Source organism: Miscanthus floridulus, chromosome 4 (assembly GCF_019320115.1).
Source record: "Miscanthus floridulus cultivar M001 chromosome 4, ASM1932011v1, whole genome shotgun sequence".
NCBI lineage: Eukaryota > Viridiplantae > Streptophyta > Magnoliopsida > Poales > Poaceae > Miscanthus > Miscanthus floridulus.
Window position 1 is genome coordinate 114,402,058 of NC_089583.1, and position 60,948 is coordinate 114,463,005.

The 60,948-nt window shown below is 47.3% G+C and overlaps 6 protein-coding genes, 1 non-coding gene and 4 pseudogenes across 12 annotated transcripts; 7 read left to right on the plus strand and 4 right to left on the minus strand.

Moving 5' to 3' along the window:
- The first annotated feature begins 4,288 nt into the window (after positions 1-4,288).
- LOC136550399 (putative pentatricopeptide repeat-containing protein At1g19290) lies at positions 4,289-12,632 on the plus strand. Of its 6 annotated transcripts, none has more exons than XM_066541963.1 (6): positions 4,289-4,358; positions 4,437-7,332; positions 8,711-8,802; positions 8,914-9,079; positions 9,148-9,278; positions 12,419-12,632. In XM_066541963.1, the coding sequence occupies exons 1-2, from the start codon at positions 4,332-4,334 to the stop codon at positions 7,227-7,229; spliced, it is 2,820 nt and encodes a 939-aa protein (XP_066398060.1). In that variant the 5' UTR covers positions 4,289-4,331; the 3' UTR covers positions 7,230-7,332; positions 8,711-8,802; positions 8,914-9,079; positions 9,148-9,278; positions 12,419-12,632. The 6 variants fall into 6 exon arrangements, with proteins under 6 accessions (XP_066398060.1, XP_066398061.1, XP_066398059.1 ...); XM_066541964.1 differs by lacking the exon at positions 12,419-12,632 and adding an exon at positions 11,980-12,373; XM_066541962.1 differs by lacking the exon at positions 12,419-12,632 and adding an exon at positions 10,340-10,397.
- LOC136550400 (multifunctional methyltransferase subunit TRM112 homolog A-like) lies at positions 10,550-11,378 on the plus strand. Its single transcript, XM_066541967.1, has one exon. It carries the CDS (start codon positions 10,689-10,691, stop codon positions 11,082-11,084), a length of 396 nt encoding a protein of 131 aa, XP_066398064.1. The 5' UTR covers positions 10,550-10,688; the 3' UTR covers positions 11,085-11,378.
- A 438-nt stretch (positions 12,633-13,070) lies between the features above and the next one.
- On the minus strand, positions 13,071-13,947 carry LOC136552715 (phospholipase A1 PLIP1, chloroplastic-like; annotated as a pseudogene).
- Positions 13,948-19,782: 5,835 nt separating this feature from the next.
- LOC136549129 (uncharacterized) lies at positions 19,783-20,326 on the plus strand (annotated as a pseudogene).
- Position 20,327: 1 nt separating this feature from the next.
- LOC136549130 (multifunctional methyltransferase subunit TRM112 homolog A-like) lies at positions 20,328-20,915 on the plus strand (the record flags this gene model as incomplete). The annotated part of the gene is made up of 1 exon (XM_066540418.1): positions 20,328-20,915. A coding segment is annotated over one exon (294 nt), but the record flags the coding sequence as incomplete, so codon positions are not given.
- A 1,692-nt stretch (positions 20,916-22,607) lies between these two features.
- Positions 22,608-23,484, minus strand: LOC136552716 (phospholipase A1 PLIP1, chloroplastic-like; annotated as a pseudogene).
- Positions 23,485-29,319: 5,835 nt separating this feature from the next.
- On the plus strand, positions 29,320-33,941 carry LOC136550401 (signal peptidase complex-like protein DTM1; annotated as a pseudogene).
- A 1,458-nt stretch (positions 33,942-35,399) lies between these two features.
- On the plus strand, positions 35,400-38,909 carry LOC136549131 (uncharacterized; the record flags this gene model as incomplete). The annotated part of the gene is made up of 3 exons (XM_066540419.1): positions 35,400-36,152; positions 38,081-38,223; positions 38,456-38,909. Coding segments are annotated over 3 exons (1,026 nt in total), but the record flags the coding sequence as incomplete, so codon positions are not given.
- A 14-nt stretch (positions 38,910-38,923) lies between these two features.
- TRNAM-CAU (transfer RNA methionine (anticodon CAU)) lies at positions 38,924-39,011 on the minus strand. Its single transcript is given in 2 exon segments — positions 38,924-38,959; positions 38,974-39,011. It is a non-coding gene; the product is annotated as a tRNA-Met (tRNA).
- A 797-nt stretch (positions 39,012-39,808) lies between these two features.
- Positions 39,809-44,223, minus strand: LOC136552717 (UDP-glycosyltransferase 85A2-like). The gene is made up of 2 exons (XM_066544283.1): positions 43,579-44,223; positions 39,809-40,996 (listed from the first exon to the last, which is right to left on the minus strand). Exons 1-2 carry the CDS (start codon positions 44,099-44,101, stop codon positions 40,053-40,055), a joined length of 1,467 nt encoding a protein of 488 aa, XP_066400380.1. The 5' UTR covers positions 44,102-44,223; the 3' UTR covers positions 39,809-40,052.
- A 10,880-nt stretch (positions 44,224-55,103) lies between these two features.
- On the plus strand, positions 55,104-59,752 carry LOC136550403 (phospho-2-dehydro-3-deoxyheptonate aldolase 2, chloroplastic-like). Its single transcript, XM_066541968.1, is given in 7 exon segments — positions 55,104-55,271; positions 55,273-55,395; positions 55,397-55,750; positions 55,864-56,141; positions 57,930-58,206; positions 58,310-58,555; positions 59,126-59,752. Coding segments are annotated over 7 exon segments (1,620 nt in total). The 5' UTR covers positions 55,104-55,208; the 3' UTR covers positions 59,405-59,752.
- Positions 59,753-60,948: the final 1,196 nt, after the last annotated feature.

Below are 60,948 nucleotides of genomic sequence, written 5' to 3' on the forward strand. Positions count from 1 at the left end.
AAGGGTAAATAAACCCTGAGTATATAATGTACTCGCAAGACTTACCCGACTAGTGTGAATAATTTCTCGACTCCAAAGGATATGATAAGCTTTATGGTTTGTTGGGTTTTCTTTTTGCGGAAAACAATACTAGTAGTGAATCTTTATGTATGTTTCTTATTACCAGTCATGATTAGTTCATTATCTAACCATTCTAGGTAAGCACATGTTCTACTTTCAAGCAAGAGTTGAGCAAACAGATCCATTTCACCATCTTTCATCTTCTAGTTCTTACTACGGTGCTAGATTGTAGACAAGTCATACTGGATTACCCGACAATTCACGAATCAATGTGCCCAGCTAGGTACCCTAAAACACACACCTCGCTTGTACCCCAGGCATAAGCAGGACCAACTCATCACTCTCCTATCAAGGGGTCTAGGTCCCTATCCAAACTTAGACTCCAAGCTCCCACATCTGAGTCCCGGACTCAGTGTGGTGCTTAGACCTCTATCATCCCTGTCTCCAATCAGTCGGTTCGGAAAGAGCCAGAACCCATGATAAGAGAACAATGAGCCTTCTCTGCTCCCATAAACAAGTATGTGCTCAGGATAATAAGTCTGTGACCTGACTAGAATCCAATGCAACGGCCGGTCCTTAACCAACACGGATAGAGAAAATAGTATAACCAAGCTATGTCCCATTGGCCACAGGACACAACCTTTTACACCCACCATTACCCATACCATATCCCTACCCGGTCTCTATTTTTCCTTTCACCTTTTTATCATAAGAGTGATAATAATAATCACCTATTGTGAGTAATGGCAGGTTACTCACGCTACCAAAAATCCTAAGCATAACAGCTACTCGACCTATGCTAGTAGGACTCAGGTAGGTTATATATGCATGTAGTTTCCATAAAATGCCTGTAACGTAAATGCCAATCGCATATATATATATATCCAATTATTATTCAAAACAAGGGTTATGCACCGAGGCTTGCCTTGGGCAGGTGTCGTGTTAGCAAAGTCCACAGCTAGTGGCTCCAGGGCTCCCTCCTAGATGAGGATCTCCTCCTTGTACTCCTCGATTATCTCCTCATACTCCGGCTCGCTCACGGTCACAAACTCTACCAACTCGTTATCTAGATGCATGAAATAATGATGCAACACTTAGTAATACGGCAACAACTCTTAAAATAAGAATACATCTACCAAGCTACTAAGCTAACTCTAATGACTAAGACGCTAAGTTACCTATTATTCCTACTCAACAGGTATGAAACCTTTCAAGTAGAAACCTTTCAAGCCTTATCTTAGCAACTAAAGGCATCCTTATTTTTATTATTGATTTAATATATATACACTAAAACAAGGAGTACTAGCTACCATATTTTTCAACCTATTCTAAGGCTACATAAATTATAGTGAGCACATAATAATCTAATGAACCTACTGTAACAATTTCATGGCCAAAGCTATTACCAAATTACCACAAAAATTCCTACAATTATTAATCTCAATAATAATAAACACTTTCAAATGATTTAATAGACCTTAGCATCAATATAGACATGTATAAACTAACCATACTATTAGATAGACAATATTTTTAGGAACTCAACAGAATTTATTTCATAATTTTTGGATACTTATATGAATTGATATCAATTTTCAAAGTTCAACTTAGAATGTAAAATATAAAACTATTTCTATTTTCTAGAAAAATGAAAAAAATGAATTCAACCCGCGTGGCCCACTAACGAACGACGTGGTCCACACACGCGCGAAGGCAGCCCGCAACGGAGGAGCCCCCCAGTGCGGGCGTGCGAAGGTGGCCCATGGCGGGGAAACCCGCGTGCGCTGGTACTTTTACAAAAACACCCCCACTCTATCTGATATTCATGCGACTACCATGCGGCCTATTCCTACAGTTAGTACTTAAGCAAAACAGCCCTCACAACAACTCTTCTTTACAACGGCCAGGTCCTCGGCCGTCCCTGCGCGTGGCCACCTGAGACCCACGTCGACCCCACCAACGAGCTGAAACCACCTACGACCCTAACGCTAACCCAATCGCGGTGATACGAAGCCACAGGGTGAACCGGAGCGAGCTACCACCTCGCAAGACTGCCCACGACGGCGACGCAGCCACACCAGCGAGCTACAACACTAACAGGGCGGTAGAGGTGGTGGCTAATCACTAATGACGTACTAGGAGTCTGCCCAAAGTGATGGTTGGGGCAGAGGGTAGCTGAGGGAAGCCGGCCACATGCGGTCGAGCTTAGTGGTGGCATACTATGGTGACACGATCGCGTCAGCTCAGCTTAGTCGCTACCGGCACCCAACCGGGCCAAGGAGAGGCAACACGATGCAGCACGCGTACAGGAGCGACACGACGGCAGCGGCAGCATCGCGATGCAAGGCGACAGAGGCGGACGCGACGGTAGCGCAGCAGCAGGGCAGCAGCGTAATGGCGGGATGGGACGCCCGCGCGTTAGGGTGGCACAGCGGCCAGGGCACCGGGCACGCGTGATAGCAGCACCGTGCGGCCAGGCCGACCCACCCACGATGGCCGACCAAGCGCGGTAGGGTGCGCGCGCGCGGGGCACCCGAGGCAACAACGCTGCGTCCCAAAGATGCGGTGACCGCGCCCACGCGAGGAAACAGGCCGAGAACGTGTTGTGCATGGTTTTTAAAGCGTTCGAAAAATCTAAACCGTTGATCCAATCCCCAAACCACCTTTGCTATGCCTTAGAGGATATAATAAGCTACCAAAACAAACTATAATACCACATCACTCCTTAACCCAATTTCTTAGCAAAAATTACCAAACATAGCTTTGTCAATCTATTTTCAGACTTGAAATTGACCAAGTCTTGTGTTGGATTTGCTTCAAATTTGATTTTCAAACTATTAGAAATGTTAGCTAGTGATATTATTTTTCGACCGCAGGTATTTCATTGTCATCTATAAAGTTTGTACTTCAAACTTTATTCAAGTATCACATATATGTTCTATAGCATTGTTGCTTAATAAAAATTGGTTTTAAACCCTAAGTGATATAACATGACTATGGAATTAACTTTCGTTTCGCACTTTCGTTGATCGTTTTGAGTTATGGAAATTGATCTACGTTCTTTATTACATGCATTAACACATAAACATGATGCTCATGACATATTTTAGCAAATGATTTATAGTGTAACACCGAGGGTGTTACAGGAGACTACTCCCACCTAGTCAGGTAAGTCTTGCGAAGTATATTGTGTACTCAGTATTTTATTCCCCCTATTGCAGGTAATAGGTGGATGCTGGAGCTAACTATTGCTATGTGTGGATACCTCCTAGTGGGCTCAGCGAGGCTTCCTCTATCGCTGCTATCGTAGCATCTTATTCTTAAATCTCTACATCTACTTCAATATTCAAAACTGTTAAGTTCTCGCTGCTTTTGTATAAAAGAACATTTCTTCCGCTGCTTTTTATGAAATCTGTTTTGTAAAAATTCTGATTTATGAAATGTTGTGATGTATAAAATGGTTAAGAATATTGTAAGCTTTATTCACTTGTTTATGATCCTAATGGAAACGTGGATTTTTTTAGTTCTCCCGCTGAGTGTGCTCCACGGACTACCGGGTTTAGCTTAGTCTCTTGTGTACTTAGTGTCAAATGGTTGATAAGTACGCTTGGGATTAGGTTAAATTGGACGGTTCTACCACAACAGCTAAGCAGTAATCCTCGACTATAGCAGCCCATATTCTGAACTCAGCCACTCTTCATGTCTGTTGTCGGACCACCAACAGTGCAGCGCGACGGCCCTTGCCACGGTACCTGACATGTTTCTAGCACGAGCCTGACTTAAGAAACAAGAATGAAATAGGAAGGCTAACGGGATGCAAGATATTAGTAGTAGCAGGATAATGATGAGTGTATCCAAATAGCATCTCTTATGGGCCTCTCTCTATCGAACTGGGCAACCAAACGCCCAGCGTTTGCACGACGGAGTGGGCCTGGCGAGAGGGAGACTGGTGGATTGGGCCCGGCGGGCCAGGCTGAATGTCCTAGAGGATTCAGCCATTCAGGGCGCGTACGCGCAGTGGGAGCGCACCGGCGCAGTTGAGGGCGGCGGCGCGGGAGGCGGCGCGCACGCGGCGCGGGTCGCGTTCAAGTCAAGGACAATCCCAGGCCGGCTCCCGTCCCTCCTCCGCACGGACCTGGCGCGGGGCACGGTCGTGGACGGCGGCGCAGGTCTCAAGGACGAGGACGCGAGGCGCTGGACGGCGGCGCAGTCTCAGCCTGCGCCTCCTCCCCGCGCGGGCACCGGCGGCGAGCGGAGGAGTGGCGCTGGCAATGGCTAACGGCGGGGAGCAACTGCCGGTACGTTCTGCTGCACTTCTGCTCCACCTAAAATCTTGGCCGAACTCCACCACTGACCATCCCCACTTGTCTCCCCAGATACGCTGCCGCCGCCTGTCGCTCTCCTTTCTCCGCCGCGGCATCCACTCCTCCGCGCCAACTTCAGCCGACGCCACTACAGATGCCACACTCCTGGGCCGCCTCACCCGCCTCCTCCTCCTCCACCGCTTCTCCGCCGCCGCCCGCCTCCTCTCCGCCTCGGGCCCCCTCACCCCTGCTCTCCTCCACGCGGCGCTGGGCCGGGTCCGCCTCGACCCCGACGCCGCGTTGCAGCTCTTCCGCCTCGCCCCTTCCCGCCCCTCCCTCCTCGCGCACGCCCAGCTGCTCCACATCCTCGCCCGCGCCCGCCGCTCCGCCGACGCCCGCGCGATCCTGGCATCCCTCCTCTCCGCGCGGCCCCCGGCCCCGCCTCTCTTTCCGCACCTCGTCGAGGTATACAAGGAGTTCTCCTTCTCCGCGGCCTCATTCGACCTGCTCCTCCGTGCACTTGCCAACGCCGGCCAACTCGACGGCGCCCTCCAGGTGCTCGACGAAATGCGGACGCTCGGGTGCCGCCCTAGCATGCGGTCCTGCAACAGTATGCTCAACAGGCTAACACAGACTGGGGACCTGGGCGCTGCAGTGTCAGTGTTTGAGCAGATGCAGCGTGCAGGGATTCTGCCAGACAAATTCACCGTGGCAATTATGGCAAAGGCTTACTGCAGGGTCAAAGGGGTGGTGCATGCATTGGAGTTCTTGGAGGAGATGACAAAGATGGGTGTGGAGGTGAACCTAGTGGCATATCATGCAGTGATGAATGGCTATTGTGAGGTGGGGCAGACCAACGATGCAAGGAGGATGTTGGAGTCGCTGCCTGGGAGAGGTTTGTCACCAAATATAGTTACATATACATTGCTTGTGAAGGGATATTGTAATGAGAAGAACATGGAGGAGGCTGAGGGGGTTGTTCGGGAGATTAGGAAGAATAAACAGCTTGTGGTTGATGAGGCTGTTTATGGTGCAGTGATCAATGGCTATTGCCAAATGGGAAGAATGGAGGACGCAGCTCGATTACTGAATGAGATGATGGATGCTAAGCTCCAGGTTAATTTGTTTGTGTATAACACAATGATTAATGGATATTGCAAGTTGGGGAGAGTGGCGGAAGCACATAACATTTTGCATGAAATGGAAGGTGTTGGTGTTAGGCCAGATACATACAGTTACAATAGCCTAGTTGATGGGTATTGCAGAAAGGGTTTGATGAACAAGGCTTTTGAAACATATGATACAATGTTAAGGAATGGATTCACGGTGACGACATTAACATATAATGCACTCCTAAAAGGTTTTTGCTCGCTTGGCTCAATTGATGATGCACTTAGACTGTGGTTCTTCATGTTGAAGAAAGGTGTTGCACCTAATGAAATCAGTTGTAGCACCTTGCTTGATGGTTTTTTCAAGGCAGGTAAAACTGAGAAGGCCTTAAACCTTTGGAAAGAAACCTTAGCAAGGGGACTAGCAAAAAATATAACCACATTTAACACAGTTATCAATGGGTTGTGTAAGATTGAGAGGATGTCCAAAGCAGAAGAGCTTGTTGACAGGATGAAGGAATGGAGATGTCCTCCTGATATTATAACTTACAGAACATTAGTTAGTGGTTATTGTAAGATAGGCGACATGGATAGAGCTACTCGCATTATGAATGAAATGGAAAATTTAGGTTTTGCTCCTACAGTTGAATTGTTCAATTCTTTGATAACTGGACACTTCATAGCTAAGCAACATGGAAAGGTGAATGATATGCTCTTTGAAATGAGTACTAGGGGACTTTCTCCTAACACAGTCACATATGGAGCTCTGATTGCGGGATGGTGTAAAGAAGGAGATTTGCATACAGCCTATAACTTATATTTTGAAATGGTTGAGAAAGGTCTGACACCAAATCTTTTTATTTGCAGTGCTTTAGTGAGTTGTTTCTACAGGAAGGGAAAGGTTGATGAGGCAAATTTAGTGTTGCAAAATATTGTAGGTACTGACATGATTCCAGATATCTGTGCACCCAGACTTGAGATAGGGAAAGTAGCAAATGTCATTGATACTGTTGCTGGTGGAAATCATCATTCTGCAAAAATCATGTGGAACATTGTTATTTTTGGTCTATGCAAATTGGGAAGGATTGAAGATGCTAAAAACTTGTTTGCAGATCTAAAAAACAAGGGGTTTGTTGCTGACAATTTCACTTATTCTAGCCTCATCCATGGTTGTTCTGCTTCAGGATTTGTTGATGTAGCTTTTGATCTGAGGGATACAATGTTGAGTGCCGGTCTCACTCCAAATATAGTAACATACAATTCTCTTATATATGGTCTCTGCAAGTCCGGGGAGTTATCCAGGGCTGTTAATCTTTTTAAGAAGTTGCGGACAAAGGGTATATCCCCTAATGCTATCACCTATAATACATTAATTGATAAGCATTGCAAGGATGGTTACATAACCGAGGCCTTTAAGCTAAAACAAAGGATGATAGAGGAAGGTATTCAGCCTACCGTGTTCACCTATTCAATACTGATTAATGGTCTCTGTACTCAAGGTTATATGGAAGAAGCAATCAAACTTCTTGATCAAATGATTGAGAATAATGTAGATCCCAATTATGTCACATATTGGACGCTGATTCAAGGTTATGTTAGATGCGGTAACATGATAGAGATTTCAAAGATTTATGATAAGATGCATATCCGTGGACTTCTGCCCACCAATGTGTCTTGGGATGTAAAACAATATTGTCCTGCTGTATACAACCAGAATAGAGAAACATGTCAGATGAAGATGCACAACCAGTGCTAGCAAATTCTTAGCATGTCTACTTTTCTCTTGGAAGATGCTAGTAACGTATGGTTTGTATGAGGAGGCAAATCATGAGGAATCATTTATATCTAGGGATGATATGGTAAGTTATTTTGACCTAATGTTCTTATATATCTGCAACCGTAGTGAAATTATGTTTATATATTCATTGCTCATATCACATTATGTACTGTTAAAAATGTGTTTTGGCTAACCAGATATAATTTTACTCATTAACTAATTTGAAGATAAAAATTGACCAAGGAGAATCTTAGTAGCTTTATGTTATTGGGGCACTGGGTCAAGATTGAAGCAGTTCTAGAAGGAATTGATAGAAATTCCAAGTTCTGTATTAACAATACGAAGGTAGCCAATTATCATGCGTACTTAAAGCACATTTAGAGTATAGCTGCCGTTGGGGAGGATATGGGGCATCCATGTCCACACCCGCCTATTGCTCGTACCCGTACGTACTAAAATTCCCCATCCCGAAATGAAGTGGATAATCCCCGATGGGTATTGAATACCCAGGAGATAAGAAAGGGAAGCATCACAAGCATATCGTGGTGGGAGCTTGAGCTGGCCGAACGGGAGTCTGCACGTGCCTGAAGGTGGAGTACATGAGCGGGTAAATGGATACTGAGCGGTTAAGGTGGATATTATCATACCCACACTCCAATCAAAATGGGTATTTTATTTCTGTCCATACCCTCCCCAATTACCGCGGGTGTGGATTTGAATATGGGGATTGAATATCCAGCGGCAGGTATAATTTAGAGTCTTTGATTTGATGTGTTATCTAGTGTCCTTATTTTCTTTTCGGAACATGATAGTAAAAAGTACACTAATTAAATTCACCTTTCCAAGCGGGCGAGAGAAAATAAAACTAGAGAAGGAACTACAGTGTGCCAGGAAACAAATAATAAAATTCAAAAATGCTATACGTTGATATCATTTGCCAACTTGATTTGTATAATTCTACTGGGAGTGTTGATGACCCAGTAATGCCTCCAGACCAGTCTACCAATCCCGAACATGTATGTATGTCATGAAGTGAAGGTCAGCTACTCTACTTCATAGGATCTATCAACCGATAAATTGTCAATATTTATTTTGCTAGACCATGTGCTCAACATGCAAGTCTCATGAATCATTTCTCAGCAATAAAATTATCTTCTGCGAAGGGACATACAAAAGGCCATATCATGAGAAATGTTTGGAACCTTCCTTAGACAAAAGTGGTAGTTATTTCTTGTTTTACTTCCAAATATGCGGCTCTATATTTGTTTGACATGGTTATCTGTTGAGTTTAAAGCCTAACAAATTTGTTTTGAACTCCCCACCCCTCTTCCCTGAAAACTTTGTTTCAGCCTTTCATGCTGTCCTTTTTGTACTTAGTGTAATAATATCATTACACGTGTTGCTGTACATTTCGCGGGAACGGCTGTTGCATAAACTTCTAAATACCGTTCTTAATTCAGGTCAGCCAAAGCGGCATCTTCTAACTACAGGCTGGGTTGTCTTTGTAAGTTCAAAGAAACTAGTTGTTAGTGACTTCGTCCTTTTTTATCTGGTATGTTCATACTTCCAGTATTCAAAACAGTCGCTTCCTATCTTGTTCTGTCTCCTTCCCATCAGATGGTTTCTGTTTGGTTGATTTTTACATGTTTCATTGCTTTGTCAGGAATGACAATAATCAGCTTCTGCTGAGAATTTGCCGGGTAAATTGGCCACAAACTGTCATGCCATCTTCAGTCTTATCAAGTGATAGCATGCATATCGCTCTTCTTGCTGCAGCTGCTCATGCTGCTTTCGACAAATAGCCGGTTTACAATTTTCTACAACTCAAGGTAGAACCTCTAACCATTTATTTTTCAGGCGCTTTTCCTGTCAAATGTTTTAACATTTGCTTTTGCAGGGCAAGCCCTTCAGAGTTTGTCATATCGCTTGCAAAATATGTCGAGGCTGTGTACCATACCCGTATATCTGCTGGGGATGCGTTTCAGGATGCTTTTTGAGACAGAAGACAGAAGAGTCTAGCGTTATGAGGTAAGTTCAAATCTGTTTGCAATATCAACCTTGTAGGTTTTACTTTTAGAGTTCATTTCCCATTTTCCTACACATGGTCTACTTTTGAGGATTAGTGCATTTGGCAACAAGATCTTTGGCTTAGGCCATATGTCAATGTACCTCGTTCCTTACACTGAATACTGAACTAGCGATTACGCAATCATAAGTGGCTTCTCTTGTTTTACGCAATCAAAAAGATACATTGGGAATTTAACAGGCTGCAAAAGAAGAAATAAGTTTGATTAGCTTTGAATTTAATGCAATGTTGGATACCTCTGTTCCAAATTATAGGATGTTTTGGCTTTTTTAGCTACATAGCCCCGTTCGGCTTACCTTATATTTGGCTTGTTCGGCTTGTTTTTTCAGCCAGAACAGTGTTTTTCTCTCACAACAATTCAGCCAGAACAGTGTTTTTCAGCCAGTTTCAGCCAAGATTCAGCAAGCCGAACGGAGCTACTTTTATAATTTGAAACGGAGGGAGCAGTAAACTAGACTACCACTGAATTTGTTTGGATGAAAAGGGTAGGTCAGGGCAAAGCATTCTTTTTTAATCACAAAGGGCACGGCAAGATTTGATCACATGCCGTTTCAGTAACAATGAGACTGAACTAATACACTTTTTGAATCATGTTCGCTTGAACTTATCAGCCCGGCTTACCAGTCATGGTACAGTGTTTTTCTCTCACAACAAAACAGTATTAGCGGCCTTATCAGCCGTAAAAACCATCAGCAATTGAGTTATTTCACAGCAACTTTGCACATGGTCACATAAGATGCATGAGATGCGATTTTGCAAACCGTTGGGACCATGGTTTTATTTTCGCAACAAGTGTTTCTGGCATGTGGCATCAATCAAAGCAGTATATATATAATCTATGCGACAGCTATTGTACTCCGTATTAAACATTTAGTAAGCCAAAGCATTCATTCATCCCGTCCTCCCTGATAGCAGGATAAATTCGCAGCTTGCGAGGAAATTTAGTTTCTTGTTTTTTAGAAAGATAACTGCAGTTTCGTTGCGATCCGTCATCCGTTCAAAGGGTCACGTGATCGACGTCTCCCCGCCTTCTGCCGTCGTTCGCCGTCAGCTCATCGGCCCCGTTCGTTGGATGAACGTTGAGAAATTCGTTAGAGAAAAACACCGTTTTGGATGAAAAAAAAAAAAAAGTGGATCATATCGGGTTTAAAGGCATGCGAACGGGCCATCCTCTATGACAGCACGAATCCCAAAGCAGAAGGCCAAATCCCCGTCCTCCCCGGCTCGGCTCCAGAATCGTCCAATCCTCCCGCATTCTCCCATTGCACTCCGCTAGGGTTTTACTCCGCAGCCAGCCGCACCACGCCGCCGGAGCAGCGCGAGACCCGAGGCGAGCCACGCGAGAGAGAGAGATGAGGCTCCTGACGCACAACATGCTGGCGTCGAACGTCCGGGGCGCAACCACCGGCTACCCGCTGACGCTGGAGGCGACCAAGTGGTGCACCAAGGAGGTGGAGCTCAACGCCGACTTCATCCGCGGCCTCCTCCCCAAGATCGACTGGCGCGCGCTCGTCGCCGCCACCCGCGCGCTTGGCCTCCCCGAGCTCCTCCCCGAAGACCAGCCCCCCGAGGAGGAGATCTTCGCCGAGGGCGCCGCCGACGTCGAGGGTAGCGCCATCCGCCGCATCCACCATGCGCTCCTCGAGGTCCACGTCCAGGAGGGCTCCCTCGTCTGCCCCGACACCAGCCGCTGCTTCCCCATCAACAAGGGCATCCCCAACATGATGCTCCACGAGGACGAGGTCTGATCTGGCGTGTGTGAGTTTCGCCCTGGCCGCTTTTGCTTGCTCACCTGCTTGTCATGGTCTCTCACGGAGGGTCCCAGGCCTTGTGAACTTCATACTCAGATTGTATCTGTGAAGTATGGATTGCAGTCTTGCAGATTGTGGCCTTATAATACGATAGATAGCCGTGTAGTACTCAGAATTGCCGTTTTGTGTTGTTAATTTGGTGCACGTCATGCTCTGTTCTTAAGTCTTAACTGTCGGCAAATTGTTTGCTGCCCTGTGACTGAGGAAATCGAAAGAGGTAGTTATTTCTCAGACCTTACCCCAGTAAATTCCAAATTGTGCACACCTTTTGGCATGGAAATTGTGGGTGATTTTGCGGAGCCAATTTTGTCTGATCGATTGTGGGTGATTTGGTGGTACCAATTTTGTCTGATCGATTTGTTGTTTGCAATTCATTCTGCATTATGGTGGATCATGACTATATGCCATAGCCCATAGACAGGTTTCTGTAATCTGGTTTCCAGTGAGGAAATTACTTTTGGGTCGAGTTGTTTTGTGCTGAACTATGATGTTTGTTCGAAGCGCTTGCTTGGGTAGTCTAGTCAAATCACTCTGTTTTAGGATTCTGGCATTAGATTTGCTTGAGTAGGTCGGTGAATATAAATGTTCCTGGTGTTTGCGCAGAACTGAAGATATGATATTGCTTGACTGAAAATATTTGATTATGCTTCCTTCCAAAGTACCAGTTTGTTTGGTACAATTTGTAAATGCACACAAATCCTAGAATATCTTCTCTATTCTCCTCTGCATCTTCTCAGTTTCCCATCATCTGTTTTGTATGGGATAATGGGAATAAAAGTGTATATCTGTACTCATGATCTGTGTTCTATGGGTGTGTTTGGTTCCTGTCCAGAGCACGCCACTGCTCACCCCGCCTACCCCGCCTACAGTTTGCCTTGTGTTTGCTTCGCGGCCGAACTTGTGGCAACCTGCAGCATACCGCTCTCGTGAAGGCTGCAGCGTAGTGCATTTGCTGGCCACAGTTCGCCCAAAGCTTGGCGCTCATTTTGTCTGCGCAATATGCGGTGCGGCCTCAACTCTGGCGTGGCTAGGTCTGGCCAAGAACCAAACAGAGCATGTACTTAATGATCCATTCCAAATTGGGTTGATAATACCAGTCTATGATATTTCAAGCATGTTGCTAAAGCTTTCTTTGGTAGTTGTTACATAATTGTCAGTATGACTATTACAATTAACAGGCATGCTTCTGATGTCCATGAACAGATTCTTTTAACAGTTCACTTTAAGTTATAGGGTAATATTTCTGATAGGGTAGTTTTTTGCCTTGTCAGCTGTAGCTGTGGGTTGCATTGACGAAGTATCTGAATGTCAGTTACTATATGATTCTGGCAGCAAATTGCTTGCCATGTCTTGTAGCATCCTACTGTTTATTGGTAGAAGCCTCCAAAATTCAATCATTCTGTAATCTTAGGCAAGTATTCATGACTAGATGGGGTCAAGAATCAAGATAGTTACACACCTATACTGACTTTTGTTTCATAAATGTCTTTGCTACATGATCTGGATACTGTTCAGATGTGCCCGTTTTAGAAGAAAATGTTCCAGTTTCTGAACAATTGTGATCTTTACAAACAGTATGCTTTGTGGCCGTGTGGGCCTGTTCGTTTCGTTGAAATTTGGCTTATGCTGATACTTATGCTGATTTATTGTGAGAGGAAAACATTGTTCATTTGCTTAAGAAGTACTGCTGAAGTAGTGTTGCAAAACACTGTTCTAATGCTCAATATGTCGTGCAACTATTCTTCTGTGTGTTTGATATTGAGTTGGTGCTGCCTTGAAACTTGGTATTCTTAACGATGAAAACCAAATCTACAATAGTCTACTGCTAAATATGTGAAGAATTTTCGCACTTAGTTGTATTGTATATTTGTACATGGAGCCACCGGTTTAGCATTGAAGCATCCATCGGTTGGTGACTGTTTTAAAGGTTAGAGTTAAATACACCGGCGGCCCTTAAACTTGTAGCTTTGTACCACTTATGTGCACGAACTCTCAAAATCGAAATCTAACTCCCTAAACTTGTGAAGTCGTGCACCGTAGGTCCATACGTCTTCATGTGGGTGCTGACTAGGATAAAATTTATAAAAAACACCTCCAGCAATGCCCAACTTATCCTCCGAGTTCAGCTGGAACAACGCCCCGCCCTCGGAGAGGAACGGGTGCCGCGGCGGCAAGCCGCTGTCGGGCTGCAGGATGTACCTCGCGCCCATGGGCGTGTACCTTGTGCGTGTTGAGGCACGGGTGAGTGCGGACTGCGGAGCACGCCATTGAGGCGCAGCGCGATGGCGTGACCCGGGTAGCGGCACGAGAAGGCCCTGTGCATGTCGCGGTGCATGGCCACGGACTGGACGTGCGCCTCGCGACATCTAGACGCGGCTCCCGCCGGAGAACATGGAGGGCGCCCCGAACGTGACCATCGGGTGTAGCGTGTCAGCCGTCACCACGCCGCGCGCCAGCAGCATCAGGCTGACGAGCACCGCGAGGCTGCCGCTGAGCGAGTGGCCCGTGAGCCTCGATCTCCGGCATCACCTGCTCGTAGATGCCCTTGGCCGCCTCGTAGATATGCCCGGTGCACCAGCACCCCCGTGCCCTCGAACTCGGTGGGCTCGAACAGGAGGTTGCCCTTCGACGACGCCAGCGAGTCGGAGCCTTGGATGCCGAGGCACCGGGTTCGCGCGTCCGCCTCGTCGTAGAAGAACCACTTGCACGGCGACGACAACGGCGACCGCAGGTCGCGGGCCACCTCCTGCCGTGCCCCGTCCTTGGCGGCCACCACCGCCGTCACCGTCGAGGCGGCCATGTCCGTGGCCACGCCCGAGTTGTACAGCATGCCCTGACGCGCCTGCGGTGGCGGCGGCCGCGCGCCGAACGAGAGTAGGCCCCGCGCGCGACTGCCTCCGCTCCGCGGCGTATGCGCTGGCCAGGGTGACCAACATGCCGGCATACGACGACCGCGTGGCTGACGCTGTGAGCGCCCTGCGTGTGTTCGTGGAGAAGTGCCAGAGCCCCTTCGACGTGCAGGAGATCACGTCACAGCTGGAGCAGGTGAACCGGGAGTCCGGGAGGTGCGACCAGATGGGCCGGCGCGGCTGTGGGCCGGAGGCCACTTCGTACGCCGGCGCGGTGCACGGCCACGTGGAGTCCGCGTCCAGCTTGGGCGCGTATGATGCCGGCCTCCGCCTTCTCCAGAGACTGATCATTCATCTACTAAAACTAACAGGTTTTCCATCATGAAAATTTTCACTCGAATAATGAGCATCGAATAACGTCCCTCGTCGCCCAGACCTGCGGCAGGACGTCCAACCAGCGCCTCTGAGTCTCCCTGCTCGAGAGTCCAGCAACCGGAGTCGCAGCGCGCCACGATGATCCAGGAGCTCACCATCGTCGCGCTGACCGCCGCCAGGAGATCGGCGAGGCTGCACGCGTTCAACCTTAGCTACGGGGCGTGAGGGACGCCGGCGGATTGCCTGGTGATGAGTTGCACAGCGCTGTACAAGGACTGCCTCCGCTCCGCGGTGTATGCGCTGGCCAGGGTGACCAACATGCCGGCATACGACTACCGCGTGGCTGATGTTGTGAGCGCCCTGCGTGTGTTCGTGGGGAAGTGCCAGAGCCCCTTCGACGCGCAGGAGATCACGTCACAGCTGGAGCAGGTGAACCGGGAGTCCGGGACTCGGAGGATAAGCTGGGCATTGCTGGAGGTGTTTTTTCATAAATTTGTATCCTAGTCAGCAGCCACATGAGGGGGTATGGATCTGTAGTGCACGACTTAACAAGTAAAAGGAGTTAGATTTCGATTTTGAAAGTTCGTACACCTAAGTGGCACAGAGCTACAAGTTTAAGGGCTGCCAGGTTACTACGTGGCTAGAAAGCAGCCCCTTTCATCAGCCGATCGAGCTTAACGATAGCATTGGAACTGAAGCATCTGATCTCTCAACGCTACATGGGGCCGTACAGGTCAGTGCGACCATTAGTGCTACACTGCTACGTAGATGATGTGAGTGCTTCTTGGCTTAATGATGCTGGTGACCTCCTGCCCATCCGCAGGACACCGACGGCTTCCAACAAGTCGCTATTCTGTGTGGACAGTCGTGGCTTTCTTTAGCCCGCTGCTTATACTTCTGCTAGCAGAGTAGCAGGGCCTTGTTTAGATAGCTGTTGAGAATCAGTATTTGACACTGTAGCCCTTTCATTTATATTTGATAATTATTGTTTAATCATGATTTAACTAGGTTTAAAAGATTTGTCTCGTAATTTACAATCAAACTATATAATTAGTTATTTTTTTATCTACATTTAATACTCCATATGTTTAAAGATTTGATATGATAAAGAGAGTGAAAAAATTTGGAATCTAAACAAGGCCTAGTATTTCCAACTTTTTTTCTTTTCCTTTGATAAAAGAGCATCATTAATTTCTGTACTAGAAGAGCCACGTAGGATTGGCAGATGAATTTATGCGCTACAAGTCACGTCAAATTGATAGAGACAGGAGGATGGGCGAAGTGGAAGGCGATGGAAATATGCATACGTTCATTTGGCTGTGGCTCGTTGTAAATGGTCATAATTTTTTTATCGGAATAGTATTTTTTTCTCATACAAACTAGCCAGCAGTATTTTTTTACGAGCCAGTAACGATACGAACCAGCCAGCTGATGGAACACGAGTACACGACGTGAGTATGAGATGCCACGATCCAGTGGTCGCGATGCCTTGACCTGTTTAATGGCGTCATGGCGATGGCCTGGATGGCTTGGCTTGTTTTGTTCGTGACGGGTCTTGAAGGGTGTTGTGCTGTGCATGCTTATTAGTAACTGCTGGTGCATGCTTATTAGTAACTGCTGATGCACGCAGTTGATATGGCTCCGTTCGGCTTGTTGAAACTTGGCTGAAAATACTGTTCTGACTGAATTATTATGAGAGAAAAATATTATTTCGGCTAAAAAAATAAGCTAAATAATGTGGATTATAAGGTAAGACGAACGGGGCAGATCCACATTGATTCTCTGCAAATGCGATTAGGCGACTCTGAATCTCTCATGTGCGAAGGTGATTGGAGCACGGCCGCAGGCTGCAGATTGTAGAGCATGCTAGTAGTAGCATATTCCACGAGCGAGTTGGTACATCATCGTTTCCGGGTTCAAAATGTCAGTTTCACTTCACATGGAGGAACCTGGGTACCACGGCCCCCTGCAAATTTACTGGTCGACTCCACGGCGATCACCATTCATGTAGCCTTTCAATCGCCTACTTAAATGCAGCGCAATGGCGATGCACAACCCTCCGAAGGGAAATGGGGGCAAGAAAAGGTGTAGGCCAACAGTCACATCTTCTCACACCAGACCAGGAGAAACAGTGCACCACAGTTCCAAGACTGCTGCTGGCCGTCGTGAGCGTCTCTGGTACAATAGGTCTCTTGTCTCTATGGTCTGTACGTGACTACGTGGTGCTGCGGCTGCCCTGGTTGGGTGCGTGTACGCTAGCTATACCACCAGTTCACCGATCCATGGACCAGTGCTACGCTACGCCCCAGTGACGCTGGTGGCGGCAGGGCCAGCGCGAGGGAGAGCGGCCAAATTTGCCGCGCAAAAACACGTTCCTGCTCTGGTCCTTCGCTTCCATGAACAGTTAGCACGCACGCTGCACGTGAATCGCGACTGCGCTAGGCGCGTTCACCGTCCCGGCGTCCCAGACTCGGAGCGGAGGAGAATGAATTCCGCGTGATCCGTCACGGAGGAGAGTCGCCCAGGTCGCTGACCGCCGGGCGCCGGCTGCGGGTCTATCGAGGCCGTACCGGTAGGCGGCGGGGCGACCGGCGACCGCTGGCCTGGCGTGCACCGTACACGAAACGTCCATCACCGGGTGTACGGGGTATGGCGACGGACGCGTGCACGAAATGAGGCGTGGCCCCCACGTGGCATTGGGCGCGCGGTGGTTAGGCAAGGCAGGCTGCTGGCTGCCCTGCCGCCGGGTGCCGTGCCGTAGCGGCGGCGTGCGCTCGCTGGTCGCTTTTGGAGCGCGCGATTAGGCAACGGCGGGGGAGTGCCGCTCCGCTGGACTCATCTGGGGGAGGAAAGGAAGCGTGTTCCTCGTGATCACTGCCTGGAGGGAGCCTGGAGAGCCTTGCGTTGATGTGGGGCGCAGCATTTTTGTTTTTGTCTCGTCGCATGACTCCGGCTGTCACGTCTTCGAGGGCGGGACCAACTTGGCAACTCGCTTCCGACTCCAACCACCTGCAACTGCAAGGCCAGAGCTTTCGCTTTGCCTTGGAAGGAACACGATGCGACGCACGCAGGCACGACTAGTCCACACCTCACGGCTACACGCTATATAGTTGTGCTTTATTTTAGTGGTGAGAAAACTTGGCAGGCGCTTACTGTACGTAGATATGAGGCAGAAAATGAGGAGAAAGAGAGAGAGAGGGTCAATTACGTACGCACATTGTTGGTTGATCTCAAATTTAGCTTCTCCGACGAGGGCCCCACCGGCCACCGTATACATACAGTTAGCTCAACCAGAATACCTAACAGATTCGTCCGTGGATTTAACTACCTGCGCTAGTCCTACTCTACTAACGTGATTACAAGGACGTGAACACGTTAGTCATGTTTCTTATTATAGTACCGGCGCGCAAAAACAAATGCTATTTACGATCGAAATTGTCTACACAGGTTCGAGTAGCCAATTCATCGGTGTAGAGAACGTGCCTTACCTGTTGAGAGCCAGATATGATAATTTTATCTATCTCAATTTATTTTTATGGATTCAAACGCTCGTATGTATATATAGTCATAAAACTATAACGTCCTCACACGGTTGTATAGATAAAACATTGCTTATGGGGGTGGTGGCGATATTAACAGAAGAACTTGCTGCTTGGGAACCAGCATGTAGATCAAAGGAAGGAGAAGGTGGCCTAGGAATTCTCAATATGGAAAACCAGAACACAACCTTGCTTCTAAAATTTTTGGATAAATTTTACAACAATGCTGATATTCCTTGGGTTCAGTTGACTTGGACAAAACTCTATTCAAATACATGCACACCCCTCATGCTAGAAGTCAAATTGGCTCTTTTTGGTGGAAGGATGTTCTTAAGTTGTTTGGAAAATTCAGTGGCCCGGCTGCTTACAACCCCAACTCAAGTACTTCGGTGAATCCTTGAGAACAGTTATCCTCAGTTGTTTTCTTTTGCCAGAAACAAAAATTGCTCTTTGAAGTTCTTTATAGATCATGAGATAAACATCGTTCTTTGCTTACCACTTTCAACTTAGGCTTTAGCACAACTCAACGAATTACTCCCTCCATGTCCCTAAAGTACGTCATTCGGACATCGACACGGTCTCAAAAAACAACTTACCACTACGTTTTGCTATAAAATTTTTATAGAATATAGTCAATATATATTTTTATAAAACTACATTTCGAGATAAATCTACTTACATCACTTTCATATTTTCAAAGTCAACCCAAAAGAATTTATTTGTAGTCAAAGTTTAAAATATTTGACTTAAGTCAACATCAAAACGACTTCCTTTAGAAACATAGAGCGAGTACAGGGCATGATCATTGGTGAATCGCAATCCGTCGGACTCTTTGGACATACAGCTGGGGCTCGGCACAGTTCTGTTCAAAACAGGATTACTCCATCCTGCAAGGATTAGTGGAAGCCTCCCGTCTATTCTCTTGGGTTTGGAAGTCAGACAATTTGAGGAAGGAAGCGCAAGTTGTTCTTTTGGTTGCTCATCAGGGGTCGGATAAATAATTGCATGTGACAGGGCATTGCTTAGGTAGACGTGCAGCTCGCCCATGTTGAGATACATCACTAATAGTGGGGTTTAAAATTATAAGAGATAGAGATACCTATGAATTCACAACAGATGTCTCATTATCGTGAGACACGTCGTTTATTGCCAAATAATAGTGACATTAGACACTGAAATTCAGCCTTATAAGGGGCCGAACTAGGTAGTGCCCAGTGAGGTTTGTCATTGGTGCGCCTCCAGTCAATTTTTATTATGAGTCCACCCCTACCCCTATAAACACATGCATATACGCCCACCTCCGAATACACAAGAGATGTTTTACTGTCTATGAGCATGTTACTTATCATTGAAAGAATAACACCATTAATTTAATCTAGAATAAAAACAAAAAACTGCGAGCAACTACCAAAGCCAAGTACATGTTCCGCTGTAACGAATCTAACCAACCAAGCTATTGCTCAATTCACATTTCATACATTATTTTTCTAACTGAAGTTCTCAAATTTTGACTCGGACTTGTCTAAAACAAGTCATGGCAAGTACAGACTGCTTGCATTTTATGAAGACAAGGCATAGAATTGGTCCATCGTGAAAGCGAGGGTTTCCAGAAAATCTACAAAATTGCTGGAAATGTTGAATACGCGAGATGCCCCGCACTTTATAGTTGCATGTCAACACAAGTAGTTGGCAGTTGTCGACGGACGCGCCCTGAAAAAGCCCATGACGGTCAGTGACCGAATGAATGAGCCTATTGCGTGTGCCTTTGGTTTTCTCGGCTAAGCTCCTGACAGCGGCCTGCTGATCCAATGGCTGGCCCGAAGCGGGCCCCACATGTCTGCCTGCCAAACCCCACCTCCGCCCACGCCATAAAAATAGACCGAGTCCATGTCGCGGCGCCAGAGCCTACGCGCAGTCGCAGAGAGACCAGCAGCGGCAGCAAAGCCATGGCAGCAGCCCAGCAGGCGAAGCGAGCCTAGCCAACCCGGGGCCAGGGGGAGGGGAAGGGAAACCGAGGCAGGCGGCGGCGGCGGTAGCAGCAGCGCAGGGCGCACGCGCTTCTCGTTTCGTGTCCCCAGCCGAGGGGAAGGACGAGGGAGGGGGAGGCACAGCTTCGAGGAGGTCTGTACGGTCCAGGGCGTGAGGCTGGCGGCCGAGGGTCCGGGCGCTGCGGGCAGCATGGGGAGGGACGAGCTGCTACGGCGGAGCCTCGTGGCGCTGGCGGCGGCCGGTGGTGCTCACGGGGCTGGCCACGGCGTCGCTGCGCAAGGCGGCGGCCACGTATGGCTTCGGCATCCTCGCCATCGCCGGCGTGCTTCTCCCGGACTGGGAGTTCTTCGACCGCGACTACTCCCAGTGGCTCACCCCCATGCCCGCCTCCCAACGCACGGCCGCGGCCGCGGCCGCCGACCGGGAGCACGCTCAACGCCGACTTCATCCGCGGCCTCCTCCCCAAGATCGACTGGCGCGCGCTCGTCGCCGCCACCCGCGCGCTTGGCCTCCCCGAGCTCCTCCCCGAAGACCAGCCCCCCGAGGAGGAGATCTTCGCCGAGGGCGCCGCCGACGTCGAGGGTAGCGCCATCCGCCGCATCCACCATGCGCTCCTCGAGGTCCACGTCCAGGAGGGCTCCCTCGTCTGCCCCGACACCAGCCGCTGCTTCCCCATCAACAAGGGCATCCCCAACATGATGCTCCACGAGGACGAGGTCTGATCTGGCGTGTGTGAGTTTCGCCCTGGCCGCTTTTGCTTGCTCACCTGCTTGTCATGGTCTCTCACGGAGGGTCCCAGGCCTTGTGAACTTCATACTCAGATTGTATCTGTGAAGTATGGATTGCAGTCTTGCAGATTGTGGCCTTATAATACGATAGATAGCCGTGTAGTACTCAGAATTGCCGTTTTGTGTTGTTAATTTGGTGCACGTCATGCTCTGTTCTTAAGTCTTAACTGTCGGCAAATTGTTTGCTGCCCTGTGACTGAGGAAATCGAAAGAGGTAGTTATTTCTCAGACCTTACCCCAGTAAATTCCAAATTGTGCACACCTTTTGGCATGGAAATTGTGGGTGATTTTGCGGAGCCAATTTTGTCTGATCGATTGTGGGTGATTTGGTGGTACCAATTTTGTCTGATCGATTTGTTGTTTGCAATTCATTCTGCATTATGGTGGATCATGACTATATGCCATAGCCCATAGACAGGTTTCTGTAATCTGGTTTCCAGTGAGGAAATTACTTTTGGGTCGAGTTGTTTTGTGCTGAACTATGATGTTTGTTCGAAGCGCTTGCTTGGGTAGTCTAGTCAAATCACTCTGTTTTAGGATTCTGGCATTAGATTTGCTTGAGTAGGTCGGTGAATATAAATGTTCCTGGTGTTTGCGCAGAACTGAAGATATGATATTGCTTGACTGAAAATATTTGATTATGCTTCCTTCCAAAGTACCAGTTTGTTTGGTACAATTTGTAAATGCACACAAATCCTAGAATATCTTCTCTATTCTCCTCTGCATCTTCTCAGTTTCCCATCATCTGTTTTGTATGGGATAATGGGAATAAAAGTGTATATCTGTACTCATGATCTGTGTTCTATGGGTGTGTTTGGTTCCTGTCCAGAGCACGCCACTGCTCACCCCGCCTACCCCGCCTACAGTTTGCCTTGTGTTTGCTTCGCGGCCGAACTTGTGGCAACCTGCAGCATACCGCTCTCGTGAAGGCTGCAGCGTAGTGCATTTGCTGGCCACAGTTCGCCCAAAGCTTGGCGCTCATTTTGTCTGCGCAATATGCGGTGCGGCCTCAACTCTGGCGTGGCTAGGTCTGGCCAAGAACCAAACAGAGCATGTACTTAATGATCCATTCCAAATTGGGTTGATAATACCAGTCTATGATATTTCAAGCATGTTGCTAAAGCTTTCTTTGGTAGTTGTTACATAATTGTCAGTATGACTATTACAATTAACAGGCATGCTTCTGATGTCCATGAACAGATTCTTTTAACAGTTCACTTTAAGTTATAGGGTAATATTTCTGATAGGGTAGTTTTTTGCCTTGTCAGCTGTAGCTGTGGGTTGCATTGACGAAGTATCTGAATGTCAGTTACTATATGATTCTGGCAGCAAATTGCTTGCCATGTCTTGTAGCATCCTACTGTTTATTGGTAGAAGCCTCCAAAATTCAATCATTCTGTAATCTTAGGCAAGTATTCATGACTAGATGGGGTCAAGAATCAAGATAGTTACACACCTATACTGACTTTTGTTTCATAAATGTCTTTGCTACATGATCTGGATACTGTTCAGATGTGCCCGTTTTAGAAGAAAATGTTCCAGTTTCTGAACAATTGTGATCTTTACAAACAGTATGCTTTGTGGCCGTGTGGGCCTGTTCGTTTCGTTGAAATTTGGCTTATGCTGATACTTATGCTGATTTATTGTGAGAGGAAAACATTGTTCATTTGCTTAAGAAGTACTGCTGAAGTAGTGTTGCAAAACACTGTTCTAATGCTCAATATGTCGTGCAACTATTCTTCTGTGTGTTTGATATTGAGTTGGTGCTGCCTTGAAACTTGGTATTCTTAACGATGAAAACCAAATCTACAATAGTCTACTGCTAAATATGTGAAGAATTTTCGCACTTAGTTGTATTGTATATTTGTACATGGAGCCACCGGTTTAGCATTGAAGCATCCATCGGTTGGTGACTGTTTTAAAGGTTAGAGTTAAATACACCGGCGGCCCTTAAACTTGTAGCTTTGTACCACTTATGTGCACGAACTCTCAAAATCGAAATCTAACTCCCTAAACTTGTGAAGTCGTGCACCGTAGGTCCATACGTCTTCATGTGGGTGCTGACTAGGATAAAATTTATAAAAAACACCTCCAGCAATGCCCAACTTATCCTCCGAGTTCAGCTGGAACAACGCCCCGCCCTCGGAGAGGAACGGGTGCCGCGGCGGCAAGCCGCTGTCGGGCTGCAGGATGTACCTCGCGCCCATGGGCGTGTACCTTGTGCGTGTTGAGGCACGGGTGAGTGCGGACTGCGGAGCACGCCATTGAGGCGCAGCGCGATGGCGTGACCCGGGTAGCGGCACGAGAAGGCCCTGTGCATGTCGCGGTGCATGGCCACGGACTGGACGTGCGCCTCGCGACATCTAGACGCGGCTCCCGCCGGAGAACATGGAGGGCGCCCCGAACGTGACCATCGGGTGTAGCGTGTCAGCCGTCACCACGCCGCGCGCCAGCAGCATCAGGCTGACGAGCACCGCGAGGCTGCCGCTGAGCGAGTGGCCCGTGAGCCTCGATCTCCGGCATCACCTGCTCGTAGATGCCCTTGGCCGCCTCGTAGATATGCCCGGTGCACCAGCACCCCCGTGCCCTCGAACTCGGTGGGCTCGAACAGGAGGTTGCCCTTCGACGACGCCAGCGAGTCGGAGCCTTGGATGCCGAGGCACCGGGTTCGCGCGTCCGCCTCGTCGTAGAAGAACCACTTGCACGGCGACGACAACGGCGACCGCAGGTCGCGGGCCACCTCCTGCCGTGCCCCGTCCTTGGCGGCCACCACCGCCGTCACCGTCGAGGCGGCCATGTCCGTGGCCACGCCCGAGTTGTACAGCATGCCCTGACGCGCCTGCGGTGGCGGCGGCCGCGCGCCGAACGAGAGTAGGCCCCGCGCGCGACTGCCTCCGCTCCGCGGCGTATGCGCTGGCCAGGGTGACCAACATGCCGGCATACGACGACCGCGTGGCTGACGCTGTGAGCGCCCTGCGTGTGTTCGTGGAGAAGTGCCAGAGCCCCTTCGACGTGCAGGAGATCACGTCACAGCTGGAGCAGGTGAACCGGGAGTCCGGGAGGTGCGACCAGATGGGCCGGCGCGGCTGTGGGCCGGAGGCCACTTCGTACGCCGGCGCGGTGCACGGCCACGTGGAGTCCGCGTCCAGCTTGGGCGCGTATGATGCCGGCCTCCGCCTTCTCCAGAGACTGATCATTCATCTACTAAAACTAACAGGTTTTCCATCATGAAAATTTTCACTCGAATAATGAGCATCGAATAACGTCCCTCGTCGCCCAGACCTGCGGCAGGACGTCCAACCAGCGCCTCTGAGTCTCCCTGCTCGAGAGTCCAGCAACCGGAGTCGCAGCGCGCCACGATGATCCAGGAGCTCACCATCGTCGCGCTGACCGCCGCCAGGAGATCGGCGAGGCTGCACGCGTTCAACCTTAGCTACGGGGCGTGAGGGACGCCGGCGGATTGCCTGGTGATGAGTTGCACAGCGCTGTACAAGGACTGCCTCCGCTCCGCGGTGTATGCGCTGGCCAGGGTGACCAACATGCCGGCATACGACTACCGCGTGGCTGATGTTGTGAGCGCCCTGCGTGTGTTCGTGGGGAAGTGCCAGAGCCCCTTCGACGCGCAGGAGATCACGTCACAGCTGGAGCAGGTGAACCGGGAGTCCGGGACTCGGAGGATAAGCTGGGCATTGCTGGAGGTGTTTTTTCATAAATTTGTATCCTAGTCAGCAGCCACATGAGGGGGTATGGATCTGTAGTGCACGACTTAACAAGTAAAAGGAGTTAGATTTCGATTTTGAAAGTTCGTACACCTAAGTGGCACAGAGCTACAAGTTTAAGGGCTGCCAGGTTACTACGTGGCTAGAAAGCAGCCCCTTTCATCAGCCGATCGAGCTTAACGATAGCATTGGAACTGAAGCATCTGATCTCTCAACGCTACATGGGGCCGTACAGGTCAGTGCGACCATTAGTGCTACACTGCTACGTAGATGATGTGAGTGCTTCTTGGCTTAATGATGCTGGTGACCTCCTGCCCATCCGCAGGACACCGACGGCTTCCAACAAGTCGCTATTCTGTGTGGACAGTCGTGGCTTTCTTTAGCCCGCTGCTTATACTTCTGCTAGCAGAGTAGCAGGGCCTTGTTTAGATAGCTGTTGAGAATCAGTATTTGACACTGTAGCCCTTTCATTTATATTTGATAATTATTGTTTAATCATGATTTAACTAGGTTTAAAAGATTTGTCTCGTAATTTACAATCAAACTATATAATTAGTTATTTTTTTATCTACATTTAATACTCCATATGTTTAAAGATTTGATATGATAAAGAGAGTGAAAAAATTTGGAATCTAAACAAGGCCTAGTATTTCCAACTTTTTTTCTTTTCCTTTGATAAAAGAGCATCATTAATTTCTGTACTAGAAGAGCCACGTAGGATTGGCAGATGAATTTATGCGCTACAAGTCACGTCAAATTGATAGAGACAGGAGGATGGGCGAAGTGGAAGGCGATGGAAATATGCATACGTTCATTTGGCTGTGGCTCGTTGTAAATGGTCATAATTTTTTTATCGGAATAGTATTTTTTTCTCATACAAACTAGCCAGCAGTATTTTTTTACGAGCCAGTAACGATACGAACCAGCCAGCTGATGGAACACGAGTACACGACGTGAGTATGAGATGCCACGATCCAGTGGTCGCGATGCCTTGACCTGTTTAATGGCGTCATGGCGATGGCCTGGATGGCTTGGCTTGTTTTGTTCGTGACGGGTCTTGAAGGGTGTTGTGCTGTGCATGCTTATTAGTAACTGCTGGTGCATGCTTATTAGTAACTGCTGATGCACGCAGTTGATATGGCTCCGTTCGGCTTGTTGAAACTTGGCTGAAAATACTGTTCTGACTGAATTATTATGAGAGAAAAATATTATTTCGGCTAAAAAAATAAGCTAAATAATGTGGATTATAAGGTAAGACGAACGGGGCAGATCCACATTGATTCTCTGCAAATGCGATTAGGCGACTCTGAATCTCTCATGTGCGAAGGTGATTGGAGCACGGCCGCAGGCTGCAGATTGTAGAGCATGCTAGTAGTAGCATATTCCACGAGCGAGTTGGTACATCATCGTTTCCGGGTTCAAAATGTCAGTTTCACTTCACATGGAGGAACCTGGGTACCACGGCCCCCTGCAAATTTACTGGTCGACTCCACGGCGATCACCATTCATGTAGCCTTTCAATCGCCTACTTAAATGCAGCGCAATGGCGATGCACAACCCTCCGAAGGGAAATGGGGGCAAGAAAAGGTGTAGGCCAACAGTCACATCTTCTCACACCAGACCAGGAGAAACAGTGCACCACAGTTCCAAGACTGCTGCTGGCCGTCGTGAGCGTCTCTGGTACAATAGGTCTCTTGTCTCTATGGTCTGTACGTGACTACGTGGTGCTGCGGCTGCCCTGGTTGGGTGCGTGTACGCTAGCTATACCACCAGTTCACCGATCCATGGACCAGTGCTACGCTACGCCCCAGTGACGCTGGTGGCGGCAGGGCCAGCGCGAGGGAGAGCGGCCAAATTTGCCGCGCAAAAACACGTTCCTGCTCTGGTCCTTCGCTTCCATGAACAGTTAGCACGCACGCTGCACGTGAATCGCGACTGCGCTAGGCGCGTTCACCGTCCCGGCGTCCCAGACTCGGAGCGGAGGAGAATGAATTCCGCGTGATCCGTCACGGAGGAGAGTCGCCCAGGTCGCTGACCGCCGGGCGCCGGCTGCGGGTCTATCGAGGCCGTACCGGTAGGCGGCGGGGCGACCGGCGACCGCTGGCCTGGCGTGCACCGTACACGAAACGTCCATCACCGGGTGTACGGGGTATGGCGACGGACGCGTGCACGAAATGAGGCGTGGCCCCCACGTGGCATTGGGCGCGCGGTGGTTAGGCAAGGCAGGCTGCTGGCTGCCCTGCCGCCGGGTGCCGTGCCGTAGCGGCGGCGTGCGCTCGCTGGTCGCTTTTGGAGCGCGCGATTAGGCAACGGCGGGGGAGTGCCGCTCCGCTGGACTCATCTGGGGGAGGAAAGGAAGCGTGTTCCTCGTGATCACTGCCTGGAGGGAGCCTGGAGAGCCTTGCGTTGATGTGGGGCGCAGCATTTTTGTTTTTGTCTCGTCGCATGACTCCGGCTGTCACGTCTTCGAGGGCGGGACCAACTTGGCAACTCGCTTCCGACTCCAACCACCTGCAACTGCAAGGCCAGAGCTTTCGCTTTGCCTTGGAAGGAACACGATGCGACGCACGCAGGCACGACTAGTCCACACCTCACGGCTACACGCTATATAGTTGTGCTTTATTTTAGTGGTGAGAAAACTTGGCAGGCGCTTACTGTACGTAGATATGAGGCAGAAAATGAGGAGAAAGAGAGAGAGAGGGTCAATTACGTACGCACATTGTTGGTTGATCTCAAATTTAGCTTCTCCGACGAGGGCCCCACCGGCCACCGTATACATACAGTTAGCTCAACCAGAATACCTAACAGATTCGTCCGTGGATTTAACTACCTGCGCTAGTCCTACTCTACTAACGTGATTACAAGGACGTGAACACGTTAGTCATGTTTCTTATTATAGTACCGGCGCGCAAAAACAAATGCTATTTACGATCGAAATTGTCTACACAGGTTCGAGTAGCCAATTCATCGGTGTAGAGAACGTGCCTTACCTGTTGAGAGCCAGATATGATAATTTTATCTATCTCAATTTATTTTTATGGATTCAAACGCTCGTATGTATATATAGTCATAAAACTATAACGTCCTCACACGGTTGTATAGATAAAACATTGCTTATGGGGGTGGTGGCGATATTAACAGAAGAACTTGCTGCTTGGGAACCAGCATGTAGATCAAAGGAAGGAGAAGGTGGCCTAGGAATTCTCAATATGGAAAACCAGAACACAACCTTGCTTCTAAAATTTTTGGATAAATTTTACAACAATGCTGATATTCCTTGGGTTCAGTTGACTTGGACAAAACTCTATTCAAATACATGCACACCCCTCATGCTAGAAGTCAAATTGGCTCTTTTTGGTGGAAGGATGTTCTTAAGTTGTTTGGAAAATTCAGTGGCCCGGCTGCTTACAACCCCAACTCAAGTACTTCGGTGAATCCTTGAGAACAGTTATCCTCAGTTGTTTTCTTTTGCCAGAAACAAAAATTGCTCTTTGAAGTTCTTTATAGATCATGAGATAAACATCGTTCTTTGCTTACCACTTTCAACTTAGGCTTTAGCACAACTCAACGAATTACTCCCTCCATGTCCCTAAAGTACGTCATTCGGACATCGACACGGTCTCAAAAAACAACTTACCACTACGTTTTGCTATAAAATTTTTATAGAATATAGTCAATATATATTTTTATAAAACTACATTTCGAGATAAATCTACTTACATCACTTTCATATTTTCAAAGTCAACCCAAAAGAATTTATTTGTAGTCAAAGTTTAAAATATTTGACTTAAGTCAACATCAAAACGACTTCCTTTAGAAACATAGAGCGAGTACAGGGCATGATCATTGGTGAATCGCAATCCGTCGGACTCTTTGGACATACAGCTGGGGCTCGGCACAGTTCTGTTCAAAACAGGATTACTCCATCCTGCAAGGATTAGTGGAAGCCTCCCGTCTATTCTCTTGGGTTTGGAAGTCAGACAATTTGAGGAAGGAAGCGCAAGTTGTTCTTTTGGTTGCTCATCAGGGGTCGGATAAATAATTGCATGTGACAGGGCATTGCTTAGGTAGACGTGCAGCTCGCCCATGTTGAGATACATCACTAATAGTGGGGTTTAAAATTATAAGAGATAGAGATACCTATGAATTCACAACAGATGTCTCATTATCGTGAGACACGTCGTTTATTGCCAAATAATAGTGACATTAGACACTGAAATTCAGCCTTATAAGGGGCCGAACTAGGTAGTGCCCAGTGAGGTTTGTCATTGGTGCGCCTCCAGTCAATTTTTATTATGAGTCCACCCCTACCCCTATAAACACATGCATATACGCCCACCTCCGAATACACAAGAGATGTTTTACTGTCTATGAGCATGTTACTTATCATTGAAAGAATAACACCATTAATTTAATCTAGAATAAAAACAAAAAACTGCGAGCAACTACCAAAGCCAAGTACATGTTCCGCTGTAACGAATCTAACCAACCAAGCTATTGCTCAATTCACATTTCATACATTATTTTTCTAACTGAAGTTCTCAAATTTTGACTCGGACTTGTCTAAAACAAGTCATGGCAAGTACAGACTGCTTGCATTTTATGAAGACAAGGCATAGAATTGGTCCATCGTGAAAGCGAGGGTTTCCAGAAAATCTACAAAATTGCTGGAAATGTTGAATACGCGAGATGCCCCGCACTTTATAGTTGCATGTCAACACAAGTAGTTGGCAGTTGTCGACGGACGCGCCCTGAAAAAGCCCATGACGGTCAGTGACCGAATGAATGAGCCTATTGCGTGTGCCTTTGGTTTTCTCGGCTAAGCTCCTGACAGCGGCCTGCTGATCCAATGGCTGGCCCGAAGCGGGCCCCACATGTCTGCCTGCCAAACCCCACCTCCGCCCACGCCATAAAAATAGACCGAGTCCATGTCGCGGCGCCAGAGCCTACGCGCAGTCGCAGAGAGACCAGCAGCGGCAGCAAAGCCATGGCAGCAGCCCAGCAGGCGAAGCGAGCCTAGCCAACCCGGGGCCAGGGGGAGGGGAAGGGAAACCGAGGCAGGCGGCGGCGGCGGTAGCAGCAGCGCAGGGCGCACGCGCTTCTCGTTTCGTGTCCCCAGCCGAGGGGAAGGACGAGGGAGGGGGAGGCACAGCTTCGAGGAGGTCTGTACGGTCCAGGGCGTGAGGCTGGCGGCCGAGGGTCCGGGCGCTGCGGGCAGCATGGGGAGGGACGAGCTGCTACGGCGGAGCCTCGTGGCGCTGGCGGCGGCCGGTGGTGCTCACGGGGCTGGCCACGGCGTCGCTGCGCAAGGCGGCGGCCACGTATGGCTTCGGCATCCTCGCCATCGCCGGCGTGCTTCTCCCGGACTGGGAGTTCTTCGACCGCGACTACTCCCAGTGGCTCACCCCCATGCCCGCCTCCCAACGCACGGCCGCGGCCGCGGCCGCCGACCGGGAGCACGACGTCTGGAAGTAAGACTCCCCAGCCTTTCCCTCCCTCTCCCTCTCCCCTGTTCTGTGATCTTTCGCTACGGTCTGTACGTCTGTGGAATTTTATGTTCTTGGGAGGCTCGGGCAGTGCCAAAGATCGCTCGCTCTTAGGTTTCTCAAAAGTAGTAAAATTTTGGTCGTTCTTTTTTGGGGGCACTCCGTACATGAGATCTTGCTTTATTTGGAAATCGAGTCGAGGTACAAAACCACATATTGCATCTTTGATTTCATTCAGAATTTAGACGTAAGTTCTTGCTCGTTAGAAGCAGTGCCGCCCCGGGGGGGCGGGGCGACGGCCGAGGCCCTCTTTAGCTATAGTTTATTAGGATTTAGGATTAATGAGAAGATGCAGCGGCCCATCTGCAAAATGAGTTGTTGGCCTCTTTCTTTCGGGGAGGCAAGGAGCCAAGCCGCAAACACGCGCACATAGCGATCGCGAGTCACGACTTCCGGACTTCTGGCGAGACGCTAGACTGCGAGAGACGCAGCACCGATCACCAGTTCACCACGCGATCACCAACATAGATCACCGAGACACCGACGGCCGAGTTCCAGTCTTCCAGAAGCCAGACAACGGTGTTCCAGACGCTAAGGCAGGGCTTGACGAAGACGACGACATCTGATCTTGGTTATTGCCTTCTGCCCTTTTTGTGATTTGTGAATCTTGGTTCTGAATAAGTTCATATCTAAATTGTCTAGGCCCTATTTTTTTTTTCTTGTTCAATTTTTGTCTAGTACTTTGTACTGGTATAGTCATATTTTTCTTGTAATTTAAGTCAGGTGTTAGAATTTTAGAATGTTACCTAAGAAATATTTGTCGAGAGGGGCCGTCACGACAAGTTCGCCGGAGGGCCGTCAAAATACTAGGACCGGCACTGGTTAAAAGTACCTGACGGTGAAACTTCAAGCCACTTCCTCTTTCCAGGATTCAACTTCTTAGACAAAACTCGTGGTTTTGATTTGTCCGGAAGAGAGTTAAACTTCTAATGCACTCTTGCCAGACAATAGTTAGGCATGTTTCTTCATATATATTCAGATTTTTCTGATAAAAAGATGCATGTTGTTTTAAACAAAAACCTAGTAGATCGGTGAGGTACTTAGATTTGTTCCTGTTTCTGTTCCTGTGGATTCGACACAAAAGATCGAATGCATGTTGATCTCCGTATGGTCCAGAATATCATCGCATTAATTATTGATCTACAATCATAACAATTGATGGGCCCTGAAGATACAATATGATCACGGAAACAAATCAAATTGCTTGAATGATATTTAGAAGAAAAAAAAATCGTCTCTCAGTATAGGGACTTGCTGGCCTATATAACTAGTTTAGTTGCAGAATAATAGGGTCGCTGGCTGGTGGTCCACCGCCTTTCAATGCTGCTATCGATCACATAGGTTTAGCGGCATCTTGCTTTTTTTTTTTTTTGCTACAGCACCTGGAGGTTGGTTTATGGTTGTGTCTGCCAGTCTAGGAAACTTTTATGAATCAAAATTATGTGGATGTAAGTTTTAGTCATTGATTATTTGCATGACCTGATAACAGTTGGACCGTTGGTGTTTTAAGTGGTGGATTTGGTTTGTAGTTGGACTACGAGCAGCTGAAATATCGCCTTTGGGACTATTTTCGTGTCTTTGGATGTATATACGTTTCTAATGGTTGGTTACCAGATTGTCGCTATTACATATAGAAAGGTGGAACAAGTCACTTCTTTTGACCTGGAAAAAACTAGGATAGTGTTTGGTTCACATGTAACACAACTTGATTACGGCAGGTAATAGGTCCCATTACTCAATGTTTGTTTCCGCGCTCCTGTAATCGAGTCCCTCCGGCAACCAATACCGTTATATATAATAAAAGTGATACAGCTCCAAACCCGATGTAATCAAATACCGTTTCGTCAGTGTCTCCGCAATCCTGTCCCTTTGCGTTTCCCCTACCATTTCGGCAACCAAACAACTCGCGATGATTTATCTAGAGACGACCCAACTATCTTATGTTTTATTTTAATTAGTAAAAAAGGCTCAAAATAAAAGGTGGGGAAAAAATTTGGCTGCAGACCTCATCAAAGAAGAGGCATCAGTCAGTCCGCACTTATTACAAGAAACCCCCAGCTCACACTCGAGTTTTGAAATGAAAGGTGACTGTTACTTTGGTGCTGCTGATTGATTGGGCAATAGAATTCCAAGCATAACAGGTTTCAGCATAAGGTGTAACTGTAATCACCATTGAGAGATGCAAGTTGATCCTCAGCCCTTGCAACAACTTAGTATTTACTAACAACTTATCTAAATGAGAGCATAGTTGGGTACATTCCTGAATTCTCTAGACTGGTTTTCTTGATAGCTGAACGTAGTGTTTTTTTTTTGGTCCCATGCTTGTTACTTATCAGACATTCAGACCTGCACCTCTTACAGCATTGTAATTATTAGCACCCAAGATAAGTGATGATCTGATAAAGATTTTGAGTGGGTGCTCTGATCGTGTTTCAGCCTGGCGTCAATTTAGTTGTTCTGCTTGCTTGTATCTTTAAACATCTGGTGAAATCACTACCAATATGAACTACCATTGTCCAGCTGTTTACATAGGTTGTTGGTTTATCTTTTTAGTCAGTGGGCACTAAAGTGAAGGGCAGTGTGTGGTGCAGTGAGTGAGACCAGATCTAACCTTTTAATATCTGGTGAAACCTGCAAATAAAACAATCCTTCCTTTGTAAACCTAACGTAAAATACTAATGTGGCAGCCATTTTTGTTCACTACTTTTATGTTGTTGAAAACAAATGTATGGACAATAAGCATGTCTGTGCCACTGTTGTTTTACAGATGATTGCACCATTTGGTTTCTGAAGTTCGACTTGGTGCCTAACAATGAGTATAGTTCGCGTCTTGACAATAGCTATAATATTCAGAGCAATAAGATTTACTTGACCATGTCTGCACGAGGCTTTGCTAGTTCAAATTTTCTAATATCTTTGGTTCATGACCTATAGAAGTACTAACATTATTTCTGTAGTTGGAGTAGGCTTTGGTAGCGCACGAAAATCTGATGATAGTCTCTGAGGCTGGTTGGTGCTTAGCTTTGTGATTTAATCAACGAAACTCGTTGAAAATTTCAGCCATGGTTTGGCTACACCAACATGGACTTTTATATCACCAGGTTGTTGAGCTTTTACCTAATTATGGCATGAGAGTTTGACAGGTATATTTTGGAAACATCTGTGGGACATAGTTCCCATCAGTTCGAAACAACTGCAAATCGCGAGTGACCGCACGTTTATTGAAAATAGATGGGCATCAATACCACGGACTGTACTTGACTCTCACGTCGAGAAAACTAGGCCTACCAGCTTTCTTGATGCCATCAAGAAGAATATTTTGCACTGATAAAGTATGGGATAATAATCGTCCCTAATGGTGGACATGTAGGCGATAACCGTCGAATGCTATTCTTCACCTTGCCTGTTCCCAGCATTCTTTCTCAGTGTTGCATTCAGTATGCGTGATACTAAAACATCTGTGTTGCATTCAGTATGCGTGAAACTAAAACAGCAACTTCTAGTTCTGCCTCTCATGTATCTCCAATTTTTACTTTGCTATTCGTCCAAATACTGACCTCCATTCCCTGTTTTCTTGGCTCCTACAGATTCAAGCCCTATCCTCTCAGGGTGGCCTATGCTGACGACGATCTACGGGTTCGGTCTTTACAAGTGGTGGATGTACGTATCTAGCTAGTGGGTCCTCCTCTCCCTCCTGCATCTCTTCCCCTTAGCAAAGTTCCTTTTTCTTTTAAGAAGAAAAATACCATGATAGTGCCTTTGTCATATCTCAGCCATTCTTCACCGTGATCAGATGAGCCAGCTTGCCTGTTCGGGAGGCCGTATCGTATCGTGGATTATTTACTGCTGGCTGGTTTGGTGTGAGAGAAAAACACTGTTCCTGGCTGGAAATTTACCATCGTTTATGAGCAAGCGAACAGGCTTATATCGCCTGGCTAATACGCTGCTGATATGAAAAATCTTCTAATGGGGAACGACCCTCGACACAAGTTGGTGAATGTAACGTAAGACTGTCTCCAACAACCGCAACCTAAAATACAAAACTCATTTGTCCTTTGGGTAGCGCTACAGGCAAAGAGTTCAATACTTTTTTTTTGTCTTCTCCAACAACAAGACCAAAAAGACAACCATTTCTGCAAATGGGTCTACAGGAGAGAGGATACTCAAATTTAGGTTATGTCTCTTCTGACACCCAAAATGGGTCTTCCACAGAGGTACTATGTTGGAGGCTATATGTATTGTGTTGAAGATTTATTTTGGATTTGGGTTTGGGTTCCCCAATAATTCTCCTGTTGGAGACGGCCTAACTAGCGGGTTTTTTTAATGTGCAAACGCCAATCATTTGTTAGCTGGAAACATGAATCTAGGTTTTATTCTTTATCCCATTTGTCACTCTTGCGGTATTCCTTTCGTGCTGGTGCGGTTTCTCTTGGCCATCATCATAGCTTCTGAAGGACTGTATGAACATGAATCTTACAGTTTGCACAGCTCTTTTGTCCGCCAGTTACTCCTACCCGCCTGTATGTTCTGCTTACTTGGGTTTGTTGGAAATCGGTCGAGTCCGAATGAACTTGTTTTGGTCATTTGGTGTGAGTGGTGTTCAGTGGTTTAGGTTGGAAGCTAGGCGTCGTTTGACAGGGATTCTTCACGAGAACTGATCCTGGGGAAGGACAGGAGAATCCTCGCGAAACAGGCCCTAGTTTCTTTTGCGTTTGTGGCGTGAATGCGTGATGCGCTGGCCAACCAGAAAACGGCCGAGCAGCACGGCTGCACGGGGCACGACAGTGTAGTGTGCAGGGGCACGATGACGAATTGACCATCCGTCCGTGCCTCGCACCAGCACAGCACACGGCGATGCGGCCCATGGAGGAAGGGGTTGGGTACTTGGGCTTGAGTGAGATGCATGCCGGGCCGGGGCCCGCACAAGCAGCAGGACGGGGCGGCGTTTCTGGAAGGAACGCCCGGCCTGGCAGCCGCCAGGGCCAGGTGCCATACTGCCATGTGGAGTTGGAAACTGGTGGATGATATGGATCTCTTCCGTGGCACGCACTCAGACCGGTTTCGTTTCCTCCATCGTCTAGGCGTCATTTGCGGTCTAGGTGCTTGCTTGTCCGGACACCGGAGGAATCAGGAACTGGTCCAGTTTCAGCAAACAGCGTTGCAGCGACTAGCCTCTTCCTGATTCGAACCTTGAGGTGGGCGCTAAAGGATCAGAGATTCGAACTCGACGGCATGGCGAACCCATGCTCCATCTCTCTCCCTGTCCAGTGCATTGTATGGGCCCGCACAACGTGCCGACATCGCAGCGATGTTCCGGTGCGACAGACCGCAACGTATTTTCCTTTGATCGAGAGACATGAATGAGTGGCACTCTCTCCTGGTCCTAGCATTTTGTTACGCGACGGTGACGAGCATCATCTGAAAACAACCCCAACTACGGCTAATAACTACGCACAGCCGACACCACCGCCAAGATTAGCAGAACAGAACACCAGGCCACCCCCGCGCGGCCGCGCTCCAGCCTCCCCAGCCCGCGCCCGGCCGGGCCCTCCCCCTCCGCCGGCGGCCGCCCGCAGCAGGGGGCGGTGCAGCGCGCTCAGCTTCGCGGCGGCGCGGGATCCGGTGCTTCAGCCACCGTTTCCGCAGGGCGGGGCTGCGCCCGCTCGCCGTGCCGCTCCCGGCGCCCCTGGGCCCGGACCCGGCCACCACCGTCCACATGTGGGTGGCCGCGGAACCCGCTGCTCCTCCTGCACGGCTTCGGCGCCTCCGCCACGTGGCAGTGGGCGCCCTACCTCCGCGCGCTCATCGCCGCCGGGTTCGACCCCATCGTGCCCGACCTCGTCTTCTTCGGCGCCTCCCCGACCGCTCCGACGCCTTCCAGGCCTCCGCCATCAAGGCCGCCATGGACGCCATCGGGGTCCCCAGGTTCGGCCTCGTCGGCGTCAGCTACGGCGGCTTCGTCGGCCACCGGATGGGCGCCATGTTCCCGTAGGCCGTCGACCTGGGTCGCCTTGGTCTGCGCGGGGGTCTGCCTCGAGGAGAAGGACCTGGCCGAGGGACTCTTCCCGGTGACTGGGGTCGAGGAGGCCACCGCGTTGCTCGTGCCGCGCCGACCGGAGGAGGTGCGCCGCCTCGTCCGCCTCATCTTCGTGCGCCCGCCGCTCATCATGCCCTCCTGCTTCCTCTGGGACTACATCAGGGTTGGTTATTACTTACTACTCGGTTTCAGTCTTTCAGTGTTCGGATTCTGTCAAATTTGTTGAATTTCCACCGTGTACTATGTTGGATTCTTACATTACACGGCTATAGAACATCTGGTGGGAGTGGGATTATAAAATCACATTAGGGGGGGAATACTTAGGCACCTCTAGATGAGAGAATGTTGTGTTCTGTGTGCTGTGTGGGATGGTAACTGCGTTGGATCGTAGTGTTTAACTTCTCTCTGCTGCACCGTGCCGTGCACATGCAAAGAGGGCCCCAAGTGGCCCTTCACACTTGGGCAGTTGTGCTGCCCCATTTTGAATGTCTGGGACTGAAACTGCTATGGCTTCGGCCATCTTAATCGCCTGGTTTCAGTGTAGCCAATAGACGCTTAACAATTCACTAGATATCTTATATTGTAATTATTCTTCTCCTGAATGAGAATTCTTCTAGTGGATGCTGGAAACTAGTGTTCGATCGTAGTTATTTCACTTATCTGTGGTTAACACGTAGATTTGGTGGAGCCGACAAAGCCTCACAATACTTACACGTGTCGATAGCTTGGGAGCATATCATCGTTTTGCCTTTGTCCTTGTTCGCATATTTGCATATGTTATTCGCTTCTGTGGAAACCATGATGTAGAGAATTTCCTATGTACTCTGATCTGATCACTTCTCTTATCTGAACTTTAAATTCTTTTGCAAGTGAACGTTTATTCCTGAACACGCAAGTTCATTTCCATGATGTGCCTCATCATTCTTTACTACAAAGCTACTTCTTTCCCTCCTAGAAGACTCTACAAAGCTACTTCCCACTTTGCCTTTTTCTTTTGACAAGGGCTCACTTCCCTTTTGATCAGGTACTTTTGACTGGAAGGGTAACTAAAACTATTCTTCTGGTAGTGGCTTGGTGGTTCTCTGGCTGCTGACATTAGAGCAGTATTTTTGCGATCTGAGTGCATTTCATAAGCTTACACATCTTTTTTTAACGCAAAGCTTACACATCTACAAGATGTACACTAGTGACATGGATGTGCTGCTTAAAAGGATATTTTTATACAAAAAAAACAATGTAGCCAACGAACTAGTGAGATTAATTCCAAGTAAATGGATACATCTCTATCTTAGGCAACGTCATCGATGTGAACCAAATTTTTATTCTTTCGGTGATAAAAGATGCAAATGGATGAAAAGTGAAAATTAAACCGTTTGAAAAGACCCTCACTTCACCAGCTTTTGGGATCAAGCAGGAGTGAGGCAGAACAGTGGCGAATTAGAATGCCCAGGAAGAAAAGGCCGGTGGTTGATCATTGGTGCATGCTTTTCCAAACAGCAATGGCTCAAATCCCATGAGCTTGGAGAGCAAAAAGAAATTTCCTATGTACTCTGATCTTATCACTTCTCTAAATCCATGATGTAGAGAATTGTAACATGTAATCTACACTCCCTGACGGGCCATTTTGGGGCCAAATACATAAATCCTAGTGACTAATGCTGAAGGCCAGCATGTTTATATCGTTACATTTGAGAGAACTGACTGCCGCCTGCTTGTGACAGTATATTCTTGAACTTTTTACCGCCCTGTTCGCTGATGCTGAAATTTGGCTTATGCTGATGCTTATGCTGAAATATTATGAGAGGGAAATACTGTTCCATGGCTGAAAAGTAGTTCTGAATAAGCTCAAACGAACAGGGCCAATTGATTTGCAGTCTCTTTCATTGATACTACTTTTCTCAATTCGATCTAATGCACCCGACGCTTATAATCTGGGGGGGAGCAAGATCGAGTGTTCCCAATGGAGCTGGCTCACAGATTGAACCGGTTCGCTACTACCTCTGAAACTCTCATAGTCGACATGAAGTTTACTTTACCAAGACCTGCCATGAAATTTGTTACGAAATTGCTGATCACTTGACAAATCGACAGGCATCTAGAGGGGAATTCCCGATTAGTTGTCATAAAGAATGCTGGGCATGCAGTCAAATATTGAGAAGCCCAAGGAAGTGTGCCGGAACATCATCGAGTTTTTCAAGGACCCGGTTGCTGGAGCTGCAAACGCGGACGACAAGGTGGGAACCTTTCATCTCTAACCAAGAGACTTGAGTTATGCCAATCTGAAGAGTTGCAGGATTTGTGATTTTTTACTTGCTCAATCCCTCGATTGCTCAACAGATGATGCACTAGCCCTTCTTTAAAACTTGCACGTAAACGAACATAGATCATGAAGCTTACTATATTCGCATGTTGGCTGGTTCCCGATGGTTAATCTTATAAATAACGTTGTGCTATGGTTCATCGCAGGTGTAGCTTGCACCAATGGCGGACGCGGACAGGTCTTCGCTGGGCATCAGTAGACGGCAGACAAGCTTGTGGCACGCAAACCAAGGCAGATACGTGGCAATGTACATCTCTCCGCCATTGTCTGATGTAGTAGAGTCATAGCAGTAGCGATTCATAAAGCACAATGTAACGGGAAACAGAGCAAACCAGAGTGGCTCAAATCCGAGTGAAATCCCTGTGTTGTTGCCGTTCTCGCATGCCTATCGCCCTCACGCGGCTACGTGTCCAGAAACTCTGGAGTGTTGATGTGTGGAAGCATATGATTTGGCCGTCCCTGTCTAAAATCCAGAAACTAAAACGCATCCCTCGCGTACAAGAGCAGTCTTTTTATATGGGCCAACGCAGTTGATTGTTCGTTGAACGTCCCCACGGCCCGTTGGCCCAACAATATACACACAAAAAAATGTTGAGCGGGAGGACCCAAAAAATTGGGGTGAGAGAGGCTCGAACTCTCGACCTCAGGATCACTCACGTTTAGCTATGAGACCTACGCGCTAGCCAACTGCGCCACCACCCCTTTGTGATGATTTGGTCTAATAAAATTTATATAGTCATAATAAAATAAATAGATTTGTACAATACTGTTCAAGACATTATCCTTCACTTAACCACGTTTTGTGTGTGCATGCCACAATGTTTATTCAAGTCTTTTGTTGAAATTTATGACAAGATGGTATTCCTAGGAAGTAAGAAGGAGCAGTTTCATAAAGGATGTAGATGATTGATAGAGATTGTCCATCAGTGATGGATCTAGCAATCATTTAGATGGGCTAAATTCTTCTTGCTCGTGCTCCCACATCTCATCTAGTAACTTTTTCTGCCCTGCTTCTGCAGCACTACTTCTACAGTCCCTGCGAATGAACAGTGTTTTTCTCTTACACATTTCAGCATAAGCCAAAATTTCAGCGAATCGAACAAGGCCGTTCATCTCCACACGCCTCATCTTTTTCGTTCTACCTATAAGGCTTAAGTTGCCAACAACATGATAACCAAGTTTTGGAACAATCCTTATGGTGATGTTGCTCCTGATGATGATAGTTGATAAATCTTTGGAGTCATTATTTGCAAACGTGAATTTTCCTCTTACTGTAGTTTGTCCTAAGTTGAATAATTTTAGGCCCTGTGTTAAATTACAACTGGATTATTATAATCTAAATTATGTATATTATTTTTATAATCAAGATTATGTATTCTAGTAATTGGAGTGTTTGGATTTCGATTATTGTTGGTTAAAGTGAGAATGGCTACAATCCAGCATTGTTTAGATCACAACTAGATTATTTTAGCTGATAACAACGGATCCAATCATGGCTTTCAACTCAATACATTTATAGAGAAGAGTATCAATATTAATGACCTGACTAGAAAACATATTTCATGCCAAATCTAATAAAAATACTTATTTTTAGGAGTATGTTGGTACATTTTGTATAAACTTAATCAAATCATAATGATTTTCTTTTAGAGTGCAGAGAGTATTATTGTACGTATTGTTTTACATCAACGACCTACCGTCCCAGACGGAAGTACGGCATTACAGCACACGCTCTGAATAATTTCAGCACTTGGCGCGCGCGATCTCTTGGATGAACCTGTCGAGGTTGACGCGCGACGACCCGCCCGTCGCGACGGCCGCCCTGGCCTTCTCCTTCCACTCCGCGGCCCTCCTCCTGGCCGCGGCGCCCCTCCCCTGGGCGCCCATCAGCTCCCTGACGGCCGCCTCCACCTCGCGGCGCCCCGCCTCGCGCGGCATCTCCAGGCCCACCCCCCACTCGTCGCACGCGTACCGGCAGTTGGTCACCTGCTCCGAGAAGAAGGGCCAGCACAGCAGCGGCACCCCGGCGCGGAGGCTCTCCAGCGTGGAGTTCCACCCGCAGTGGCTGAGGAACCCGCCCGTGGCGCGGTGCTCCAGCACAGCCTCCTGGTCGCACCACCCCACCGTGAGCCCGTGCCCGGCCACCGCCTCCGCGAACCCCTCCGGGAGCGCCCACCCGCCGGCGTCGCGCACCGTGTCCGGCCGGACCACCCACAGGAACGGGCACCCCGCGGCAGCTAGCCCCCACGCGAACTCGTCCATCTGCTCGCCCGTCACCACCGTGATGCTCCCGAAGTTCACGTACACCACGGAGCCCTCCTCGTCGGCGTGCCCGTCCAGCCACGCCGCGCACCGGTCGTCGTCCCTCCACAGGCTCGAGGTCAGAGAGGGCAGGTATGACGGCGGGGAGACCTCCGGGCCGAGCGGGCCGACGGTGAAGGTGTTGGGGAGGCGGGCCCGGATGGCGTCGAGGGAACGGCGCTCCAGGTCGTCGAAGGTGTTGAGGAGGATGCCGTCGGCGGCCGGGGAGTCGAGCTCGCACTGCTTGATGATGATGGTCAGCATGGTGTCGTCGGGGTCCGTGGTGCGGATGAACGTCGGGAAGTCGCGGAGGCGGGCGCCGGGCAGCATGCCGGAGATCCAAGCCACCGGGGTGTCCAGGTACCCGTTGGTGAAGCACGTCTCATCTGGGTGTATATGTGCGAGTTATTAATAATGCAGAAATGGAACCTAATGCCGACTTCAAACTGAGTTATGCGTATGATTGCATGAATGTGTATGCGATATTGCTGCTTATTTGTACTACAAAGATATCTATTATCTTATTAAGCTTCTACCTTAATTCTTATGGTGTAGAAATCACCACGTTAACCAGAGAAAATAAAATTAAAGAGTCTTCTACATGCATCAGCAATCACTATCATTACACAAAAAAATAACCCAAAAATGCCCTCAATATATTTCATCTATGGGCCTGTTTGGATCCACCGACTAAACTTTAGTTGGCTAAATTTAGATGCTAGGGATCCAAACGGCCTAGCTAAAAGACCAGCTAAAGTTTAGCCGAGTTTAGCTACTTCAACCTAGCTAAACACAGCTAAAGTCGAGTCTATTAGCTGGAGGATCCAAACACCCCAGCTCAAGTTTAGCCCGGAGAACTTTTTGCTGGTTAAAGTTTAGCTTTGAAATTTTAGCTAACTATACTTTAGTCGGGTGGATCCAAACAGGCCCTATGTAAATTGAGAATTTTGTGAGTTTGGCATTTGTACTATATGCACCCCCGGTAGAGCTACATCTACTTCATTAAACAATTAAGGGGGTGCTTGCATCCGGCGCTACTAATTACTAGTAGAGTCAAACACCCTAACTAATCCTTTAAATAAGAGCTCAAAATGAACTCTTTAAACGTTGGTGTCCACCGTTCATTATTCAATATTCATTGGCTTGCCGGAATCAGTGGGGAAAAAATTAGATGAGGATCTTCATACCCTCTAGACTATATATGATGCTTTTACAATAAAATGAGAAGTACAAGCTAATAAAAAGTTATTAATTGGCTTTCCAAAGCTGTTTATAGAATCTGGATTTTGAATAGCAATCTGGATTCTAGATTTTTTTTTAAAAAAAAAAGATGGATAGTTGGATTATAGATGGTTGAAGGTGTTTGACACCCATTATCTCTAAAGAGATGGATAGTTGGATTATCATAATCTAGCGGTTGGATTATAAAAATCTTCCCATAGAATAATCCATATGTTTGGATCTCATTCTCATAATTTTTAGGAGATCCAAACATGGCCTAAGGACTACTAACTATTAGCTACAAAATCGAATTGGGATAAGCTAAAAGGTCAACCAACAGCTCTGGTGAAAAAAAAAATTGTTGGCGTCCCCATGCTAACAATTAGCATGGTCCAAATATGGCGTTAATTAATTTGAGAAGAAAACTTAGCGCGTATTACTGCTATGGGAATATTCAACGCGCGCTGTAACTACGTTAATTGTCTAACTGAACTCTAGCCATATAATTGGTTACTTAATAATGTGGTGCATAAGATTGCACGTGATGATGTGATGTCGTTGTGCATTTAGAAATAGTATATTGTAGGCGCTAAAATAAATAGGGCCTATAAATTTTAAAAATAAAAAACGTAGAGCGGCCATTCACATCTTAAAGTCGTAGGAGTACAAATGTAAGCAACAGCCCATCTCCAATCAGTCTCATCTGACCTTGTCTGGTCAACCATCTCTCAGTGGGCCGTCCCAATGGGACACCGTGATCCCTTTTAGCTTGCTCGGCCGGACCAATGTTTTATTTAAATTCCCTTTATCTTGTTCCATGTGGAAGATAGTGTTATTAGGTTTGAGACGAAGGGTTGGACTTGGATGATGGCAATGGCATACATTATTACTTGATGATGGCAGTGGCATACATTATCTCCATGTGGAAGATAGTGTTGCGTGTTAATTTAGTCAAACGCGGGAGCATGTTTCTCCTTGTGCTTATCTACAAGGATTGAAAGGGTCCGTATACCAAATAAAAACGAGAAGAAAAAAATGCACATCCTCTGATACAGGAGTATCTCCCCAGCTTGTGTTTTTTTTTTCTAGATTATTATATATACTTAGACTATGAATGAAAGTGGAATATTACGTATGATGGTGCATTGGTCCACCATAGTTTTCATTTAAAAGATCGTTTGGAAGTTGATGCTCTCCAGCTTTTATTCTATTCGAAATTCAAAGTCCATTTTGCACATGATGCGTTAGCTTTTGGTGCTGCTGGGGTAAGTCTCGTCTTTCATGTCGTCAAGTGTTTAATCCTTGTAAGTAAAGTTCAGGTGCTCAGGAAGAACATAATTATTTTGAACAATAGAGGAACATAATTACTACTTAATTATTACTTAGTAAGTGCATTATATATATATTTAATAACGAAACACATAATTTAGTCATGGATCCAGAAGCTAGATCAATCAATCATGAACTGAATTATTAGAACTTAGCTCATGATCCAGAAGAAATGAAGAATGCAAACTACTACTGTAGTTATCATCAAACTAAAAGTTGATGGTCAGAGCTGCAAATTTTACGATGCACACCATATATCTTTTTTCTCGACCGTACCATGAGCTATGTATATTCACAATGGTTCCTCGCCACCGTGGGGGATTACTTTTGTAACGGTTACTCCAAATTCCACTTCTTAATGAAAAACGGGTCGAATGTCCGATCGAGAGAAAAAAATATCTGAATATCTGCAGATTACCTTTGAAAGGCACGTAGCCTCTCTCGACGAGCTGATCAAAGTTGAGGTACGCCACGAAGCCGCAGCCGCTGTGCGTGAAGAAGAGGTACGCCGGCAGGCCCATCTCCTTGGCGACGTGCACCACGTAGCCCATGGCGCCGTCGGCGACGACGCAGCTGACCGGCGGGACCCCATCCGTGCGGTTCAGCCGCTCGACGAGCCCCCTGACGGCGGCCGGGCCCGTCCGGCGCGTGGCCTCGCAGAGCGCCCAGATGTCCTGCGTGGCGTCGAGGTCGGAGGGCGGGAGCCCGTCCGGGATGGTCTCGAACCGGAAGCCCTCGGCGCCGGCGTCGAACACGCCGGCGCCCCGCGCGCGGAGGAGGCGCCCGTGGTTGTACTCCGTGTGGACGAAGGTGACGTGGAAGCCGCGCGCGTGCAGCGCCTTGGCTAGCTTCAGGAACGGGTTCACGTGGCCCTGCGCCGGGTAGGGGATGAGCAGGACGTGCGGCTGCTTATTGGTTGGCTGGGGCTCCGACGACGCCATGCTGCGCTGCGCTTCTCCTCCGGCTGTGTGGTTTAGGCCTTTAGGGAGGAGGAATGAGGCTGGGAGTAGGAGGAAGAAGATGTCAGTTGGTCAAGAAAGCCTTGCTGTCTTTAAAATAAAATGTTTTTGTTGGAAGCAAGGATGGAATCCTAGAACAAAGGGAGATTATAGTAATGCTATGCTCTTGTGGAGGGTGGACCATGGATTGAGCACGTCAACTAGCTCCATAAACCCATTCCCATGGATTGAGCACGTCAACTAGCTCCATAAACAAACTGATAAGGCGAGCAAATAAAATAGCTCCATAAAATAGCCGTTCTGGAGAAATAAGTTCAGCCTGCTGGTCCCATATGCATGGAAACGAACTCAGATGCAAAAACTTAAGTTTTGAGAACTGCACACTGATCCTGTTTCATCAATTTTCTGTTTTCTCCGTCTTATCATGACAATTGTTACACCAGCTGCAAAAGGCTGTACCATGATTAAAATAACTGATCTTGATCCAGCGTCTCAGTTACTTTGCATGTACTGGAAGATTATCACTTTTGGCTGGGATGTATATATTCTGGAAAATTATCACCTTCGTCCCATCTGTTAGTGCTGAATTGATTGAAGAAAATACTGACCACAAAGCACTAGTTACATTTCAGTTAGGTTTTGCACAAACGTGTTTCAGTTCTCAGTTACGTTTTGTCCAAACGTGTTTCATCTCCTGTTCATCGATGGCCATGGCGTACTTTGCGCTTAACCAAACAACATTGGTGGGGACAAGTTGTTGCAAGCCTCCGGGTAACTCGACAATGGTGTCCGGCCACACGGTGTGGACGCCTCACATCACATCCTCGGTGCCCTTGATTTGTCTCGTACTTTGTGGGTGGGACACCAACAGATTGGAGCTGGTTTTTATTTCCTCATCAAACATACACTTGCACAAACCTTTCATCGTGAAAGCAAAGCAATAAAATCTCTGAAACAGAACCAAAAGAACGGAAGAAACTCCGATTCTCCATAGTCACTTTGATAGTTATTTTTCATACATAGCCTTAGTTTTTTTAGATGGTTAAGTGCATAGCTTATGCAGAGACCGGAATAAAAAAATATATTTTTTCTAAAAAAAGGCTTAGTTTTCTTTCCATAACGTGCAGATTTTCTCCTCTCTAAAGACATAGCATTTATATATGTTTTCTCATCTCACCTAGGGTCTGGTTTCATTTTTTTTCGATAATACATAAAACAATTTTCTATGGATTTTTTAGAATCAAACTAGGTTCTAGATTTTTAATATCATGGCTTTTCTAAAAAAAAGTATATTTATACATTTTGAAAAAAAAAATATATATATAGTTTTTCTTTGAAGTCGGCTATCTCCACCATGAACCAACATTATTATAGTCTGATTTAGCCCCTCGTGTTTGATGACACGCCACATAAGATGGATTGGATGACGTGGCACTACGTAGGCTAAAGGTGCCATCTAAATTGTCTATCGGCCTGTTCGCTGGTTGGTTTCTAGACTGGTTTGGGACTGGCTGGTGCTGGTTTATTGTGAGAGGAAAACACTATTGACTGACTAGTTTGGGCTGGCTGAAACCAACAAGCGAACAGGTTGTATGTGTTGTAAAAACAAACTGTTTTAAAGGTTAGGATTAGGATATGACAAACTTTTGGTTTTGTACAGATGACATGAGAAAAAAGAAAATCAGACTTTGGAAATAGCTGGTGGGGAGGCAAATGTCCTTTTTTCAAGTGAATTCTTTTAGTAGGCCGTGCTACCAAATGTGGAAGCCGCGAGGGGCCCTGCGTGCGTCCGTCCACGGTAAGTGCGAGTGCGACGAGGAGTCCAGGTCCAGCCTGCGTGATTCGCGTGGATCTTCCGCCTGTGTGGTCACGTGCGGAAATAAAAGGCTCGTCACAGCAGGGCCAAGGCTCTTGCATATTCACCTCCTTTTCTTCAGGATTCTGGATTCAAACCAAACGAAGGGCCATCACAGCAGGCCCTGCTCGCTCGTGAGCGGCGGCACACCATCAAGGCCGTCGCTTTCTTGCCTGATCTGGTGTGGATTGTCGAAACGTGGCGGAGCTGTGTTAGCAGTATATATGGCCAATGGGCCGGCCCGGCCCGGCACGGCACGGGCCCGTGCCAGCACGGCCCGATAGCCAACAGGCCGGCACGGCACGCCGTGTCTCCCGGGCCGTGCCTCATAGGGCCACGGGCCTAGCCTTCGGCCTAGGCACGGCCCTATAGGCCGATTTCCGTGCTGGGCTGGCCCGCGAAGCACAACCAGAATCACGGCCCGTGCCAGCGTGGCCTGTTACCCTTTGCATTCACAATTTCACAAACAGATAACAGTTCACAGCTTCATAATTCATACATTCACAGCAGCGTCGTCATCCCAACAACGCTACAGAGCCGCTACCGACATCGATACTCAACAACGCAGCAACGTCGTCACGGATGTTGTCGTCGTCCTCTGGGAGCAGCCCTGCCGCGATCAGGTCATCGTTGCCGGTGAGTGGATAGATGACATCGTCGTCATCCGCCATGGCGACCTTGACCGCGGACGGCTGATCTCCAGCATCGTTCCTCAACAGTGCGCGCGCCCGCCGTGCCCGGTCTGGCGGTCTATGCCACAGGAAGAGGACGACGAGGCATCGGCAACCGACCTGCATGGAGGAGAAAAACAGAGTCAGAGAGATAGAGGTACAGATCCAAAGTCAGTGGAAGAGACACAAGAAGTGGAGAAGACAGATCTAAGGTTAGAGTTAGGGTTAGGGTTAGTGGAGAACCTGCGCAACCGGAGCCCGATGCCGGAGATGACGAGGGCCACCCAGAGGAGAGAGACCGATTAGAAACGACGGCGAACGGCGGAGGAGGGACGGACGGGAACACGATCACGAACTCACATAGTTCACCAAGAGCGAGAGAGGAGAGAGGGAGAAGGGAGGAGAGAGGGAGAAGGGAGGAGAGGCGGATCGAGGTCACCGGAGTTGGGGACGACAGACGAGATCAGTAGATCACGAGAGAGAGCTCAGATTCGCCAGATCGTGGATGCGGCCGATGCGGGCGAGAGAGAGAGAGAGTAGAGATTGCGCCGCGGCGAGCCGACGAGCGAGTGGGGATTAGGGTTAGGGTTGGGAGCGGACTGCGGAGCCGACCGACGGCGAGGCGACTGGGCGAGCGGTGCTCGGCTGGGCCACGGTGAGCGAGTGGGGAATTGGAGAATGTGGATTAGGGTTAGGGTTGGGAGCGGACGAGGAGGAGAGGCGACTGCGGACTGTGGAGCGGGAGAGGAGAGTGGAGAGGTGAGGAGGCGAGGCGACTGGGCGAGCCGCTTATATGCGGGGGCGAGGTGCGACACGGGGGGGCGCGGGGAGGCCGGGAGGCGGCACTGGCAGGCCAGGCCGCTAGCGGGCTGGCTGCTCTGTAGCAGGCCGTGCCGTGCCGGCCCACGTGCCTGGGGTAAGGCCCAGGCACGGCGTGCTCCTCCGGGCCGGGCCAGCCTGCCTCTAGCCTCCGGGCCGGGCCGTGCTTGGGCCGGGCCAAAAAACGGGCCTTGGACCAGGCCGACGGGTTCGAGCTGCATGGCCAACTATGGTTAGTAGCACACAATCTAGAGGAGAAATTCGGATCACTCCGACTCCACAACAATCCGCCCATGTAATAAGATCCGATACAATATACTCCCTCCGTTCCAAAATATCTGGGGTCTTCGCTTCCCGAGAAAAAAACTTTAACAAAATATATATTAAAAATATTAATATTTATGGTATATAATTAGTATCATTGGAAAGACATTTGAATCTAGTTTTTTAATATATTTGTGTGAAGATACAAATGTTACTCGTATTTTCTACAAATTGAGTCAAACTTGCGGTACAGAAACCAAAAGCGATAGATAATTTATGAGAGAGGGAGTAAGATAGAATCGGGGAGAAGACAGCCAGCACGGGAATAGGAGCTAAGAGGAAGATGCTAGAAGGTTCATGACCACATGGCAGGGTAAAGTAAAAATAGCCTCTAAGGTCACATGGCAGGCAATCCTAACTAGCTGGCACTCGGTGGTGGTGGTGGGTAGGTGACGAAACGGGGAGCCAGAACCAGAACCAGAACCAGAACCAGACCAGCGGGCAGTAGCGGCGAGGACTGGAGGCAGCAGAGATGCATGCATCTCCCCCATCTGGCCTGGCCAAGTCGCGCTCGTGCTGCGCGTGCTCCGCTCGGTGCTCAAATCAAACATGCCGGCCGGCGGCCCGGGGTGTGTGGAAAAGACGAACCGACTTTCCAGGCAGCCTCCTTCCTTCATCTGCACTTCTGCTCATCAGCAACGTACAGGTAGTAGCAACACTAGCGCGTAACGACGCCGTATTCCGCGGCAGTTTACCTACCGGCAAGCTAGTTACCGTGCCGGGGTATCGGCAACGGCGGACGCATCAAAAAGTTTTTATAAAGGGTAAAGGTAGATCAAATTCAAGAGAGATGTATTTACCGTCATTAATTACTGCGGAAACTTCGGCACCATGAAATTTAAGCGTGATTCCGCTTGCGGAGAGCTGCGGCGAGGGGAAGCCGTACGTATCGGCAGAAAAACGGACACGTCTCGTCGCGCGGTCGGCATCGTATATCGTACCTGATGTGTGATGGACAGGATGTATATTCACACGGATTTGTTGGTCTATCATCTCTTTCTGTTTCGAGTGGGGCAATCTCTCCCCGGCCATCTTGACGAGGATTGACGTCACACGTAGATTGTTTTTGTTGCATCTTGCCTAGCTTGGCCGTGCAAGCTAGCTGAACCTGGTCGCTCGTGCCAGTGTGTGTAGCGATCTGCGGCCCGTTCGCTTAGCTTGTTTGGCTCATAAGCCATAGCTTGAAAGTATCGTTGACCGATTTGATCCGAGAGAAAAATACTATTTATTGATTAAAAAATATATAATTTATAAGCCAAATAAGCCCAAGTAAATATGACGCTGGACCAGACAACCGGTACGCATCTTACGGATGGTGGAGTGCTGGTATATATATGAAGAAGCGATGAATCAAAGGTTTTGGATTTTTTTTTAAGCTTGTCATCTTAAGTGTCTGATACTAATCTACTAGATAATGCTAGTATTATTAGGTGACGAGGAGAAGAGGACACTAAAGTCTGTGTCACTACGTTTTTGTCGTGCCGTGGTAGCAATGCAAGGAAACTTCGTTCAACTTGGCAGCATTGGAATTCCTGTATTACTTTAGACATTGGCTTTTCTTGGACGTCAGTAAAGTTCGAAGACCAGCGCCAATTAAGTAGCGTTAGCCTCCTAGGGCGTTCCTTCAAAGCGTGTCACATGTATGGTTAAACTCTTTTTCTTCTTAATTATAATAATACGTAAATCTTTTGCGTATTCAGAAAAAAAAAACTAAGTAGCATTAGCCTCCAAACAAAGGGTAAGTGTGCAAATTACCTGATGATCTGTAAGCTTATGAGGCCTTCCTTGCAATCCAAACGACCGTTCAGCTGGTGGCCTCAACAGTGAATTTTGGATGATTCTGGATGATTCAATAGTGTTCTGTGAGAAAGAATAAGCTAAAACAAGCGAAAACAATCCGATAGTAGACCAGCCGAACGCAGTGCAAGTCTTTTTTTTTTGAAAAAAAACAAAGTAGACGCTCGCAAACGTGCATCCAAGCTCATCATCCTTTTGAACAAATATACACACAAGGCAACTAATTCCTTGTTTTTTACAGTAAATAAATTCCTTATGTTGTGTGGTCCATGCATAAAGTAACTATATGGACTCGTCTACTACTGAAAGAATGAATTAATAGCACCAATAATTTATAGAACAAATAATCTTGAAAAAATACGATCACATGTGTCTCACATGTAACGGATTAATGGCTTAATCGATAGGTATATGACTTAAGTTTGAATGGAATGATTCTAAACAGGCTTATTTTTTTATAAATCTAATCAAACTTATAAATATTTGACACCTCGAAAAACAAAATATATAGTTATATTTTAGGAGAGATGAGTACACTACCGGCATGTTTGATACAGTCTCATTTCCCGGTGACAAAAATACTTCACGTTTGGTACAGCCTCACTAGTCACTACGGTAGAGTCGTGAGGTGAAACTACCTTGAATCACGCACCTATATTGACACTGTTACTCCGATCGAGGCCCACCACGCTGGCACCACTCTCCGTCCTCTCTACAATAAATAGTACAATATCTTTTCCTCGGAAATATTTAAGTCATATATTTCTGAGGTGACACAAATATTTCAGAGCTAAGAAGAGAGCGCAGGAAATGGAAATCATTTCTGGTCCCAGTCGTAACACATGGGCTCATCATCTTCACGGAATCACGGTTCGTAACACATGGTCTTGCCGGATTCTTTTCCGAGGCATTTTCACCGGAGTTTCGACCGAGCATCTCCGTAACTGACATGCACGGCGCTTCCTGGTCAGGAAATGACAGTGAAGTCTATTGGTCTCGTGCCACGTGGAGAATCCTCATGCAGTCGGGGGAGAAAGCACGCTGCACGCGCCGTTGGCGTTGGCCTGCGCCCTGCGCTGCGCATGCCATGCGATGTGGCTGGCCGGGAAGGGAAGCCACAGGGAGAGGCACAAAGTTGCGCTGGGCCCGGGATCCCACACTCCGACCAGGCCCGTGCCATGCGCGCCACCAACCAGGCCCCTGCCCCACCCAACACGTGGTCGTGAGGGCAGTCCCAATGAAAGAAACTAGTAGTTTCTATAACATAGGATACCGCGCCAAAAAAGTACTGTTTTCCAACCCATGGTTTCTATGAGTAATAACTATTTTCTCTTTCTCTCTCCCAACTCTATCTTTTCCTCCAATGGGAGTGCGACACGAGCTCCCTAGAAACTGGTGGTTTCTCCCCAATGGCGATTTCATGGTTTCTTAGTGCATTGGGTCAAGAGTGATGTGGGCACGGCCGCGGCTGACTCATCGGCTGGTCGCCCTCGCAGCTCGGTGGCTGGTGGAGCCCGACAAAAGTGGCTGGGTCCACACGTCAGTTCGTGCTTGCACGACTGGAGCCGCTGGCAGGGGTCCCAAGCTCTGTGAGCCGAGCCGGTTCTGACTTGTGAGCCACTTCGCCGTACCTGGCGTGGTCCATCCTCACGTGGACGTGGCAACTGCTGTCTGGCGCTGAGCCTGAGCAAGCCCCGCTGCCGAGTGCGTGCCGGGGAGGCGGCGGGGACGCGAGGGCAAGCGGAAAGGATTTCCGATTTCTTTACCAACCACGACCAAACGAAGGCTGTGATTTAGAGCTTGTTTGGTTAGCTTTTAAAATTTGACAGTCAAAAAATTTGACAACAAAAAGTTAGCCCTTGTTTAGTTCGCGAAATTTGGATTTTGGGGCTACTGTAGCACCTTCGTTTTTATTTGGTAAATAGTGTCCAAACATTGACTAATTAGGCTTAAAACGTTCCGGCTCGCAAATTTCCCACCAAACTGTGGCAATTAGTTTTTCTTATTCGTCTACATTTAATGGCTCCATGCACGGGCCGCAAGCATTCGATGTGACAGGTACTGTAGCAACTTTTTGGATTTTGGGGTGGAACTAAACAAGGAAGCTATAACATTTGCCACAGATTTAATAATTAATTGTAAGGTGTTGGTAAATTTTGACAACAATCTATATAGAGACAAAAAAAAAAGAAAACTTGACTTGCCTAGGTTTTAGCAACCAAAAAATTGGCTATCAACCGATCAACCTCTTAATGTATTGTTATCCTCTCAATATGATTCCACTTCATTACCGTTTATATTTACACTTGCCAACCAAACAACACCGTGACTCCGTGAGTCACACATTCTTCGTTTTGGCCTTGAATATGTTAAATGTTTGTAGATTCAAAATACAAGATTGATGTTGTGTATAACTTGCTAATATTTTTAAACATATAACTCTTTTCTGTTTGATGTAATTTATTTTTCTATAATATTGGATCTAGTCAATTTCATAACAAATACATACCATGTCGACTTCTAATTTACTTAATTTTATCAGAAAAGCTAGCTAATTAGTTGTCCCAACCTTTAGATAATTTCAAGTTTGTTACTCCTATCGTCCTGAAATATAAGGTATCTCAGTTTATCTTGAGCCAAACTATTTTAAACAAACCAAATATAAAAAAAAATTATTAACATCAACCATATCAAAGAGCTAAGTTATGAAAATATATTTTAGAATATAGCTAATTATGCTTATTTGATGTCATAGTGATCATTGTTTTTTCTATAAATTTGGTCAAACTTGGTATAATTTGACTTATGACAACTTAAAATCTCGTTTGTTTCATGACGGAGGGATTTTTGTATCACTCTGTCCTGGAATATAAAGTATCATAGCTTCAAAATTTGTCCTAAATTATATGGTATTCTATATTGCTCAGCATCATCCATGCATATCTGCCTTTTAAAATCCAGCTATGCATGTATCCATACCATGCTTTTTAAACACCATCTGGCTCATGTAATCGATACACAAATTCAATAGCATGCATGCCTTTTAAAACTATGTCGGCCTTATTTAAAATTACTTGATACCTTGTATTTCAGGACAAGAGAGTAAGTATTTAGATTGTGATCAAGAAAATTTACCGTTAGGCTATAATTTAGAAAGGAATTTTTGCGCACTAATTTTTGAACAATGTACTTTTCAAAACACAACTTAGCTTCGATCCAAAGTATATATAGTAGAACAAAAACGGACTACCTCGCTAGTTAAATAAAGAAGAACTTGGAACCGGCACTAGTCGGAAAGCTTGAACTGGCTTTTGTGGTGAACTAGAACAATGGATTTTTTTTTTACGAGGAATGCAACGACCAGTTCCATATTCTGGAGTTAGTTTGGATTTTGGAACATTGGAACTATAGACTGATACAAGATTTATTGTGTCATATCATACGTGATATAGTTGGGCAGATCCTCTTATATTATATATACTCCGTTCATTTTAAATTCGAATTATTAAGCTGTTTTATGACTAAGTAAAGAGTACAACAAAAGACTAATTTATTTCTAACTGATTAGTTAGTTTGGTTGTCAACTTATTTAATTTTATAGTAATACATAGTTAACGATATAAACCCATATCATTATTTCGGCTACCAAATTTGCAAGATGGTGTTTAAAAGGTACGTATATATGGATAACCAGATATGATTGAACAACATAGAATATCTTATACTTTAATATAATTTTAAACCTTCAATGCCTTGTATTTTAAGATATTTATATATTTATATATAATGTATTGATAAATAGGCTAGTATGACATGTGGCGCTCTGCCTCCCTACCTCCGCCTTCTCCCTCGCCGCCCCCGGCCACCGGCTACCTCGCTGCTGGTAGTGCCGCCCACCTCCCACCCCGCCCCTCGCCCCTGCCCTCTTCCTCGTCCTCGCCCCCGCTGCCGCTCACCGCCCCTGCCACCGTGCCGTGGAGCTCCGCTGAAACCCTAGCGCGCCCATGACAACCTCCTTCTTCTCCCCCCTCCTTCTTCCACGACGTGCTCTGGCCATAGGCGCCCCCACCACGACCTGACCCGGTCGCCTCCGCTGCCGCCAGGACCTTATTAACACCGCCCTCCCGCCCGTCCTACCACCTGGCCGGTTTGCCTCCCCCGAGCCCCTTGTCTTCTAAGCCCGTCGGGGTAGAGAAGAAGAGAGTGAGAGTCGTAGAGAGAGGGCGGCGCCGTTGTCGTCAGAACCCTCACACCGCCGCGATCTTCTTCGTCTCCGGCACGGACACGGGCGTAGCGTGGGAAAGGGTCGATGTCGCCGTTGGAACCCTAACGCCGCAGCCATCTTCTTCTTTTTCTTCGGTGCGGGCGCAGGTGTGGAATGAAGAGGGAGACGCGCGGGAGGGGGTCACGCCGTCGCGTACTTGAGATTGCGTATGACGATAGAGACAATTCCCTGTGTGCCATTAAAAAAGATCGCAATGCCCTGTGTGCCCCTGAAAAAAGTTCAGCGGTCTTCAGCGCCACTGCTCCAACTTTTTCGTGCCCTCCATGCCACTTCCGTCAGTTTGGGCTCTAACGCTGTCAAACTGCAGGTGTGAAAAAGACGAAAATGCCCTTAAGTGTAAATATGTCATTAATTTTTTTGAGCATCTTAACCACTTCAAATGAAAAAACTCAAAACTAGAAAGTTGCAGATCTCGTCGAGATCTATAATTTATATATATATATAATATTTTCATTTAATTCCGTAAAAAATATGATTTGATATGATTAATATATCTTAGAAAAATCATATTATTTTTTTGTGAAATTAAATGAAAATAATTTTTATATAAAAAATTATAGATCTCGACGAGATCTACAAATTTCTAGTTTTGAGTTTTTCATTTGAAGTCGTTAAGATGCTAAAAAAAAATTAATGACATATTTAGACTTAAGGGTATTTTTGTCTTTTCACACCTGCAGTTTGACGGCGTTAGAGCCTGAACTGACGGAAGTGGTATGGAGGGCACGAAAAAGTTAGAGCAGTGACGCTGAAGACCGTTGAACTTTTTCAAAGACACAGGACATTACGATTTTTTTTTTAATGCCACACAGGAATTCCCCCGCGACGATACCCAGTTCAAAGCGGTTCTAAATTTTTCCGTTTCATGACCAAGATTTTCGCTCGCACGTGTGCGATGCAAAGAGCACAAGCCGTCAACCATTTGGGCAGCTCGATGGATTTGTAGCCAAGCCGAACTTCCACGCCTAGTCTCCTACCAGATACCGTACCGAGCCCGCACCTACGCTCTTTCTCTGCCGTCACGCCCCACATTGTCATAGACGTAGACTCGCCACCAAACCCTGGTGGTACGACCGCTCTAATTGCAGCCACAATCCCCAAACTACCCTTCCCCCTCCGTTCCATTTCCACCGTCTCGTCGCCACCCGGCGGCAACTACCCCACCCCCTCCGTCGTCGTCGCTCACGGCTACCAACCCCTCCTCCTCCGCCCGCCAATAAGTACCGCCCCGCTCGCCATCTCCATTTCCTCAGAGGAGACGCCCTGCACTGCACGCCTCCTCCCCCATCTACCACTACCTACCCATCTACCACCTCTCGCTCGACCGCCTCGCTCGCAATGGCGCTGGCCACCAACTCCGCCGCCGCCGCCGCAGCAGCGGCCGTATCCGGCGGCGCGGCTATCCCAGCCGCGCCGCGCGGCCGCGTTCCTCCCGCTGAAGAGGCGCACCATCTCCGCCATCCACGCCGCCGACCCGTCCAAGAACAACGGGCCCGCCGTCCCCGCGGCCGCCGCCGCCAAGTCCTCCGCCTCAGGCTGTGGCCACGCCGGAGAAGAAGCCGGCGGCTCCGGGGAAGTGGGCGGTCGACAGCTGGAAGTCGAAGAAGGCGCTGCAGCTCCCCGAGTACCCGAACCAGGAGGAGCTGGACACGGTGCTCAAGACCATCGAGACGTTCCCGCCGGTCGTGTTCGCCGGTGAGGCGCGCCACCTCGAGGAGCGCATGGCCGAGGCCGCCATGGGCCGCGCCTTCGTCCTCCAGGGCGGTGACTGCGCCGAGAGCTTCAAGGAGTTCCACGCCAACAACATCCGTGACACCTTCCGTATCCTGCTCCAGATGGGCGCCGTGCTCATGTTCGGTGGTCAGGTGCCGGTCGTCAAGGTACCAACCAACCCACCAAAATCCACCAGACCACTACTAAATTCCAGTCACCACCAGGCATGACGGTTTGCCAGATCTGATTCGACCTGTTCCGACGTTGTTGTGCATGGTAGGTGGGGAGGATGGCTGGCCAGTTCGCCAAGCCAAGGTCCGAACCGTTCGAGGAGAGGGACGGCGTTAAGCTGCCGAGCTACAGGGGCGACAACGTCAACGGCGACGACTTCACGGAGAAGAGCCGCGTGCCAGACCCGCAGAGGATGATCCGCGCCTACGCGCAATCGGTGGCGACACTCAACCTGCTCCGCGCGTTCGCGACCGGAGGGTATGCTGCCATGCAGCGCGTCACACAATGGAACCTCGATTTCATGGATCATAGGGAGCAAGGTGATAGGTGAGAAAAAACACCCCTTTTCCTGCGTTTTTCAGTAGCGCTTTTGGTGTGGTGTGGAGGTTGTGAAGTCGCTGTCGTGTCAGAACGAAAATCTCTTGCACACATCTCGTTATCACGATGATATGATGAAGAAAAATAACTAGTTATGCAATATAGGTTGCCAGTGATAGCACGGATCCGCCTCTTTTGGTGCTAATTTCAAAGTGGATGTAACTATTCTTAGATACTGAACATTTTGATGAAAGTTTAAAATATGGATGGAACTAGAACCATTCTTAAAATAGAGCAATGGTGTTCAGCATTTTTTGTGGTTCTTATCGTTTGTTAGTTGTCAATGGCGTAAAAATCACGTGGCTCTTTTGGGCCATAAAAGTCAGTAGTACGAAGTTGGGTATAAGTAGCTGCAGTAGAACATGTCGGATCTTTCCCTTTACATGTCCCTTTCTTTTGAGGAAGCTTCTAGCAGGGCATCGCTGTCTTTGAGTGCATCTCCTTGTTGCATATGTTGATTTTTTGTTTTGTTTGCGTAAACAAGGTACCATGAGAAAGTATTATTGTCAGTCAATAAAACATGTCACTGGTAATCTGACCATGAAATTCCTTATTGGTCATATTTAATGCATACAATTTTTCTTTCGGTTCAAGGTTTTGATTTACACATGGCAATGTAGTCTATACTGTTTAATCGATGTACTTTATAATATTTTTGTGGACTAAGTATTTGGATTTTCCTGGAAAATTGTTGCCCCACCAAAGTTTTCACAAGTCTCCATCAGAAGGGCACATGTAAAACAACAATTTGTAACCAGAGATACAAGAATAGCTTCGCTAATCATATATTATTGCTACATGATTACATCGAATGTTTATCTAATTTTGGTTGAATTAAAATTTTGTCCGTGTAGCATGGATCCGCCTCTTTTGGTGCTAATTTCAAAGTGGAAGTAGCTATTCTTAGATACTGAACATTTTGTTGAAAGTAAACATATGGATGGAACTAGAACCATTCCTGAAATGTTTAGATTTTTTTTTCCTGTGGCCTGACCATGTAAATAAAGCAATGGTTCTCAGCATTTTTGGTGGTTCTTGATTGTTTGTTGGTCGTCAATGCGGTAAAAATCACGTGGTTTTTTGGGGCCATAAGTCAGTACGAAGTTCGGTACAAGTAGTTGCAGTAGAATATGTCAGGATCTTTCCCTTTACATGTCCCTTTCTTTCAAGGAAGCTGCTAAACAGGGCATCGCTGTCTTTGAGTGCATCTCCTTGTTGCATATATTGGTGTTTTATTCTTTTGCGTAAACAAGGTACCATGAGAAAGTATTATTGTCGTCAATAAAACATGTCACTGGTAATCTGGTATTTTCTAGTATAAAGTTACTTCATTAGAGTATGGTGCTCCACCATGAAATTCCTTTATAGATCATATCTAGTGCATACAATTTTTTCTTTCTTTTCAAGGTTTTGATTTAGTCACGGAGATGTAGTCTATATTGTTTAATTGATGTACTTTATAATATTTGTGGACCAAGTATTTGGCTTTTCCTGGGAAGTTGTTGCCCCACCAAAGTTCCCATAGGTCACCATCAGAAGGGCACATATAAAACAACAATTTGTAACCAGAGATTTACATGTTATGATACAAGAATAGCTTAGCTAATATTATACTGTTGCTATATGATTACATGAAATGTTTATCTAATTTTGGTTGAATTAAAAATTTGTGTTTGCAAATGGTCAAATGAATATCATAATCTGATGGTTTGAGTATTTTCATTGGATGGCATATAGGTACCGTGAATTGGCCCATAGGGTGGATGAGGCTCTTGGGTTCATGACTGCAGCAGGACTTACCGTTGACCACCCGATAATGACGACTACTGACTTCTGGACCTCGCACGAGTGCCTTCTCTTACCCTACGAGCAGGCTCTTACCCGTGAGGACTCCACCAGTGGCCTTTTCTATGATTGTTCAGCCCACATGTTGTGGGTTGGTGAGCGCACTCGTCAACTTGATGGAGCTCATGTTGAATTCCTCCGTGGTGTGGCCAACCCTCTTGGCATAAAGGTCGATTTTAAATCCTTTGTTTCTATTGATTAAGTGAAATCTAAGCACTGTGCTTGTCCTGTCATCCTGACTGTCAAATTGGCATGTAATTTGCGGAATGTAGGTGAGTGACAAAATGAATCCCAGTGACTTGGTGAAGCTGATTGAGATTCTGAACCCTTCAAACAAACCCGGAAGGATCACCATAATTACAAGGATGGGGGCAGAGAACATGAGAGTGAAGTTGCCTCATCTAATTCGTGCTGTCCGCAATGCTGGATTGATTGTCACATGGATTACTGATCCTATGCATGGAAACACCATAAAGGCCCCTTGTGGCTTGAAGACTCGTCCTTTTGACTCCATTCTGGTGAGTCACCTTCCACTGCGAATTTCTTCATTTATGCATTTCTGTTATGATAAGGTTGAATGAGTCTCAGTTTTGTTTGAGCGTTCATATGTCTATCGGGAATGTGGAATGATATCTAAAGTTCCTATCCATTCTTTTGCTCTGCGTTTCTACTTGTAAGTCTGTAAGATTGCAGGACTTTAGGGCATACGTTATCTGCTTATGATTTAATAGTAGGATCACTGGGCTACTTATCCTCCACAGGTCAATAAAGTACTTGGCTGGGCTGGGGCTAATGATCTTGTTCAAATTCATTTTTAAGCATAATTTGGGTCTGCATTTTAGGTGCTGCTATTAATGTGTTTTCAGCTTAAGTTCTGATACAAGCCATTTGCTGATGTCTTTTCAGCTTCATGAATGGATGTTAAAATGCCACTCTAAGAGTAATATATTTGATCAATGAATTGGTTGAGAATAGATTTGATCAATGTATTTTCACTGGAGTATTTACACTTTATCTAGAAACATTCCATCCTGGCCTTCCAACTTATATCATTGCTCTAATCACGAACTCCATTATATATTTAACAGGCTGAAGTGCGCGCATTCTTCGACGTGCATGACCAAGAAGGAAGTCACCCAGGAGGCATCCACCTTGAAATGACTGGGCAGAACGTGACCGAGTGCATTGGTGGATCACGGACTGTGACCTTCGATGACCTGAGCGACCGCTACCACACCCACTGTGACCCAAGGCTGAACGCCTCCCAGTCCCTAGAGCTCGCCTTCATCATTGCAGAGAGGCTCAGGAAGAGGAGGATGCGGTCGGGGCTCAACAACAGCCTGCCACTGCCACCACTAGCTTTCTAAATAGCCAGAGCCGAACAGAGAGGGTAGGAATAGTTGCGGTGACTCGAAAGAGGCGATCGACGCCTATTTATTTGTTGATGCTTGGTGTGGTGGCCTGGTGGGTGCTCTTGGCACAAGTTACATGCTGGGGAGCTATAGGAGGTACGTGTTGTGTTGTGGAAGACAGTAGCTAGCATTATGTGTTAGCATTATGTGTTGCTGTAATTGTATGCCTTCGTTTCCTGTTTTGGATGCGTGACTTGCCGACTTAGCTGCTTCTGGTGTTTTCACCTTGGTAAGGAGAGAATAAAGAGATAATGGTAATGCAATGTTTGCTGGTGCTCAATAAATTGATCCCCTTGATGGTTCTATTTGTTCTCTTCTGCTGCACCTCTCCCAGATGCAGTGGTGTGAAATGCTTGTTCGTAACTGTGACCTGTAGTTGCAGCTGCCAGCACCACTGTGCTTACAAGCTTTTGTGGAGTTAATTTGGAATGGAGGGATACCTAGTAGCTGTATTTCTCAGCAAAGTTCCGGACTGTAGAAAACGAGCGAGCAGGCAACAACTTCCATGCAGAACTCGACATCTACTTCCATCTTACATTACAGGCACTTTGTCGTCTCCAAAGCTAAGCAGGACGGCTTTGCAATGATTAACACGAGTGGTACCACCAAACGCCAATAAGCGTTCTTCATCTCCACAGTCAAGACCAGTGACGGACTGACCGTACATACAGCAAACTGACGGTGAAAAACCATTCCTTTTCTTAAAAAAAGGGTGTAAACTCCACTGTGCTATGTAAGTTCGATGGAGCAAGCCTTCAGTTCTAAAGGGCTCAAATGGAGTTAGGTTTTGTGACATCTAATTCAGTTTAAATTAGGCTCGTATGGGGGATTAGTCCCACATTGGTTGTTTAGGATGTGTATTAGTCTATTAGATCAACATATAATATATTAACTTCAACCGATATATTGAATCAGTATTTAGTTGCAATGAAATCTGGTACTCACTCCATTCAAATATATATGACGTTTCAGACATCTAATTAGACTTGGATTGCGTGTAGTTTAATTTTGCTGTCTAAAACGTCATATAATTGACTGGAGGTAGTATTACAGGTTCCCTTCTATTAAGCTGTATTATATTTATATGTGAACACTGAAGGCAGTAGATGGGTTAACGAAGATCATGATGGTTGCATTAGGCAGCAGTGCAGCACGGCAGAAACAACGAATGAATGCCCAGAAACACTTTAGCACACTACTCTAGACCGATCTGAAACTTTATTAGAGTGCATACCATTTTTTTCCAGCGTAACCGCTGAGGCCAATTTCTCAGCGAAGCTCCGGATTAAACGAGATGAGAAACCAGGCGACAGTAACTTCCATTTTACAGCATCTTGCGATGCCAGGCAGGCAGGATATCACCGAGCACAGTAACTTTCCCATCTCCAAAGCTAATAAGCAGCATGACTTTCTTGCGATTAATAATGGTCCGTACCAACAACTGGAACTTCATATGCACAATCATGATCAACCCTGGTGGTACATGGAACGGGGACTTG

Excerpts from the sequence above, each read along its gene's own strand:
- LOC136550400 (XM_066541967.1), top strand. The coding sequence starts at position 10,689 with ATGAGGCTCCTGACGCACAACATGCTGGCGTCGAACGTCCGGGGCGCA.
- LOC136550399 (XM_066541963.1), top strand. The coding sequence starts at position 4,332 with ATGGCTAACGGCGGGGAGCAACTGCCG. Across the intron at positions 4,359-4,436 it reads ACGGCGGGGAGCAACTGCCG|ATACGCTGCCGCCGCCTGTC; the intron begins GTACGTTCTGCT and ends TTGTCTCCCCAG.
- LOC136552717 (XM_066544283.1), bottom strand. The coding sequence starts at position 44,101 with ATGGCGTCGTCGGAGCCCCAGCCAACCAATAAGCAGCCGCACGTCCTG. Across the intron at positions 40,997-43,578 it reads AGGCTACGTGCCTTTCAAAG|ATGAGACGTGCTTCACCAAC; the intron begins GTAATCTGCAGA and ends ATATACACCCAG.